This window comes from Sabethes cyaneus, chromosome 3, assembly GCF_943734655.1.
Source record: "Sabethes cyaneus chromosome 3, idSabCyanKW18_F2, whole genome shotgun sequence".
NCBI lineage: Eukaryota > Metazoa > Arthropoda > Insecta > Diptera > Culicidae > Sabethes > Sabethes cyaneus.
Window position 1 is genome coordinate 228,978,794 of NC_071355.1, and position 72,089 is coordinate 229,050,882.

Genomic DNA, 72,089 nt, shown 5'->3' on the forward strand with positions numbered 1-72,089 from the left:
CTTGATATAAGAGGAATGAGAAGAATCTTCCGCAGAAGCATAGCCATGTGAGCTAAGAAAATGTTGTACAACCTTAACTAGCGTACAAGAAATAAACTTTGCAGTGAAAAAAACATGTCAAGCCAAACCATCTCTAAATCATGAGCAAATACGGTACCGTCATCCGGGGCGAAATTGTGCCAAAAAAGCATATGTTTTTGTTCTTTAGCTCAGTATACACACAATTTAGGAACTAAGTTGATTTCAAACCTGTCAATATATACTAAATTATTCAATTAACAACTACCGTAGAGATGGTTTAGTTACCATGAAACCTAATTTTACTGGAAGTGCTTGAATTTTGGCACAATCTCACCCCTTCTAGGGGGTGACATTATGCCAAAAACATAAAGTTAAGCTAAAAACCTTAACAGTGAACATTAGCATGTTTATAAACAATACACATAAATATCAGTATAAAGTAGTTCATATGGGGCCGTTCATGAACTAGGTGGACTATTAGGGGCAGGGGGTAGGCCAAAAACAACGCACCATACAAAAAATTAGTTTAAATTATTTAGCAGACCTATGATGCTGTTTGCTCCAAAATGGATGATGCAATCTAATCTGTCAAAATATTGTGCTCAACAGTAAAGAATGTGAGTGTACTGGTGTATACTGACGTATTTTGGTTGTGTATGTGAAATCCACAAAATGGATCGATCATTATGGCTTGGCACAATCTCACCCCCGTGAAGCTCGAAAAGTACAAAGTTTCGAAAAATATTATTTTCGTAATCAAAACTTATCCAACGCATAATAACTTTTCAATACATTGTAAATGATTAGTTTATATACCTTCAAAATAGCAAGTTGATGCGATTTCTTGTTTGGGTTGCTTTATGCGGGATATTTTTTACATGCGTTATTTCCGAGTATTTTTGATCGCGAACTTTTAAACACTGTTTAGGCTAAATATTTTGCTAATATTATCTGTGTTCCATTCTAAGTTATGAATAAATATGTTATGTTCATCATCATTTTGAATTTAGGTCACCAGTTTCTACAGATATAATAAATTTTCACAAATAAACATTTTTGGTTTTTGGTACAATCTCACCCCCGTGATACAATCTCACCCCGGATGGCGGTACCCGATAACAAATCGAACCGTTCCCGAAACGCAATAAATAAAGTTTAAATTAAGTAAAAAAGAAAGCTATTCAATTAGAAAAATCACTGCAGTAGATCTTGTAAAACGGTAAACAACTATTTAAATGATTCAATAAACTGTGCTACGGTCAAACGAAAGAAAAAAATGAAGGTTGCAAATATTCAAATCCATTATGAAATTGGCTTCAAATACCACCATTTCACTATCGAAGATGAACACTACAACACACTTTCGGGATTCCGTTGATATCTTTTCATTTCATTTTTCGACGTGATTCCAGTTTTGTGCCTATTTTAGATCTCTCCAAAAGAAGTGATCCGATGACCTACAAAATCGTGTTGCACCCATCAGAACAAGCAGTAATTAGAAGGTGCATCATCCGGGGAATACACCGGGTGCGATAGAATATCCCACTAGAGCGTTCCCAAACATTTTTTTAACGATTTGCGATATGAGGTCGAGCATTGTCATGCAGTAGGATAATTCGATCACGTCCTTTCGTGTGTTCGGGCCCTTTTTCTCTTACACATAGTACCGATCAGCTCAAATGAAATCGCCAGCTTTTCAACATCTCTCGGCTGCAGTTCAGGTACCCAATTGTCATGCTTTTAATCAGTCTCAAGAATGTTGATCACACAGAAACTGCTTATTGTGTCACTTCCAATGATTTAGCAAGCTTGTTTGCATTTGATTCGGTACTCCATCGAGTCATGGCTCCCATTCTTCGTCTTCGAACTTTTTTTACTGTCCAAAACTGAAATCACCCGACTTGAAACATCGAAATTATTTCGCAATATTACACTATTCTTTCAAGGAGGGAGGGTGTGGTTTGCAGAATTTAGAGAAAAGCACCGCAATATGTAAGCAACCTAAATCAGGGCTACATAACAAAAAGATATACAATACACAGTTGTGCGCAATGTTATAAGATTCGTTTTCAGTCCGCCGTCTACGTAGCCGAAACCGCCTAAAATCTAATAGGTCCGAATACAGCCCATTATCCGACTCGTTATTATCCATATTGATTTTAGAATTGCAGATGTCTTAATTGGTAGAGTTTGGAATAAAAAAGAAATGTATCACGTTATATTCCCTTTTTTAATCATTTTAGATGTATACCAGCTGAGTCCCGATGTTACTTGGAGCCCCTTTGTTTCTCAGCCAGTTGTGCATCTGCTAGTGTAACGGAAATTCTCATAATGCAAGAAACAAAACCCTTTTGCTTCACTCTCCACTCCCACTTGTCAATGTTCACCTCATCCCTTTCACCTTCATCCCTCATTGAATGGATTACAAGTTGTAACAACTTGTTTATGACTTGTATTAGTTATATATCAATCGCTGTAACAACTTTATAACAACTGTGCTGCTCGAGTTGTCAAGAATCTCCTCCCCTTTTTTCAACCACACTATTTTGATTTCCTTAACAAACAAAACTTTTTCTTCAATATGACATCTCAGTCCCTCTTCTCAGTTACCCCCGTCCCGCTCAGGAGGAACTAACAAAATTATAACATGTTATGTTACCAATGGACTAGTTAGTTACCAACAACGGTTGTTATAAATTAGATAAATAATAACAACCGTTGTTATAAATGAGCGGCTGCTAGTGGTTAAAATTACAGAAATTCTAACTAGATTTATTCTACACACTAATTTTTTTTACCGACCACCGCAATTTTTTGACGAAATTAGAACTGCCGAATGTTCGGTAAAAATTTCGGTGATGCTAAACGTTACTATAGGTCCGAAAATGTTGATATCCATCACCGAAATTTTTACCGACCGTTCAGCAGTTCTAATTTCGTCAAAAAATTGCGGTGTTCGGTAAAAATTTTTAAGTGTGTAGTCAATATCTGATTCTGAACAGGCCTTGATATGCTTTTATCTAAATTGTAACACATGTTGCTAAGAATTATTTTTCAAAATTTCCAGATATATATGATATAAAAATATGACAGTAAATAAAAATATTTTAACAAATACAATAAATGTTATGCATCGAAATTCTTTTACTATTGAAATAATCATATTAATTAGACTAATTGTTTGATCAATTGTTTGATAATCAATAATAACTAAAGTAAAAAAAATCAATTTTTTAAAATTGAAACGGTACTATGCCCCTTTAAGTAGTTTAATACCGAATTTTGTTTTATTCTCCCAATTCTATCCGTCCTGTATAAGGGAGAATAAAACAAAATTCGGTATTAGACTAATAAATATAGCGAGTAGCGGTAGTTTAGTTAGCAAAACACTCGGGTACCCGCTGAGAGAGCGTAAGTGCGAACCACACCTGCCATTGCCCCGATATAAATTTGGTCTATATAGAAATTTTCCAGTTCAACTAATAAATAAACATTCTTCGCATCAGACAGTTCCTTTTTTCCTAAAATAGTTTACATCATGACCGCGTATAGTCATATACAAGTAAATAAAAAAAAGTTTCAACTTTTGATTTTTAACTCATGATTTTATTTTGAACTTTTTGTCTTGACTTTTGACTTTCGACTTCTTGATTTTTGACTGTGAAACTTTGCCTCTGACTGTTGATTTTCCACTTTTAGCTTTTGAAGATAAAAAAAATTTGTAAAAAAATTTCGGAAGATTGATAAAAATATATCCATCGTCCTGCTTGATTACTTCATTTTTCCAAACCAAATTATACTTTTGCAAAATCGGAACCCTACCTTCTGTAGTTGTCTGAGCACATCAAGTGCAGACATTTATGGGTGTAATATGATAACTCAAACTGCGGTCGTCACAAACAGTCATCAAGTTTTAAACGAATTAACACGAATTATTCACGTTTTCAAGAACGAAAATTACTGTCCTCAGAAATCAAAATTGCTGCTACAGAAGGATACAAGCACTATGTTGAATATTATTCAAAGAAAAAAAGATACTTGGTTGCCTGTTACTGCCATAATTCCACATTCACATCACATATTGTTTAGAGAATTTTGACAGCCCTATGACTCAACGGAATGGCGTTTGTTTGTTTATAGTTTTGCTATACTTTCTACATGAGTTAGCACATGCTGTTGATATGAAAGATTCATATGAAACTGGGAGTATGAATCAGTCTGTTTTATTTGTTTTAGTGAGTCACAAGGAACACGAATGAGGAATGTTGGCAACTCTCGAGGTCCACTCGAGGTCGAGGTGACTGATTCTCAACAGAGATACCCAAAATACTGCAGAGAATATGAAATACAAACCACTCTCCAAAAATATATTTGACTTCAAATTTGAGCACTTTCCAAATTTCATAAAGCCCTGGTGAATAGCACGAACATTTAAAACATTTGCAAACACTGAAAGTGATTGAAACACATTCTTGGATTTTTTCCGTAACAATGTAACAGACTTTATTAAGAAACGGAAAATGTTAAAACTACGTAAAAACAATTAATAATCCTTATTATTAATATTAATCAAAAATTAATAAACCTTAGAATTTTTCAAGAACACTTTACTCTTTCTGGAACACTTTAAAAAAGAATTCACTCAATAAAAACAATTATTGGCAGAAAGTGCAAAAAAACCACTGATTTCAACAGTCACTTTGAACAGCAAGCTTCAAATGCATTGCAATACATATCAGTTCGGCAGAACTTTCAGAATTACGCATTCGATGTTGATTGATTGTTTTTGTTTCAGTGAGTTTTGTAATATTCGGACTAGGAGTGTTGTGGAATTATGATTTTACATACAATCGCTTTGTAAAGAAAAACATTCACATCAGTCAAAATGATATATTAAAGTTATTTTAATAGCTCCCGGCAATAAAATGCGTTTTTGTTCCATTATCGATCGCAATCTCTAGTTGCCGTAATTAGTATCGCGCAAGCACTGGTAAAATTTCAAACCATTCAACCGTTTGGTTTTCATCTATCTACAAGCAATCATTACTGAGTGCATATTGTGGTGTATTAAAAAAAAGCACTAATAGCCCTAGCCGTGTTTTTTTAACTTTTCTCATAAAATGAATTCGAATCCCCCATTCTTCTCTACCGTTCATATAATTCCTAAAACCTATACTTCATTTTACTCACAATATTGTAATTGATCGATCTGCATGCTTAGGATGTTTTCGTCTTTTTTTTGTACTCATGTCTACTATTTTTAAAATATAATTTCAGCACCCTCTATAGGACCGCACGATTCCACCACCGTTCTCCACCAGAAAGACAAAGGCAAATAAAATATAGCGCTGGTGGTTTCCCTGTTCCAACATACCATTACGGGTCGTTTGCATTCCGAACTGCACAATAATTCTAAACCTGGCTCATCCAACATGTTTATATTCCCGCTTTACTCGAATCGACCTGGCTCATTCTTCTGCTCCTACTGTTCCCGCTGGCGTGTAGAAACAGAAAATATGAATTCATGCTTTTATGATTCTCTATAAAAGCTGCAAATATGTACTACACTTTGTTATAGCATAGCATCCCCCGCTCGTACCACACCCTCCGCCACCGATATATTCGGGAAGAAGGACCAGAAGGACTGAATGCGCGAAGGTTGATAGTCGGCCTTCTCTAATTGTGTGATACTGTGGATGAAATACTACTTCATTAATTAATACGGAACCCCAGTGTTATCGGTCTGTATCGATACAACTCTAGAAAGGGTATGTTAGTTTGAATTTTTTTCTGCGATGATCATGGTGAATCGTTGAATGGTGCCTATAGACGAGCCTATAGTTGGAGCCGTTGAAAACGCACATTACATCCGACACTGAATTGGTAATGTGTATAACTGATATTAGAAGTCGAAATAGCAAAAACATAGACGAAAGAGAGAAAAAAATATTTTTTAAAGCACAGTCATACACGACGGCAATTTTTTATTATAGTCGCATCCTCATATACGTAACGATGTTTAGGATGAAATCAATATACCCTTAACCAATGTGCTTCTATTAATATTAGTGCAACATAGGCTTTGTATGGGTATGGGCGTGTGTCCATCAGTCAAATCAGGGCATCAGTCAAAAACACGTGTTTTCAATAAATCGGGTGTCATTTTTCTATGGCCGCACGAAGATACTAGCGAACCTGCCGGTGGAGAGAGTGATTTTTTTACACAAAAAAAACGAACGTGAACGTGAACATTGGACCATTTGCTCGAAATTAGATGTTTGCTGCCATTTTGATATCCAAGATGGCGGATGATAATTCATATTATTTTGATTATTTTGCATTAAAACTGTTAGAAGTAGTAGGTGTTCAGACCGAACAACAAACTACCAAAGATCACAAATTGACGCCAAAGTAGGCCTAGTCCGACCACAAACCTGATCTGTCCCATTTGCTTGCGTCACATATTCCTAACCAAAAGCAGAAGAAGTGGGACGTTTAATCAAAGGAGTACATCCTAGTCAGCTTCGATGAGCGTTTGTACGATCTGATGAAGAAGAATGTTGTCAAGAGCCGAGATGTTAACAAGTCATCCCAAGTTGACGCGCAACCTTTAGTTACGAGCAGTCACTCCAAGTTCCGACTAACGTGAGTCTGGATTTCCTCGACCAGCAAGACAGGAAAAACCAGCTGTGCCTTACCATCACGATTCGATGACGATGGCGAAACTTTTTAAAAGGACGTAAGTAACAAGGAAACATTGTCTTCGGGTCTCTTCTCTTTCGCTTATCACGGCGATACAAAGGCACTTTAATACATCGCCTTTGCATGAATCGGTTGCTGGCGTCGCAAGCTAACTATTCGTTAAGAAAAATTTGGTTAAAATGCATTTATTTCGCAGCAATAACCAGAAGAGAGGGACACCAAAGAGAGTCTGTCACTCAGGACCTTAGAAAAATTTCGCGAGATTTCTTTTCGCATACATGACACAGGCACTGGCGAATCATCCGATGATGCTGTTGTTGACATGACATATCCGGTACTCCCTCCGCAACAATCTTCTTATCCACCCAAGTCACAGGTCCGAAACGCACAATTCCACACGAATACTATGACTTTGCACTCACGAACAAAAGCTTTCCGTTCCATAGTTCTCCAGTTCAACTTGACGATGCTGGTCCGAGTGGTGTAGCAAGGATTCACGGCGAGAAATCGACGGGCGACGAAGAAGACCAGCGGTCTTTAAAATTCCAATAGAAGCATCCTTGACAGCGACGAATTTCGAGCCCCGTTTGATAGCCAAATGTGGAAGTTATTGAAATTACCTCCAGCCAAGAAGGCTTTCGATTGCAAATGGCTATTCAAGACCTAGAAGGACGAGAAAGGAAACTTGGCACATGGCGAGAATTGTCGCTTAAGGTTTTATCCAGAAGTACGGCACCGATTACGTTCACGGTGTTTGCACCGGTTGCAAAGCAGACAACCTTCCGAAATCAACTGTCCAAGACCAGCCATAGACGATGAACTCATCGTCAGAAGAAACCATGCCTATATGTACGATGAAGGAACGGTGTATGGTCGTATATTCTCATCTACGTCGACGACATAATCATTTTCGAGTCGATTTCGGGACGAGGTTGACGAAAGAGTCTAGCCCGTTTCAACGTGGCGAACTTGGGAGACGTTCGACATTTCCTTGGAGTAGAGGTAGGAAGAAGTGCATCCGGATTTACCAGCCCTGGCAGCAATTTTATCATACTCTTATGATGGCTTTTAAGACCAAAATTGGCCTTGAAAACCGCCATAAGAGTACAATAAAACTTACATTGCTGCTTGGGAGGCCCCATATAACCGGAAATTGGCACAGCGCGTCAGCTTGGACAGAGCGGCTACCTAGTGCAGAAGGAGGAGATGGATTTAGCTATCCAACAACCACGATTACCTGAGTCTGATCGGGAGTCTACTGACGTAGCAATATACACTCGGCCAGACATTACGGTGAGTGTCTCGATTTTGTCGCAAAAGTCGAGCTGCCCTGACGACCAGGATTGGATTCGGCGCTACCAGAATTCTATCAGTGACCACAGGCTACAGCTGAGCGCATCGACCGGTGGATTGGAGATGTTCGTAGATACGAATTGGACCGGAGATTCTAGCGACAGGACGCTGAAGTCTGGCGAAGGTATCCGTGGTCCCATGGGCAGTTAGCACATACATTCTTCTTAGGTTACCACCTGTAAGAGAGATCAAACAAAATGGAGTATTGCCCAACAGAGTTCATGTTGGCCTTCGTACCCACGAAGCCACTTCAACGAATTCGACTAAAGAAACTACGCTATGAAGCAGGAATTCGTCCGGATTTCAAAGAGGAGTGTTAGAAGCAGGACTTGAAAAGGGATCGCAAGTTGAATGTGACTGCCGTAAATGCGAACTTTCCGCATTCAAACTCCGCTTTTTGAACGATCATTTGACTGTTTTTTTAAACCAGTCAATCTGTCGCTTGCGCTGCTGCCGTCGTACAATTCATGCGGCATCTCAGCAAAAGCAAACAGTCGATCTCCCGTTTTGCTTTGCGCTTTGAGAATATAAACTGCAAACTGACTGGAAGCATACGGTGACGTATTTTTTCGTTTCTCTTTTTGTCTCCAAATCGGCTGCTCACAGTAATAGTTTGTCACCCGGACGTCGGTCGGACGCAAGCAAAATATTCGTTTGTATTGGACGGAGTCCGACCGACTTCTTCCATGCACATGTAGTGGTTGTTTTTTGTAGTATTGAATCATACGATTGTGCGGTTGCTTTTCGTTAGCGTGGTGATTGCCAGTCATTTGACTGTTTTGCAGTCATTCGCTGCTCCAAACGGTAAAGGCAACTTGATCGAAACGAAAATGTCAAAAAGTTTTAGAACGCGATCGTAGTGCTGCGTGCAATCGGCGTTTGACTGAGCAAAATGCCAGTTGTGTTATGCATAGCATTCGTATTCCACCTCTAAACGGACGGTGTGAACTTGAATGCGCGTTGGCGTGACTGCGGTAGAAAAAAAGGATCGGTCGAAGCCCTGGTTAGAAGTAGTAGGACCGAACCGATCATAACACCCAAGGTTGGTCAAAAGAGGTTTTCTGATGTTCAAATTTGTTTTTCACCCCCGCTGGGTTACCCTTGACGATCACCGAAATTTTCAAAGCGGAAACTGTTGAATGTACAATCAACCGCGATAGTTGCTAACCAATCGTTCCGCGCACTTCTGTTCTACAAACTATGAAAACTGGATCACCTATTTTAACTCACCTTGTTAACACCCAAGCACAGTGGTCCAAAAGGGTGAAAAGTTGAACTTTTTTCCTAGCTTTTGCTTTCCCTTTAGCAATATAGTATGTTGGGAACTTTTGTTCGTACGAATATCCCCCATGATCTGAAAGTGTCAAAAGCTAGTCATGGCTTACTGTGATAAAAAAAAATAACTTTTTTCTGTTGTGAAACACGGACATAGATACTTCAGCAAAGTTGTAAAAAATGTAAAAGCAAACAAATTTGCCGAACAAATGACATTTCTATCTTTATTGGATGCAGGGATAAAAAGCATTTACTTTGGAAGTTCTTCAAAAATTAGTTTTTCATCCTTAGCTTTTTTCGATTGCTTTTTACAAAAATCCCAAAAGGCATGATTGAAGCACTCAAAACTGACGTTTTTGCAGAAATCCGCAAATCTCTAGAATATTTACTTGCTAAGTTATCGCCTATTCAAACTTAATTTGTCCTTAGCTTCAAGCGCCAATGGGATAAAATGAAGCAAGTGAATATATGAAATCGATGCTTCAGCTTGAAATCTAGTTCAAGTACGACAAATTTGTATAATTTGTCTAACTTTCTATAACTTCTTTGAACGGGGATGGCTGATAGGAGTCGATAGTTGTTATTAGACGCTAATTTGAATTTCAATATGACGGATAGCTATTCCAGACATTTTGATTATTAACCATGAAAATTCTTAAAATATGGACTTCTTCGAGCGGGCATGACTGTCAGGGGACAAAAATCGTCGACGTTTAACGTCATTTTGGTGGATGGTGTTTATGTTTTGACATGGAAAATTCTTGACAGGAGATTGCAGTTGGAAGTCAAAAACCAACAGAATTGATTTTGGCGTTTGGCGTAGCGGATTTTCATGCAAAGTACTAAAAAATAATAATCGAACCTACATGGATTTTAAAATTGCACCCCAACGCTGATTTTTGACTTCTAACAGTCATTTCTACTCCAAAGAGTTCATATTGTATGACTTTTTACACAAAATTATTAAAATTTCATGTTATATTGGAAAAATTTCTGACTAAAAGTGGTTTACTTTATCGAAGTTTTCTTATATTGAAGGTCGTACAGTGTTCTGGTATTGGTTAGCATTCACACCTCTCACGCCGAGGACCTGGGTTCAAATCCCAACCCCGCAGAAGTCACGAATGACCCAAACTGGTTAAAGTGACTATAATCTAACAAAAAAGTGTTCTGGTGTCTACTACCGTGAAATGGAATTGAAGAAATCCTATTCGCTGGGTAGTAACTCCACTATTTGCCAAACAAAAACCTTTCCTACTAAATGCGGAGTCTTCTTATTCCTGACATATGTTGTTCGAGTTTTAACGATAGTTGTTCTAGTTGGTCACGTGCAAATTGATAAAATTCAAATTTGTAATTGTTAATCAGACAAAAGGCAAGCAGTTAATAATGGTTTAACTCATAATCAGATGCGTAGAACGTCTGGAAACACACGAGCGTTGACACAATGATAACACTGATAAAGATGTTTGTCGATCCAATTACGACCACGACTAACTTGCGTAAAATTTTCGTCCAAGTGCGAGCACACCACTAAACACACGACCTGATTACCCGCTGCTGACTGTTGTAAGGGGATCCCAAGTGTTCCGGGAAATTTTCTTGCTCGGAATGCACTCAATCCCGAACGAAGAGTTAGTAACATATATTCAGGTAATGTTGTTTGTTTTTTGCGCATATCAGCAACAAATGCGATGCGCGTAGAACCCTGCATGACCCAGTTCAAACTCGCGGTGGCAGCACGTGTGTGGGTCGCCTACGGAAATGGATGAATGTGCTGTGTTTTGTACAATTATGCTCACTTTGACACCGATGACAGCAACCGGTGAACTTGGTGGACTAGAAAGGAATGGGATTGAAGTGTCAAGCGTTATACGACCGTCGTATCACACATCCTCACACATACCACGGCTGACTGCCACAGACGGCGCAGCAGCGAGTTAGCTACTTTGTGCAGTGAAAAGAGGATGATAAGCATGACTTTACATTCATTTGCATTTAAATACGCATGGGATCTTTTCGGGCAGCGAACGACATTGGTGGAAGGCGATAGGGTTAGAGACATGAATGTTATACAGAACGGATCGTATTGCGAAAAGGTTATCGTCGCGTTTTGTGAGGCTTCCGAATAAATTTCCAGGATTGTTATGCTTATTTTCGTTCGGTGTCGGCGGTGTTACATATGCGCGAGCAACGATAAAACCATGTTACGTATGCAGTAAGCAGTAGACTCGTCATTTCAATAAGTAAAAACCCGTTTTTGACGATGTGTCGTTTGGAGCAGAATCTCTTCTATTCTTTAGTTAAAGCTGTCGCTGCAGGATGACGTGTTTCAATCCTAACAATATCCACTGACGATGGAACTATTGAGTCAAATACTATATTGAAATGGACCTATGCAAATTGGTTTGAAAGAAGAATGAAACTACCTTAACTAACATCTGAGAAAAGTACCTACAACTTTTTTAAATTGCCATTACGGATGACTTCAGATCTTTCACGATATCGTGTCCCCCGTTCGGTATAGAAAGCACACAATTTTTCTTATCGTAACCATCACCAGCAATTTGTGCAAGAATACTTCAGATCTACAGCTAATCCCTCCAACTGGGCAGCTGATTGGTGAGTTCCTGAGCGTGCTGGAGACAGCCATTCGATCGAATTTATCGACAATTCCGAGGAGTTGAAGACACAGAAAGTCAACTCTATCAGTCCCTGTGGAGCAACAAGGTACGTAAGTAGGAAGGTAGGCGGAAAAAACATTCGACCCCAACCAAGTCAAGGGTAGATTTATTAACAGATAACACTCAAATGCACACATACTTTGCCACTCTGCCGACGACAAGATGGAAAGTTTTCTCGTCGAAGGGTTCGGCAACAGAAGAGAAAGTTCAGCTAATCAACGGACGATACCAAACCAATTTCAATTGTTTGTCAAACCGTATCCTTTTTCTTCGGTTTGTCCGTATGGTGCTGTGCCTAGAAAGAGTAATAGCATGGAACAGGAGGGAGGGTTGATTACCGGATGATAGGTTTCATAATATTGTACACGACAGACACGAACGATAGTGTGTACATCCCGTCCTGTACACCCACGCACAGCAGCAACGATTGGTCTGCCCACTGTGTACCTTGCTATCGCATGCCGCCCTATCCCTACGTCTACATGTATGACCCGCATATCCCGGAGAAGGTCCGATTCGATATGGCGGCACCAAAACTCGTGTCGTGTCGATTGCTGACAAGACCTGCCGTCGAACGAAAAAAAAGGGAAGTAAAAGTTCCGTGCCGTGATGTACTATTATCTCTTTGCAGGTTACACAGTTAGTACGGAACCGATACCGCTTCCACGGTAAAGGCTGTGAGTGACAAAATAAATAACTTAGGTCAAACCGATAGTCGGAGCTGGGGCGAAAGAAAAATTCAATTAAGATATAAAACGTTTAAATCGCTGTCGGGGTTTACTATCGGCGCCGATAGCGGTAAACGGACGAAACCGAAGGGGGTGTGTAGATAGTAGAGCTCCAGTGGATAACATGGTTCCCACCCCGAGAGCGATTATCGGTATGACAGCGAAAAGGCTAGATTAACGAAATTGGATTGGACGGGAACGGGCGCGAACAAAGTACACCCGGGTGCTGTGAAAGTGTGAGTCCTGAGTTGTAAAATTGATTTTTAGTGTGAACGGAAATAGAGAGCAATTAGGGGAAATTTATCCGCCAAGATTTGCGCGACGACCGGCGCGGCCGTTACTCCAGCGCAGTGACTTCATCAAGTTGTCATGTCACAATATAAGAGGGATAAAATTTTTCTACCATGATGACCGAGCGTTTAAATTTTCAATCTAAAATAAACGTCTTTTTTTGGGCAATTTTAACTTGAAAATTGTACATATCACAAAGTTCACAAATATTGTATGGCGAAAATAAGTTGCAAGGATGTGAATTAGCGAATATTTAGAGATCGCACAACGAACAGAGAATTGAATAAGAAAAAAACGAAAGGGTTATTTTCCAGACAGGACCACGTAGTTGGCGTAGAACTGCGTTAGGCGGGTTTTTTGCGCTGAAACTGTGAACGTTTGCCCGTACTGACAATTATCAAAGAGCAAGATTGTCGTTCAGATGCCATTTAATTCAGTTCCATGCTGTCCGAACATGTTCTCCTTAGTTTGCTTCCTTATTCCTGAGCTGCGGCTACAACCGTCAAGGCACGAAAATTGATCCACATTAGCCAGTCCGTGATGACATAATAACAGGCAGAAAACACATTACTGGACGGGATTTTTTTTATCTTCGTATGGAGCACAACACACTTACTTTTGCAATATTTATTTCGATAATTGCATTTTATGAATAATTTCTTGTAGGCAAGTTCTGGAAAACTTTTTTTGCCAGATTTAGTAACTGAATTCAGTACACGTGTTTTTTACAGCTTTCCAATAGTGGTTCTAAAATTAAAATCGGTAGGGAGGATCATTGCGAAAACGGCGATTTTTTGATAAAATCAAATATGGCAACCAATTGAAAAATTTCGCTTGGAGTTTTCTGGAAAAGCAAATTTTTTAGATATTGTTTACCGTCAAACGTTTATTAACTATGCCCGCATGGAAAATTTTATGAAATTCTGAAAGCCATTGTTATATGCTTATAGGCAAATCAAGGGAAACCCCGTTTCATCTCTTCTAAGTGTGCTTTTTATGTCATGACACAAGAAAAATAATAAATGATTGATAAAAGCCGGGAACTGAAAATTGATTTTAAAGGCCCACTTCGAAAATCCGACGTAGTCAGGTTCAAAATTTGCAAAGCCATAAAGATTGACTAAAATCAACGGTGTGCAGCGTTGTTACACTTTCCATACCAGCGATCGGTAGGATCATAACCACCGTCGTAGTGAAACTAAGGATCGAAAACTATATTTTAGGGTGTGGAAAATGATTAGAACAAACTCAGAGCTGACGGATAATACTATCGCCAAGAAATTCAATGCCAGTCAAAGTACCGCCAGAAGGATTCGAGGGATTTTCGGTAAAAATAAGCAACCAAATAGGATACGGAAGCGGAAACTAGTGACCAAAAGATAGGTCCGGAACCTATAAAATGAAGTTCTTGCGATCCTCCAGAAATGTCGGGAATAAAACGGGCCCACGCATCATATTTTCGTGGATTTCAGAGCAGCATACGATACAGTTGAACGCGAACAGCTGTGACAGATGATGCACGAATACGGTTTTCCGGACAAATTGACGCAGTTGATCAAAGTATCCTGGAGCGAGTGATGTGTTACGTGCGCGTTTCGGGGACACTTTCGAGTTCTTTCGAATCACGCAGAGGGTTGCGGCAAGGGGATCCTCTATGTTATTCAATATCGCTACTGAAGGTGTGATCTGGCGAGCGTGCATCGAAACGAAAGGAACGATCTTCAGCAAGAGTAGCCAACGCCTAGCCTTCGCAGACGACCTTGACACCATTCTATAAATCGTGAGACGGCGGAGGCAATCTACGCCAGACTAAAAACGGAGGCTAGGAGGATAGGGTTACAAATCAATGCGTCGAAAAACAAAGATGTGGTAGGAAGAAGCTCCTGAGAAACAATTGACGATGATGAACTGGAAGTGGTTGATGAATTCGTATATTTGTGATCTCTAGTCACCACCGATAATAATACGAGTAAGGAACGACGACGCATTCAAACTGGAAATCGAGCCTACTTTTCCTCCACAAGACACTTCGATCAAAGAGTATTCGCCGCCGCACAAAGCTGACGATATAGAAAACGCTAATCAGAACGGTAATCCTCTACGAACTTGAGACACAAACTTGGCTTACGGGAGACATACGTGCACTTGCCGTATTTCAACGAAAGGTGTTGCGAACTATTTTTAGCGCAGTACAAACAGATAGCGGAGAGTGGCGTAGGCGTATGAGCCACGAGTTGCAGGCACTACTTGGATAAATTCCCATCGTATATCTGACGAAAGTTGGGAGACTACGGTGGGCCGGTCATGTCGCAAGGATGACGATCGGCTGTGCAGCGTTCTTTTCAAGAACCCCACCGACCAGAAATTCCAGGAATAGACGGGCCAACGTGGCGCGACCAGGTTGAAACTAGAGATGGGCAATCCGCTCCTGATCCATTGAAAAGATCCGGATCCGTAAAAAGAATGACTGATCCGTGGATCTTTTCTTTTAAGACACGGATCTTTGCCCGTGCGACTTTTAGTCTGCTGCGAATTTCATTAGGGTTTATTTCGCCACTGACAGTTCTATCTAGAATTTCATTTGATGTCTTATCTAGTACCTAGCTCTTCGTTCTCTTCACTCTATTTCAGGTTGTTATCATGAAGGTAGACTAATGACGAGGCAGGATAAAATGAGATCATAGACAATAGGCCGTATGAATAAAAGAGTTAGAGCAAACTCTCCCATAAGATTTACACAAAAGTAGTAAGTAGTAGTAGTAGTAGTAAGCAAACTGTTTAATTCATACGGCCTAATGGCTCTATATTCCGTACGCCTTAACAATAATTTCAAATTTGGGTCTGAATGGTAATGTCTCCGTAGCCATAACGCATTTTAACAAGTTGACGGAAAACCCGTTTTAAAGTACTAGTTTATACGAGAAACGCGTGCACGTAAAGCACGCGTGACGATATTCTCCGTAGAATCTTCTTCAATTTTTCTTTTTCTCCATGAAGATTGGCTCTTTTCTCAAATTTTGCCCGAAAAATAGAGAAAAAACCCAAATATATATTCAGTATAACCAAAGATCCGATGAACCGTTCCGAAGATCCGGATCCTTGACTAAATGAACCGGCTCTAATCCGATCAGTCTAGTGATCCGTTTTGCCCATCACTAGTTGAAACCGACTTGCGTGTGTCGAGCGCAATGAATTGGCAGCCCAAGACCGAGAACAATGCAAAGGAATTCTTGATATGGCAAGAGCCACCCCGGTTCTCGGCTGAGTAACGCCTAACGCGAAGAATGCATCCTCTATGATGACGAGACGTACGTGACGATGGATTATTGGCAGCTTTCCGAAAGTTCTATAAAGCACCTGAACGAGCTGATATCCCTAGCAAACTCAAATTCTCAAGAAAGCTTATGATATGGCATGGAATTTTCAGCTGCGGACAAAAAAAAACCAGGTTTTCGGGACAAACAAGATTATGGATTCCAAAATCTCTAAGAAGGAGAACTTAAAAACGTATTCTCCGTACATTACAGCTAATAATTGACCTCTAAAGTTTTGACCTAATTTGGCAAGTTGCCACTACGGCGGAGAAGTACTGACAATGCAGTGGATTTTTTTGAAAAAGTCATCAATTCACCCAACTGCCCACAATTCCGCCCAATTGAGAAATATTGGGCAATTGTCAAACAAAAGTGGAAGAAGAGTGGAAAGGTGACTCGGCATACAAAAGAGATGAAAAGATGGAGGATCAAAATGACCGCTTGTTAGTCAATAGTTAGTGCGTCCAAGGTATGATGAGTGGTACTCGAAGAAAAGTTCGAAATTTTATCAAAATTAAACCATCGGGACAATTTTTTCATTAGTTCTTTCTTTAAAGTGCAATAAATTACCTTCATTTTGAGTATTCCACATTTGTATTCCATTAACATGGTTCCGAGATAGATCCGTTTTTTCATCCAGATATGAAGCCTTAGTATACAGGAGAATTGCTGAGGTAGTGCTATTATTCTCTTCAACTTGCATGCTTTTTTTGGAAATAGGTTTTCACAGAGTATTTGTGTACCTCCCTAACATTGAGTTCCGATTAAATGCCAAATACCGAAATTTAAAATTCAATAACCGAAAATATGATCATCAACCAACAACCGTAAACTAGTGCATAACCTAAAAAACACTGATGCCACCAGCTACGATAACCGAATTAATCATCGATAAGCCCACGTTTGGTATTGTCACTTTTTGGTGCTGCGGGTACTCTAATCGAAAGCACTGAACCTGCAGCCAGACCATCTCGCCTTTCGAATCAAGAAAAAATGGTACATTTGCCATCTCTCAACGCCTATCCGGTCGGCAGCGATTGATTGATATCAATCTTCTATCCAGGACCATCGACGTATTATCGACCGGAGTGGCAGCCGATCCGTTTCGGCTTCGGACAAAAAAAGGGAATCAACCGAGACAAAATTTTCTCATCTGACTGTGCTGCACTCGTATCCAGCAGAGCATGCGGGTGACGGCTGGCTTGTGGGCTGAGCGCTGACACCTATGTATATACATACCCACGGCCACCGACCGACCGACCGCCGATACCAGCCAGTAGCTTTCAAGCGGGTTTAATGAAGATTTAATGCTGGAAAATTTTGGCTCGCAGGCACAGGCACCACACCACGAACCGGTGGACCGGTGGACGGTGCAATCGATGCAAACACTTGCACTGCAATATGCTGCTTCTACTGCTGCTGCTGCTCGCTGCTGCACCACCGGCTGCCGGATAGAATGTTGATATTGGCTGCAGTGGAGGAGCACTTGCCAGAGAGGTTATTAAATAATTTTCCGGTTGCAAAGTCAGGCGTGTTCCGTTCTACCCCGCGTGAATCGCGAATGAAGCGAGAACGGTGGGGCAAAATATGCTTATTTGTGGGAAAAATAATGATGGATGGTTTCTTATTTGAAACATCTTTTAAAATCAGAGAAATTTATTTTGGTTTTCAAGATTAGTTAGAAAATTATACTCTTCTATGATGCGTTCAAATGATCGGTTCAGTTGGTATAGTTTTTATGAAAAGTTTCCAAAGTAGAATTAACTTACAGTTGATGATGGCATGAATAGGATGTTCTTTACCGTTAGCACCTCATAAACCTGCGCCTGCAGCAATTGACGTCATGAGCATTGCAGCATCCGTTGTCGGTGAAATGCTGACTTGTGCCAAACTTTGTCATCCATTACTTATAAATGCTTATAAATTTTGTAACCATTTATCTAACCAATTTACATCGACTGGTAATGAATATTTAAATTAGGGAAATTTTTTCTGCTGAATTCTCTCCGTCGAGGTTCACCAACCCCCCGGCTATGTTTGTTGGGTGATAATTTGAGTCATCTACCACGAATGCAACAAAACGCAGGCAGCAGGTGAAGTCGTAGACATGCTGAACTGAATTACTATTCTGTACGTGACACTGGTGCAATGCCCGTTTTTGAGCATGAAAGCAGTCATGCTGGTAATCGATAGCATAGCTCTGCTGGTGGGTTGGAAAATTATAAATAAACCGGCAATTGGCTTCGCTAGATAGTGTCTATTATACGAGTGTGTACATGAAACGAAATGTATTTGTTTTAATAAGTCTGATTCCGTAGATTGCATGATTGAAAGCAAATACCTAGAGCAGTCTTAAATCAAAATCGATTATTATTATTATTATTTTTTATTAATATCACAGCCAATCATAAATAGATTACATTTTCTGCAAAAACCCCTCCGGAAACATGATAAACCGCAACCCATTGATTATCTCTCAACATAAAAGAACCCTACAGACAACCCATTGAACAGTTCTTAATAAGATCGAATGGCGGGATTCTTTATGACTAATTGGGAAATGATTTCCATAAACACTCATCCAGACTGGGGGGCTCTGGCACGTCGCTTTGATTCATAGCTGCCTTCTTCCCATCATCATCATCATCATGACGATCATCATCGTCATCATCATCATTTGATGGTAAAATTAATTGAAGCAACAAACTAATTGGCCATAGAAACAGTCCAGCCAGTGGTGGGGTGGCAGTGCCCGGGACCGTCTGTGTGAAGTCAGTATCTGGTTTTCGGATTATAATCTTGATTCGTAAATGAAAATGCCTCTGGTGTTTGGGTGCCAGCGGATGAACAGCCAAGTGCTTTGCTTGCTCCAGCGGATTCTAGTGGTTGGGAAAAGTATTTCAAGCTGGCCCAGAATGAGTTGTTGAAATAGGTCGCAATTATCGTGCGGTCATTCGAAGCCGGAGCTGGGTTGAAAAAAAAGGGTATTGTATTCTCGTAGCCGAATATTGGCTGGCCCACTGAGAAGATACTTAAATAGCACTAAACTTTTCTATGAGCCAGACTGTTGATTTTCAACATGGTGAGAGGAAAAAATGCACCCAGCAGTAACAAAATTTTTTTTTTTGTTTAATGCATTTGATTCAAATGAAGTTGCAGTAAAAACGGGGTCATCAAAACTTTGAAACTTACACTTCTGATTTACCAAATGCAGAAGTTTAAATTCAATCCCCAAGAATGAGTTCATTAATCAACAACCGTAAACTGTAGCATATCATACCACATTTCCAAAAAAACGTTGCTGCCAGCACACTAACAGAATTAATTTTCGATAACAGTGATGATGATTCTTAAGCCCGTGATGATATATTTAATTGTTCATTAATACTGAAAATTCGAAAAATTATTTCCGACGCATGACTATTTTTTGTTTACTCTAAATTTACTCTAAATTATTGCTAAAGAAAATATTCATTTTAAAAGAAATTTACACTACTACTATTGTGGAGATTCCACCTTTTTAGACTCCCGCGCGAAAATTATTAGCGTGGTTATCTTCCGCGTGTCCCACAACCATCAGTTTTTTATTATCGGCTCCCCCACTGCACCACTCCTTGCTGATAAGCATATTTTCAACGTATTTGGTAAGTACAGGATAATTATTATTAAAATATGAATTTGCGTAGGACTCGTAAAATTGCTGCAAGGCACAATACTGTACTGTCTTTATCAGCAAACTATCCCCTCCCCTTTCCACTGACTGGTCAGCTGCAATCCTTTTTCCCACAGTCACTTTTATATCTGATTTCTCTTCGAAAATCTTTATTCTGAAAGACACAGACTTCTTCCCTTATTTTAAACTCCCCCAAGACGGAAATCCCCCTGATTCTATTATGTCAAAGAACGTGTGTGCCAAGTTTGATGCAGCACCGTCCAGGCGTTCCGGAGTTATGGCGGAACACACATACAAACATACTCACGTTCAGACGGTAGCCACCTGATCAGGAGGCCATAACAAGATTATACAGTTTTATAACACATCATATCATATCATATTTATAACATAATCTGTTACAAATTGGTAAGAAATAGATCAAGAAGCAATAAAAAAAAATTTATAATAGATTTTGGTAGTTGTAACTCATTTAGATATAAATGAGTAATATAGGTTTCGCCACTAAACATGCTAAATATCACCCTTATAGCAAAATATGTTAATATTTGCAAAAAAAATAGTTTAATTAATATGATTATTTCAATAGTAAATGAATTTCGTCGCATAAAATTAATTGTATTTGTTAAAATATTTGTATTAGCTGTCATATTTTTGAAATATCTGGAAATTTTGAAAAATAATTCTTAACAAAATGTGTTACAATTTAGATATAACCATATCAAGGCCAGTTCAGAATCAGATATTGACTAGTATAAATTTAGTTAGAATTTTTGTTTTTTTAACCACTAACCGTCGCTCGTTTATAACAACGGTTGTTATAATTTATCTAATTTATAACAATAATTGCTAGAAAAGTTGGTAACAAACTAGTCTGATGTTTTTGGAGCGTTTTAGTAGAATACGAAACCTGGAAATTAAATAAAAAGAAAACTTCTCCAATTTAATTCTACTATGTATATTTTATTCTTGACAGATACGTATTCCGCCTACGGCTTGCAGGCTTCCTCAGTGTTTGTTTTCGAACTAGTCCATTGGTAACCAGGCTTCATTCTCGGTTTTTTGCTCAGTAGATGCTCATTTGACTGCAGCGCTTCAACGAAACAGAACTCGAAAAAGTAGTGTAAAGGAAAATTGTAGATCTAATAATTATCTACATTATTGTCGAATAAAGTATAGTTTTATCTATTGTATTTACGGCGCTATGCGATTTCTACCCCGTTGGTAGCCAAATGAGCGCTCTTAAATGCGCTCTCAAATGAGCGGGATAGCAATCGCATAGCGTCGTAAATACAAAAGATAGAACTATACTTTCTCCAACAATAATGTAGATAATAATTAGCTCTACAATTGCCCTTTACACTAATTATTCGAATTCTGCTTCGTTGAGGCGCTGCAGTCCAATGAGCATCTACTGAGCAAAAAACCGAGAATGAAGCCTGTTGGTAACATAACTTGTTATAATTTTGTTAGCTCCTCCTGATCGGGCATACAGACATTTGCCATACATACGAGTGCCATAAATACGAACTCCATAATTCATGTTTGCCATAATGGACGGGAGACATAAAGGCGAATGCCATAATGTACGTTTACCATAACTCATAAATTCAACTTTCCTAGATGATTCAGGGCGAGTTGGGCCTAGGTCGCGAGTATTCACCGGTAACCCGCCGTTGGAAGCACCGGCCACTGTGGAAGGGAGCACCACTGATCTACGAGACACTGATACTTGATAAACAGTCGAAACGTTGGAAAGATTACAAAATCTGTTCTACTTTTTATAGACTGACAGCCAATAAAAACAAAAATATCGAATTCTACAGTTGAGATATACAACTTTCTTCAAAACAATTACGAGCAGGAATTTTGCCAAACCTGTGGCTGTGATGTGCACTAATATTGCTGAAAACCAGCACGGATAGAAAATCAATCTCGAAAATATGTTAAATGACTCATGATTTCAGGATTCTAGCTTATGTTTTAAGAAAATACACCATGAATAATAACCATGATATCAAGAACTTCTGGCGGTACAATGCAACACCAAATCATTAATTATTATTCAAACTTTATGATAATTCATAATTTTAACCATGGTATCGGAATCGGATTTCTTTCCGTGTCCTTACCGACAAAACGGCAATAGCTGGCAGGTGGAAGGAGCACTTCCAGTTCCAGACACTGTTGAATGGAGAGGTAATCACGGAGATCAGCAAGAATAGGATAAGAATTGTGAACAACGGTCAAGCTGTGGAGTCACCAATACAGGAGTAGTTTAAGAAGACAGTCACTGAACTGAAAAACGGCAAGGCTGCTTTGAAAGACGGTATCCCGGCTGAACTTTGAAAAACGGGGAGCCAGTGTTAGCACGAAGCAATCCACCGGATCATTAACAGAATCTGGGAGGATGATCAAATGCCGGAGGAGTGTAAAAACTATCGAGGCATTACTTTGCTCAATTCTGCCTATTAAGTCCTGGCTCGTATCCTATTCTGTAGACTGAGACCGGTAGCGGAGTTCTTCGTCGGTGAGTACCAAGCTGGTTTTCGTGATGGTCGCTCCATAATGAATCAGATGTTCTCCCTGCGTCAGTTATTAGACAAGATCCGGCAGACTCGTCATCTGTTTGTGGACTTTAAGGCGGCGTACGATTCAGTCGAACGAAATGAGCTGTGACAGGTAATGCTAAAGCATGGTCGACGACACTGGGTGGGCAAATATCACGCGGCAGAGTAGCGGGTCACATTCATAACGTTGGCTGAACATACGTTGGCTGCTCTCTCTCTCTAACCTGCTATTCAACATTATCATGGAACGTGCAATATGAAGAGCGCAGTTAACGACGAATTGCAGCCACGCTTCGGGGTTTCTACGGATTACGTAGCCAGCTGAAGTCCCGTAATTTGCAAATTTGCACAAATCTGGAACTCTACAGAACACTGCTCCTCCCGGTGGCCCTTTACGGATATGAATCATGGATGGTAAAGAAAGGTGATCGACGAGTGCTTGAAGTTTTTGACCGTAAAATTTTGCGATCAAAATGGAAAATGGAGTGTGGCGCAGATGCATGAACCACGAGCTTTACCAAGCATACAAATATGATGATACAATGAAGGTAGTACAATGTGCAATGAAGCTAGTGGCAGGTTGCGGTGGGCTGGGCACGTGGCCAGAATGCCCTATGAAGGAGTAGCAATGCACGCACCACTGATGTCCGATGAAATTGGAGAAGGGTCGCCAAGGAGCGGCAATTCGTTCGGCTCAGGATCGATAACGGACTGTATTGCCACTAAAGTTAAGTAAATTCGGCTTTCTTCTTTTCTATCTTTTTATTAATTCTATAGCAGTCTTACTTACTTATTCTTGGAAAAGAGTAAATGTTTTATGTGAAAATGAAAAAATAGATAAACTATAAAATATTGATATTATGTTAACAATACTGACTAAGCGAAGGTGAGACTCGAACTCACAGTTCCCAATCTGCAGTTGATCGTGTTCATCCATTTACACCACTAAGCCGTCTTATACTCCTTAGTCTAACATCAAGTTTTGTTGCGCTCTTCCAATTCTATCATTTACCTAGCGACTTATATATACCTTATTGCCGAAAATCATACTCAAATATAATGCAAAGCATCATCTTTCCAATAAAGTTAAATTCATGACAATTTACACCGTTTTATTTCAATTTACAATTCATTATAAATGACCCTTTACTTGCGGACGGGTGATATTAGTGGGGGTGACATCTCGTAGAAAGTGTGATAAGCTTCTAGAACATTTCACGGTTTGTAAATTTCTATTCTAATGTATAAAATCGCATTTGATTGAAATTAAGCTTCTCCTGAAACTTAAGATACACTTTAACCGTAACGGATATTTATTAGTACTTTTAAAAACCGATTTCAACGTATAGAATTGAATAAATTAAATTAAAATGTTCTAGTGAAATAAATTCCTACTTTTCATCTCATTTCGAGGTCAAACAAAATGAAAAGAACGATCGAAACTAGTTTCCCGCATCCCGAAATGACCTGTACAATCTTCATAATTGCTTTACACACTTTTGGGGCGAGCAAATTTGTGAAAGATAAAAATTATAACCTCCCATAAATTTTTCATCCGTCCGATCCGCTGTTCCAGCATGCGGTAGCACGCATTTTTATTTATTCATGTCATCAAACCTGTATGTGCCGTTGCGTTCGTTGTCGGCCTGCAACACATACATCATATGCCCAATCAGCCGATTTAAAGAGAATTTTTCCCCGCGCGCACCCACGTGATCACGATGCGATACGATGCGACGGAGGGAGGGAGGGGGGCGATTGTAGTACAACACTGTGAGAATTTTCACCGGAACGGAAGGATGGAATTTACATACATAGACGGTCGGTCTCCCCGTGCCGGCAGTCCCCTAGTGATTCCACTCGGTTGCAGTGAACGGGAAAGGTCCCTCAAAACCACACGAAGAGGGAAACACCGAGGGGTGTTTACATGAGTTATGGCCTTTAGACTATGTCGGAAAAACTCTGATTTGAAATGACATGTACCACTCAATCTACAACAACTTTGTCGGAGCATCGTTTGTCATCCGTACACTAAGATTATTTCACGTGGTTTTACGCGGTGTTTTAGACAATTTTGACCAATAGCTCTGGAGTTTGCAAACGTCTATATTGGCGAGCTCGGTCGGTCGGAGCAAAACGCGCAACGGAATTCGGACGTCATGTAGGGACGACCCAGGCCGTTCGTACAGCATCAGCAAACCTACCATTGCATTGTCGTGAATTTTATTTATATTGTTTTAATCAACATCAATTCACTCGGTTATGGGTATCATTTTTATTATTTCGTAAAGTGTACACTACGCCAGCAAATCGAGCGAACGCGAACGCGACAGGACAGAACGCGGTCCGGTATGTATACAAACACGTCGTAATGATTGTGTGGTCCATATGTCCGTACGTACCGTTGTGACATGCATTATGAATGATGATGGCTGGCAATCGGCGGGAGGTGTTTGGAAAGTGTACAAAACTTTACCCCAGATTCCCCGTCCCCGCGAATAGTTTTTTTTAGTTCGCATCGACAGGATGGTCGGAAATAAATAGTATTATTGTTGATTAAAGGTTGATTCTGTTCGGAGAATGAGAAGTACATTGTGCTTTGATTCAATCCCAAATTGAAAAAAATGTTTTAACTGTTTCTGTTTAACGGCTTAACAAAATTTAAATCTGAAAATTTTCCAGTTAGTTCATTCAGCATGCATATGTACCCTACGTGACTATCAATAAACTTGTTTAAAGTCGAACAGCTTGCTCACATGCGTGATTCCTAAATGCAGAGCAGTCAAGCGTACTTCACCCCTCTGGAGAAGGGGTTTGAAAAATCAACAAATAATCTCGGTAGAGTGCAACGAATGAACGCTCGCTCCATAATCCCCCAGCTTCCGTGCGATGTCCCTCAGTCCAATTTCACAAAATACAGGAAAATGACCAATTTGCATTCCATCTTCAGCCTAGTCCTCGCACGCTGGCCAGTAGTGCGGTAAAATGAGTTTATTCTCACCACTTTAGCCGATTGCAGGTCCGCTCGGATTACTGTGGGGTTGAAACGTTCGCCAAAAGCCAAAAAATGAGACACATCGCCATAGTTCCAGTTCCCCGGGCCGGCAGGGAAAAGAAAGGATGAAGGCAGGAAGGAAGGAAGGACGGAAGGAAGTTATAGTTGACTGTTCAACTGCATACTGCATAGTGTCTCTGCTGGCCGCTGGTCATCGGTCAGTTAGTAGTTGGTTGGCTACTGTGCACTGTGGCAAGTGTAATCAGTAATTGAAAGTTATTTAAATCTTGTTCCCCTGGTCACTGGTCTACTAGCGGGAAGAGAAAGCGGGGTTTCCAACGACTAGCATCATCGTCATGCCCTACTGGACTGAATGGGTTGCTTGTTTGGTTTGGGCCATCATAAATTTTGGCTTCAACGGCGCGCAGCCTCACCAGCGGCAATGTTGCCGTAGCGAGCGAGAATATGCAGGAATGCTTCCCTGAAACTTACGAACCGGACGGACGGACCTGAAGGGGCCGAAAGTTTTTTGATTTGCCTACAGCAGAAAATTCTCCTTCTAGCAGAACCATCGCAAAGTCCCACCCCGCACCGGGAGCGACAAGTGAAGAGTTATTATAGGCCCTGATCTTGAGCAGGGCTGGTGTTATCTGCCACTATGCAGTCTTTGTTGGATGATGAAGTGGAGATTTTTGGTTATTTGACTCTCGTCGGCGCTGTCGGAATGTACCCACGAAGAAATATCGGCGACTTTGTGTGCTCACTGTGACCTCGATATTTCGGAAAGTTTTACTTTAAGAGTTTGTTCAAACTATTGCGGCAGATAGAGAATGTCCTCGATTCAGGTTCCTTTCTATTCACTGTTTCGAAAAGTTTTTACGTCATAAATTAGAACAACTTTGCCTGATTTATTCTAACTTTGGCGAAATTATGCTATTTTAACTCGCACGCCAGCTTGAACCGAACAGCTTATCATCATCGTTATCATAACAATTTAATGAACACATATGTTTTTCGCCATAACATCCTTCAAAATTTACAAGAAAAATAAATGAAGGAGAATTTCATAGTATTAGATTTATACTGTGACAATGGGCTTCCAAACATTTTGAAACCACCACCACGCAATTGTTGCTAGAGGAACCCTTCCTCGCTGAAGAATGCCAACAATGGAACGAAAGCTCCATTTCGCCCAGTCGTTGGTATAGAAAAACGTGGCGTACGTGTCAGCATGATGAACGAATTACTCCATAATGCGGGTACCGAATCAGTCTGGTTACGTAATGAAGCACTACTCCTACACAGAATGAGATTTGCACTACTAGAGAAACCAGTAAAAGTACGTTATCTAAGAATTTTATTATGATTGGACGCAAAATAAGAAAAAAACACAAGATTTAGTGGCGCCGTCGCCATTGACAAAATGGTGACATTAAAAATGCATGTACAATGTACATGTTTTATGCTACGTACGCGGAATGCTCTCCGGCATGTCTCAATAAAACATAGTAGGTGTTACTAAGGTAACTCTTTGATGGTAAACAAACATTACGCATGTCACGTTTGTGCTTGATGATGGAAGTACTAAGCAACGTTGCCACAACAAAACACAAATTAAATATGCACACGCCTCTTAAAATTGTAGGCGGAGTCGAAGGTTTGTTAAAAAACAAGCATAGAGGTCAAAAGAATCCGCAAGTTTTAACAAAAGATGGCGTTCGTTAACCAATCATGGTCACACATATTCAATAGGAAATATTTTCTATATGTATTCCACTACTTACATGAATACTTACATTACTACTACGAGAAGAAAAGAGCATTGGCATTAATTTAAAAAAAATGAATTTTACCTTCTCTAAAAACCCTCTCTTGGGATATTTATGGTACCGACTTTTAGAGCTTCAAAAGTAATGAATTTTTAAATAAATGCTACCTCTTCAAGGACCAGATAGAAGAACAACACAAAATTTTCAAAAGAACATCAAGTACACAACGATTTAAACTAAATTAAGGGACACAAAACTTGTGTTAATACCTAATCATGAAATTTCTGATTTGAAAACGTTAAAATGGGAAGTTCTGTCCAATCCACCGTATTCACCAGAAATATTCAAAAACCGCGATGGGGTTAAAAATTATCGTACTGAAACTGAAAACAGAGAGAACCTTAAAACTTTCGCTTATATTTTTTTTGTGTAAGAGTCTCTTTCTAGTTTTGTTTTTGCTTTTCCGTATGTAATCTTTTATTTTCCGTTGTTTAGAATTTTTGCAACTTTGTTTTTAATTTTTCATTCTTTTCATTTTGCTATTTGTACTCCGTCATTTTTTGCTATCATCTTCTTGACTTTTTTTTCGTTTTTTTTTTAATTTAATTATAGTCACATTGATAGCTTGGGCATATGTGACTTCCGCGTGGTTGTGATTCGAACTCGAGTAGTCGGTGTGAGAGACGTGAATGCAAACCAGCACACCGGGATAAAGCCCTCGTTTTGTTGTCCTTTTAACGTTTGTTAGTTGTTTTTCGTCATTTTTAACACACGGCTTTTTGGTCTTTTTGTCTCTTTTCAGCGATTTGTTATTATTTTTTATTGTCTTTTGTGGCATTTGTGGTTTAACAGAGTCGTCATTTGTACTCTTTTTTTAGCATTTCTTGCCCCTATTTTGCTGTCTTATTATTTTTGTCGCTTTTGTGACGTTTTATTGCGGTCTTTCTGTGCCTTCTCATCGTATATTTGTCGTCTTTCGTCTTTTCTTCATCGTCTTTTCGTATCTTTACTTCTTTGTCATCTCTCCGTCGTCTTTTCTCTTTCCTTTCACTACCTTTTTGTTATTTATTTGCTATCCTTTCATTGTTCTTTCGTTGTCTTTTATTCATCTTATTCTTGTTTATCCGTCATATTATTCCCAAGTAGCAATTTTAAATATTATAGCGTTCCACTAATGGTTTTCATGACCAATTCCACAAAACCGCTAATAAAACTAGGCAGTCCGCCAGCTTTGTTAACTTGAAAATACGTCTGTAAACAGAAAAGTTGAAGTTTAACTCTTACTTAAAACGTCGCTAATAAAATGAAAAAAAAGTTTAACTGTCAAATCATCCTGATCGATTTGGTTTATAGCGACCATAATAAAACATCCCATAGAATAAGTAATGAATTTGCATGGTAATGGTTTGCAGTATATGCGTATTAAATTTCATCACGCCACACAGTGCGTTGAGCCATAGACAAAAATCGTTTTTCACTTTTTTTTAATCGGGTATACTAAGTATTTAGAATTGTTTGTAGATGCCTTCTGCTATATAAACCAGTATTAGTTTGCTTGAGAAAGCGCCACAACTACTAGTACAAGCGTTCAAACTGTCAAGTTGCAGTGTGAATTTGACTTACAAATTTTGCTTTCATTTTTGAAGGTTATTCATCACGCTCGTAAAAGTTTCATAATTTGTGTAATTAAAATCTTTAAAATGGAAAATAACAATCAAGGTTAGTAGAATAAATTTTGGTTATAGAAGGAATTCATTTTGACCTCACTCCTAAAAAATTGCCCCATAGAAACGACTTTGATCACTGATTTAAAAAATGTTCCACCGACTTCCAAGCTAAAATGTACACAGAATAATTGTTCAAAGTGTCCTCTACAAGAGCGAACAGGTTGCAACTACCTGCAACTCTGCAAGATTTTTCAATATTTGTAGATCAACGTCAAGCATTGATAAACCGTCAGATTTCCGTTGACTCTACTATATTATGTTATCCCTGTTAGAAGAAAGCACTGTTTATGAAGCTTTGTGCTATTACTGTTCAAAATTAAACTCAAAGCGATTTTATTTCATATAGCGAGTAAATATTTCTTTAAAAAAATAATAACCTTAATACCGGCTGCCGTTTTTCTCGTTTCTCGGGTTGATAATAATGACGAATAATCAATGATAACGGTTTTACTGCTGGAAATTCGTTTCGTGGATCTGTTCACAGATATAGATTTGTTAGTATGATAGTATATTTTGCTTAGAAATGCTTGAACGTCTTCCATAAATATAGCTTTCCAAACTTTTATGCACTGAAGAAAAACTTTTCGATTACCGAAATTGCAGCCAAAGTTGATCTTCAAGTGCTGCTTAATCTAACACTAGATGGCATTGCTGAATCCACCAAAGTATTTCTAGTACAAATGCCGCTTTCACAAACAACTTTGGTAGTTATATAGCCGTGGGCAACCGTATATAATGATGAAAAACTTTTGCAATGCTTGCGTAAAAATTTGGCGTTTGCGACATTTTTGTCATTATATAAATATTTTGAGACATTTATGCAGATACTAGCTTCGATTATCACAAACAACTTTTTTCATTACACTAGCTTGATAAAATGTCTAAAACTACCAGTTTTGATTTTTGTCCCGCAGTCCCAACGTTCAACGCACTGTGCGCCATATTGATATTACAGGTGAATAAAATCAACGCGCCATCGACATTTAGCAATTTTCGAAAACTAGTCGTTTTAACAAAATAAATATTTTGGTTACCAAACTCAATTTCAGTAGCTCAATTTTAGTAGCTTCCTGTGACAGAAAACCCGATTGTTAGTAACTTGCTTTCTGCAAAATACTTTGCTTTGATGATTTTTTATTTGCGAGCTAAAACAAAATACTAAAATATGGCAAAATGGCCTCATCATGGGACATAAAAAATGATTTCGGTGTTGAACGCAAATATTCTTCATAATAGCAGCAATAAATCTGGTTGGTCAGGGTGTTGCCGTTTTAAAAGCTCTATAAAACTAACAGATTTATTGCGGTTTGACAAGCAACCGTAATAAGATCAATTTTGATTGGTGCGCCATATTGTATTGCTACGACCCGCGTATGGTAAGTTTATAAAAGATGTGGCGCAGCATTTTTATCGTTTTATCGTCGTAAAACACGCAACCACAATAAATTTGCAATAGTTTTAGTATTACGCAATACCATGATAAAACAAGAAGTAATGATTAATACCGCAATAAAACCTTTACAAAATTAGAATAAAACCAAACAGCTTTGGAATTATTACTTGAGATATCCACTACACCGTCTGGAGTTTAACCTGGAACCTCGTTTAATTGTTGGCTTTTTGACGTTTGCTAGTCCTTTTTCGTCATTTTGTAACATCTGGCCTTATAGTATCTTTACAACGTTTTTTTGTCTTTTTTTAGCAAGTTGTTGTCATCTTTTGTGGCGTTTTCGATTTGACGGCGGTGTCATGTACAGTCTTTTTCGGCATTTCTTGTCGTTGGTTTGATGTCTTTTAATTGTCTTTTCATTACTTTTTCTGCATATACTTATATGTACTAGTCGTTTTATATTGTTTTAGCTTTTTTTGTCACTTTTTGCCGTTTTTTCAGCGTCCTTTCCGCATCGTCTTTTCGCCTACGTATCTTCACTTCTTTGTCATCTCTCCGCCATCTTTTCACAGCCTTTTTGTTGTTTATTTGGAGCCGTTTCGTGGTTCCTTCGTTGCCTTTTCGTTGTTTTATCCGTGTCTATCCGTCATACTATTGTTGCCTTTTCGCCATCTTTTGTCACCTCTTTGTCTCCTTTCTGCGCATTCGTCATTTCTTTATCATGTCTCATATTTTTGTTGTCTTTCCATGATCTTTTTACCATCTTTCCATCACTTTATTCATTTTGCTGCCATTCCTTCGTTTTTTCGTCTTTTCATTATGTTTCGTCCTGTTTGTTGTTAAGACAAAAATGTTGTCTTTTTCTTGTATTTTTGACGTCCTTCCTCGTAAATGTTGTCGAGTAAGCTATGCTGTTTGTTTCTTTGTCGCATACTGGTGGCTTTAGATCCTAAATAAAATCTGTAGTTCACGCATCATGGCCTCTCGCAGGGATCACCTCAATCGTAGTCCCGACCGACCAACTTTAAAATGAAATTATCTTCAAGGAACAAATGATAGATACCAATTAGTTGGTTCAAATAAAAATTTCATGCACTTTTCGCACCTTCAGTGTATTTCATTTTTAAAAAAGCAAAACAAACGTTTTAAAAAATTACCATCAATGCAGAATCTACTTCAAAATGCCTTTTAAGTTTTTTTCCTCCTGTGTTCCTTACATCTTAAATCCAAGTTGGTACTAGCATTAGTCCGTGACTCCGTGAATAAGAATTGCGCAAATGTCCTTTTTTGCAGAACAGAGAAGAGCTGGAGAACATGTTATGTTACTTTCTTTTCTCAATAAAAATAGTATATGTAACCTTTATGACACGCCCCTAAGTCTTTTGTTGGTCTATGTTCGTCCTTGTTACTCGTCTATGTAACAATAGCTGTGTGTATTGGACATGGATTAGATTTGGAATGGAAATAAATTAGATTTGGATTGAATAGGATTTGGATTGGATTTGGATTGAAATTGGATTGAGTTTGGATTTGATTTGGATTGTATTTAGATTGTGTTTGGATTGTATCTGGATTGGATTTGGATTGGATTTGGATTGGATTTGGATTGGATTTGGATTGGATTTGGATTGGATTTGGATTGGATTTGGATTGGATTTGGATTGGATTTGGATTGGATTTGGATTGGATTTGGATTGGATTTGGATTGGATTTGGATTGGATTTGGATTGGATTTGGATTGGATTTGGATTGGATTTGGATTGGATTTGGATTGGATTTGGATTGGATTTGGATTGGATTTGGATTGCATTTGGATTGCATTTGGATTGGATTTGGATTGGATTTGGATTGGATTTGGATTGGATTTGGATTGCATTTGGATTGGATTTGGATTGGATTTGGATTGGATTTGGATTGGATTTGGATTGGATTTGGATTGGATTTGGATTGGATTTGGATTGGATTTGGATTGGATTTGGATTGGATTTGGATTGGATTTGGATTGGATTTGGATTGGATTTGGATTGGATTTGGATTGGATTTGGATTGGATTTGGATTGGATTTGGATTGGATTTGGATTGGATTTGGATTGGATTTGGATTGGATTTGGATTGGATTTGGATTGGATTTGGATTGGATTTGGATTGGATTTGGATTGGATTTGGATTGGATTTGGATTGGATTTGGATTGGATTTGGATTGGATTTAGATTGGATTTGGATTGGATTTGGATTGGATTTGGATTGGATTTGGATTGGATTTGGATTGGATTTGGATTGGATTTGGATTGGATTTGGATTGGATTTGGATTGGATTTGGATTGGATTTGGATTGGATTTGGATTTGTTTTGGATTGGATTTGGATTGGATTTGGATTGGATTTGGATTGGATTTGGATTGGATTTGGATTGGATTTGGATTGGATTTGGATTGGATTTGGATTGCATTTGGATTGGATTTGGATTGGATTTGGATTGGATTTGGATTTGGATTGGATTTGGATTGGATTTGGATTGGATTTGGATTGGATTTGGATTGGATTTGGATTGGATTTGGATTGGATTTGGATTGCATTTGGATTGGATTTGGATTGGATTTGGATTGGATTTGGATTGGATTTGGATTGGATTTGGATTGGATTTGGATTGGATTTGGATTGGATTTGGATTGAATTTGGATTGGATTTGGATTGGATTTGGATTGGATTTGGATTGGATTTGGATTGGATTTGGATTGGATTTGGATTGGATTTGGATTGGATTTGGATTGGATTTGGATTGGATTTGGATTGGATTTGGATTGGATTTGGATTGGATTTGGATTGGATTTGGATTGGATTTGGATTGGATTTGGATTGGATTTGGATTGGATTTGGATTGGATTTGGATTGGATTTGGATTGGATTTGGATTGGATTTGGATTGGATTTGGATTGGATTTGGATTTGATTTGGATTGAATTTGGATTAGATTAGGTTTGAGTTGCATTTGAATTGGATTAGGAAGTAACCGAGAAAAGTTCAACCGTGTAACTGACAAGACGTATCTGACCGCATTTTGTTCTAAATTTGCAATCCCGTAATAAAGAAAGCAAGTTTCTATCTAAAATTTTCAAAACAATGCAGGGGATAGGCTTTACCGATAAATGATGACCAGATCGTCGCTGTATTGATTGGTACTTTCGGCAAACCCAATCGTTCGCTAAAGCAAGAGTTATCTTAAAGATTGAACAAAAGCCGACAAAATTCCATTACTTTCACTAGCGAAAGGCCAACATGAAACAAATGTCGGAACCAATGCAAACCGAAATTCATATCTCTCATGATAACTTACCGTTTCTCACTTCTTTTCCAGTCGACGAATTCCATCGTCATACGATACGAGAGCGTGATAAAACCTCATCCCTAAGCTGTGCACACTACTGGCAAGCTCCGGATACCCGGTACAACATACTGAAAACATATGTCACGCACTTGTACATTGTTTCCTTTCAGTGTGGAGTTTTTAAGCATCATTCGTTCTGCTTCTCTCGCAATGGAACCATTCGTCCGTGTTTCGTACCTTCTGGTTTCGGTCCACAAAGTGACCTTTTCCTACATCATCCAGTATTTCTGTGTGAAATATATAGAATATATGTATATACACACATTTTTGCCGGTCCCGGTCAGTCGGGCTGGTTTCATTTCACACCCACACCCTCGGGCAATTGTTATAACATTTGAAGCCACTCACTCACAGCTTCGCACAGACAGGAACGCACGGGGGTCCGGAACGAAGCGTAGATTAATGACGTCAAGTATTTAGGTTTACACTTCACAGAACGGCACTAGAGTGGCAGTGGCTGTGTGTGAGCATGCACCGTCGCGTCGTCGTACCACAGCAGCTGAAACTGATAAGGATTTACCGGCTGATAACATACGCCTCGGAAACTGGCACCATCTAGCACATATGCAGCATCCAGAACGAGGAGGGTGAGCACATGAATAGCCCGGCAGTGGCAGAGAGTTGAACGTCTATGGTGGCAATGTTTTCACACTTTAGTAGTGGCTTTACGCCTCATTGACACTGTCAGCAGATTTTAAAGATAAATGGTTTTTAAGATCGCGTGGAATGTTGCAATAGAAACCCGATTAAAATCAATGCACTTTCAACTTCTAGAGGTACCATATGGAACGAAAGTCGATTGGTCTTTTCGAAAGACACGGCCGGTTTATACTACGCAGGAACATCGATTGCGGGTGGAAAGATTGCCGGAACGGAGTTTGGCAGTGCTGACAGATTCCATTTATTGCAGCGCACATTTCCCATTATCATGTTTTTCAACTCTTATATGCAGTTCATTTCTTAGAGGCAAACACCTACAATAACATTCAGTTATTTCCGAATCATTTGAAAACACTGCTTCAAAACTTGACAACTTGACCCGACGGACCGAGGGGTCTACGCATCCTTGTACTGCCGCTTCGTCTGATAAAACTTCCTAATGGGAAATTCAAATCGATGCTCCAGTGAAGCCCCTCGGGGCCACTTTATGGAAAGAAGAGTCGCAAAACAGAGACACGTTTTTCGCAACGCGAAATCGGCTGACGGAAAAGTGCATGTGCGCATGTTCACCAGCCATCATCGGTACTGTTGCGACCGTCACCGCCGCCGTTGTCGATAACGAGAAGTGTGGCATACCGTAGCCATGGAATGAACTCGCAGCCATAATCCGATCCGGGGCCAAAGACGCGGGGGTTTTTGGGAAGGCTAAGGAGCTACCGGCGGTATGTTCTCGGCGGATGTGCGGGAAATAAACGGATGCTCTTTGGCCGCTTCACAACCATCCGAGGTGGAGAATGTGCAGGAAGTTTGAGCATCGGTTTTTGAGCTCGTTGTGGTTGCCTGAGGCATTTGGCCGTTTTGTTCACAACCGTGCACAGCGGGACTCTGGGTGTTCGGTGGATCAAATATAAATGGTACTCCGGAGAGGCAAAGTAGGTCACCGTTCCCCGTTCATCCACGGCAGAAGGCTACCTCCTACGATACGAGGAAAGGATCATCTGATACGGTTTTGCTGAAATTTCGGAGATTACTGTTGTCGGGGCTAAGCTGATATTGTGCAGGCCAGTTGCTTAAAGCGACGCGAATGGGATTCCATTCTATAGTGCCGAATAATAATATCATTTTTAGACTTCGGAATAACTGCCTGACAAAAGTACAGCGTACGTTTTTATGATTTAAAGTTTAATTACGTTATACTGAACTTGTCCAAAAGACTGCTCCTTTAGTATAAGCAAACTCACCCAGTTCCCCCCACTCTAGGCAGTCACGAATGCTCTAGCGTAAATTGCCAATCGGAATTGCTCCGTTCGTGCGATAGCGGGAGATGAATTATAATCACTACGGCGTTTGTTGATTGATGACCGAGGAAACGCGGCAGGGGTTGTCGTTGTTCAGTATTTATTTGGCAAACAGGATTACCTTTGAAAGAAGAGGGAGACAACGCTAGGTACCATCACTTTAAATATTTTATTGCTGGCAATGGAATTGAAGAGATTATTGCACTAACTTATCTTAATCATAATATGGTTTCTATTGATGAAATAGAAAACATTATTTGTTAGTAAATGTAAATATCAAGCTATACAAAACATCGAAGCCCTGTTTTTAAAGCGAATATTTGAACAAAATTTCACAGCTCCCATAAAGCGCTCACAGGATTTCACAGCTGAGCTCCTGGCTTTTGCTGGATTTCGAAAAAACCGCACTTAAATGCTCTTTCAACTTCTAAGCCAAATGATTCCGCTAAACACTGCGACGTGAAGCGAAACCCCATACCTACCAATGTATAAGCAACCCCAGCACAAATCCATGCTCTATCGCGTGGATCTACGAGGATCTCACCTTTCGTCTTCGTGTTGGTGTGTATAGAAGCAAAACCGCGGTTAGCAAACTAGCAGCGCGTATATAGAAGACAGCCCCGGGGAAACGACGTCGCCTCATTAATATTGTTTATGATTAACAGCTTCCCCCGTCGTTGGTCCTGTATGTACACATCTGAGACCCAGATTGCCCCCACCGAGCAAGTAGAATTCCTTCGACTCGCTTTCAATATGCAATATGGCGAGGGCGAAGATTCTTTCCACTCCCGGCAGGATTGTTTTGACCGGAAATGGTTACTCTTACCCGTCGTCGGAGCAATCGAATCGAACGGAATAGCTGACTCATTGATCATTGATGCGACGGTTGGGAGTCCTCCCAACCAACCCAACGCAACGCAACGGTGGGCAAACGAGAGCCAAGGAAGCGTAATGTGACAATGTCACGTGGGACCGGTATCATTAATTCACCGAGTGATGTACGTGAATCATGAACGAAGCAATAATGGAGCGGCTTGATTCGCTATAGAATTGCCTGGTCTCTCGCGCTACAAACAATACAAGAGGGATTTTTCTCCGATCGGCCTATCATTAATAATATTGTGACACGACTTTAAGTGCTATCACTCAACTTCGGTCGATGGTGTTGAAGTTAGTTTATTGTTATCTTGTTGATACATATCGGTATCAATGCATACGGCAGGGATGCGTCCGGGGCTCCACCCGCACATTTTCACAATATATTAAAGTAGAAGGATAAAACAGACTCGGCAGCCGTTTCAGGAAAAACGAGACATTCAATCATAAAAATAGAAAAAAAAAATCGCTTTGTACAATTTAATTACCAAAATTTACACAATTTGTCAGCTTCATAAATAATTGCAGTAACTTAATAGATTCGCTAAAAGCTAGTCTAGAACTGTAAATACTAATTTAAATAAACATGACTAAGCTATAAAAAAAATCAGTCAATCAAAATAATTGATTTTTAGAAGAATGAATTAAAAATTTTTAGTACCAAACACATTGCATCTGTTCAATTTTTCCTTATCTCCCTACACCATTGCTAACGTACAAAAGTGGTTCTTAGTCGTGCTTGTACAAAACATTAATGTAACAAAACAAAACAATTACGCAAAATGGAGGTATGTAGATGTTATTTTTTCACGTTCTAATGTTTTTCCAGCGATTTAACAAACTTTTCATATTATGTATTGTGCAGTGCAGTTTTGCTCAGCGATATAAGAGAAGCTGTTTGGCAAAAAAAATGTAGCTAAATATGATAAAAATAAATCTAATTTTTTACCTCATTTTCTTATTTGCTTTTTGGGGTGAAACGGACCGTTTTTTAAAGATTACAATTTTTGAATATCTAATTTTTAATAATGCAATGAAGCTGTATGATGGTGTTTCGTTTTTACCTGCAAGATAACGTGCCTAGGTAACGAAAAATAAGGCGCTTTGATAATTAACCTGAAATAGTTCTTATTGATTTGTGATTATCTTCGTATCATATTTTCTCACTTTCATAAATGCTTCAAACCGATATATTAGTTATTAAATGAGAAAAAACTTGATTACATGTTCGCCAACAGATGCTGTCGACCTGCAAGAGAAAGAAAGTTTCTACAGCCAGCTGAACAGTATGGTTAAGAAAATCCCGAAGGGAACATCCAAATACACTTGGGCGATTTCAACGCGAAGATTAGCTCAAACAACGCGTACCTTGAAAAGCGTCATAGGACGCCATGGCCTAGGAGAGATGAGCGGAAACAGCGAGCTGTTTACAGAATTGTGTGGTAATAACAACATGCTCATTGGTGGATCGCTCTTTCCCCATAGCCCAGCACACTAAAGTTACGTGGGTTTCCCGCAACGGCCGAACAGAAAACCAAATCGACCACATCTGCATCAGACGAAAATAGCGGAGGAGCCTTCTTGATGTTCGTTCTTGATTGCATCCGACCATCACCTTGTTATCGCTGAGATACGTATGCGCGTCGCACGTGTCCAACGACGGCAGCGTGGTGCCAGGCTGAATACAAAGATGTCGCTAAAGGACAGACCTAGTCAATTGCTGACTATCCATACAAAACAGCTTAAGCGATGCACTGAACATTTCGAACAACTCTTCCGAGTTTCAAATGCCAACGACTAATAAAACCAGTAGCATATGACGCCAACAATTCGTCGAATTAATCGCGTCAACTCGGAGGCGCAATTGCTGGATGAAATTGAAGCAGCCATCAAGAGTATGATATCCAATAGAGCGCCAGGGATTAGATTGTATTTCATCCGAGATACTCAAATCTGACCCATATTTGTCAGCCAAAAAAATCCCTAAAAAAGGAAACCTAACTGAATACGGTAACTGGCGTGGCATCAAGTTGCTCTGTATTACTGTCCAAGTACTTTGTAAGGTAATTCCGAACGGAAGACCGACGCTAGTCTCCAGGGGTCTACAAAGGAAGAATACAAGGTATTTTTTCATAGAAACTGTCTGTTTTGGCGTTCGCCTCTGCAATACAAGGTATTTAAACAAGGACATGTAAGTTACTTTATGATGACTCTCCGAGAGCTGCTGTCTTGGTCAACATAAACATTAATTGTATGCGATGCCAATGCTCATCACATTTTGTGGGGAAGCACCAAACAATATCGGCATTGACTGAAGTTAAATTGGATAACTTTTATTTTATTTAATTTCCAAATATCGACATTGCTAATAAAGAGAATGAACCTACATTCATAAATGCTATCAGACAGGAAGTCTAGGACCTGACCCTGTGCAGTCCAGTAATTCCAGAGAAAATACGAAACTGGCACGTGTCGGACGAAGCTTCGCTGTCTGATCACAGACACATTATTTTCGAATGAGTGGGTGGTCTAGTGTCACAGGCTGCATATCGAAATGCAAGGAAAACCAACTGGGATTAGTATGCGCTTGAATTCGAATCAAAAAGCTTCACTACAGGAACTAGGTCAGTTCAACAAATTGAATCGGCAACAACTCTGCTTAATTGTGGTAATTCTCCACTTAAAAGCGTAACTTCAATTAGGAATGTGCCCTGGTGGAACAAAAGGCTCGAACGGTTTCGCAAAATGGCGCGAGAGCTAAGATTACTTCGGACTGGACTCACTATAGGAGAGCTCTAACCGAATATAACAAAGACCTAAGATGATCAAAAAGGAAATCTTGGGTACACAATTTTGAAAGCATTGAAAGTACTCCATTTGTGGTAAGACTTAACAAGACTCTTGCTAAGGACCATTCAAACGAACTCGGTTCTCTCAAGAAAAGAGACGGTTCGTTCACAAAATCACCTGCTGAGAAGTACTGGACTTATTGATGGGGACTCATTTTTCGGGATCTTCCTCAGTTAACCCCTCTAAGGTCTACATCATTTTTAGCACCGCAAAATTCACTAAAATGGCCATAACTTTTTTATCTTTCAATATTTTTTCACCAAATTTGGTAATTTTGCCGAAAATATTTTCTATTTTCATAATATCTATAGATAATGGTCATATGTCATATGGTCCCGGAGTTATTCTGGAGTTTCTTGGGGGACCGTGACATGGCTTTTTTAGATAAAGTTGCCAAATATTTAAAATTTGTTTAAAATCTGTTGATTTTTGTAAACATATCATCGACTGTGGACATATCAGTTACTCTGCTGCAGTTATGAGCCATGGTGCGTGCCATCCGGATCCAGGGGGACACTATAAATCCGGAACCGGTTTCCATAAAGGGACATTTCAGCATCAGTAAGGTATGTCGTGTCGCATATCAAAAAACATCAGCACTCGACAAAATAGCGATTGGCGTTCATCTCATGTCTCTCAGAGGCCATATGGCCGATTCCAGGTCCCGGACAAGTTCCTCCGAAATCCGTTCCGTGTTTGAATCAGAAAAGAAACCTTCCCCAGGCCCGGAACCGGTCATACGGCCTCTGAGAGACATGAGATGATCACCAATCGCTATTTTATCGAATGCTGATGTTTTTTGATATGCGACACGACATACTTTACTGATGCTGAAATGTCCCTTTATAGGAACCGGTTCCGGATTTATAGTGTACCCCCAGATCCGGATGGTGCGCACCATGGCTCATAACTGCAGCAAAGTAACTGATATGCCCACAGTCGATTATATATTTACAATTATATATTTACATGGACTCCGGGTCCATGTGACATATGGCCATTATCTATAGATATTATGAAAATAGAAAATATTTTCGGCAAAATTCCAAAGTTGGTTAAAAAATATTGAAAGATAAAAAAGTTATGGCCATTTTAGTGAATTTTGCGGTGCTAAAAATAATGTAGACCTTAGAGGGGTTAATGCAGTTTTCAGCGCAGACTCCGATTGTGATATAAGATGTTCTCAAAGAAACTCCTCAGGATCTGAGAGGACAAAAGAGATCGCAACCAGAGTCACTGGGATGGTCTTCACTAGGGCTAGGGTGGAGAACGCAGTGAGATTCTTTCAACCTTATAAATCGATAGGTGCAGATGGGATTTTTCCAGCTCAGATTCAAAATGGAGAATTGGCGCTAATTCTATCTCTTATCGAGATTATTAAGACTAAAGATTTAAAGACTGATACTAAATCACATTCCGTCTACGTGGAGATTGGTAAAAGTTGTATTCATACCAGCAGAAAAATGTGATAAATTACTTCAAAAAGCTTTCAGATCAAATAGTTTATCATCAGTATTGTTGAAAACTATGTAAAAAGTATTATATGAATATATTCGGTCTGAACACATGATTACAATGTATTCGCCGTATCAGTTTTCTTTTCGGCCAGTTCAGAACTGGTAGGTTATTAATGCTATTTAGGAAGTCAAGTCAAACGCAGTAAGTTTGGATTGCTTACCGATCAAGTTTATACTTTATAAATATAATTTTACCATTGGTAATTGAACATGTAACTCACTTGTTCAATGTCTTCATTGTGTCATCTGCTTTCCTAGAATGCTGGAAGCATGCGAAGATTCTGCCACTGAAAAAGAAGGCTCATCTGAACGACATTGCAAATCTACGCCCGATCAGCATACTAAGCGCACTGTCGAAATCCTTCGAGAAGCTTCTTAAGCAACAAATGGCGCACTACATAGAAAACAACAACCTACTGACTGAATTCCAGGCTGGTTTTCGTAAAGGTCAAAGCATTAAAATTGCTGTGCTACGAGTACATGACGTTTTAGGAGCGGTAGTCGATAAAAAGGAGTTGGTATTCTTTTGCTGCTAGATTTCTCAAAGGCTTTTGACATTATCCCTCACCGGACATTGCTGTCAAAACTGGAGGTTCAATTTAACTTTTCCTCTGCGGCTGTGAACATGTTGTATGCATATCTACAAGGCAGAAAACAGACAGTATACTGTGGTGGTAGCCGTTCCAGCTGCGCAGTATCTACATCTGGTGTACCGCAAGGCTCTGTCCTCGGACCGTTGCTGTTCTGCTGAAACTATCGCTAATCCTGTCACACTTTTTATTCGGGGATGTTTTCCATGTCCGCCTCAGTGCAAGTTTGTTTGATCGTCTACGTGTGGCATTAAATTGCTGCGTACGTTTTGTATATGGTTTAACATGATATGACCATGTAAGCCATCTACAGAAGAATTTGCTGGGTTGTTCTCTACAAGTTTTCTACGCATATCATCATCAACATCATCATCTACGCATACCGATCCTGCATGTTCCCAAGAAAATTAACGTCTATGCAAACCCCGGCCATACTACATCAAAAACTGATAGAATCACACCGCCGTCGTTTGCAAAACTTAGTGATTCCTGTATACATTACAACGAGTTACGCCAATTCACTGTTCGTTCGAGTTCGAGGTGTTACTAATTGGAATAGTTTGCCTCCTATAGTAAATTTACTACTTACTTACTTACTTACTTACTTACTTGGATTCACAGTATGCTCACACATAGGCAAATCACCTCGAAGCTAGGAGGGCTGTCAACAACGGCGACTACAAGCTACAACCGAACGTTGTCCTCAAGGAGAGGAATACAAACCAACAATTTGTGATAACATACAATTCTAGTCTTCTGTCAGTCGACTCAATCACTTGTTGGGGCGCAGTTTTGACATGAGCCAACTATCGAATTCTGGCTGTAGGGGAAGGGCGGTAAAGACGGACACCTTAAGGCCAAGAGTCAATATCTACTCAAATATAACTGTATTGATTGCAATTTTCATACAAACTGAAACTTTAAGTCTCTGTCTAATAAAGTTACAGCGTGTACTAGAAAATTTCTTCCAAAATTTATACTTTTTTTTAATATTATAAACATTATGTATAAATCAGAGTTTCTGCGCATGGGCGGGAAAGACGGACACTTGATATGGGAAAGACGGACACTCGCGAAAAGGTGTCACGCGCCGACGAATTATCAGTATTACGAAAGATTAACATATTTCATCATGTATTTAGGAAAGAATTGGCTTGGGAAAACCCCTTACCCAATTCCCCCTTTGAGCGAGGAAATAAAATGGTTCCCTTTTATAATCTTCAATATTTTAATTGGTGATGAATTAATCGTTTCTAAAAGTTGGCCTATTCCAACTGTTAAATGACTTCTGGATACTTTTACATGTATAATATGTAAGTATTTGCAATTTAAATCGTTGTTAGGCAAAATGAATACGGAATCTTTGTGTTCGTCTTTCCCTACCTTCGGGTGTCCGTCTTTCCCGACTTGGATACCATTTTTTCAAACTTTAATAACTTTTTACTGAATATTCAAAAATTCACTAGATTTCCAATGGACATTCAGTGAAGGGTCAAACTAACGTAATGTCGTCGATATAGCACGAAAGTATTGCTTTTTAACGATTTACCAGCTATTTTCTTCACACACAAAATTACATCGGTTAGCGTATTTAGGCATTTTTTCTTTGTTTTGCTTATAAATTTGACAGCTGCGCTGCTAGAAATCGGCAATTTAATTCAAAAGTGTTTATTCAGTCTATAGAAACATTTCCCATCATTGGTTTGCTTCAAAAAATTATTGTTTATGAAATATGATAAGTGTCCGTCTTTCCCGCAGTGTCCGTCTTTACTGCCCTTCCCCTATATAACTTTTGTTCTAAACTTGATCTGAAAACACTAAACCGTCTAAAAAGCAACCAGTCCAGTGTAGCTGATATCTGAGTCATATTAAATATCATTAAATTGATTGTTTTATTATGTTAAAATAAAACTTTTACAAGAACTGAATGTGGAGATGGTCCGGTTTCGCATTATCCAAGCCCGACCCGAAACCGGATTTATTTTTTCCGCTATGGCCGAACCCGAGTATTTTTTTCGGCCAAACGCGAACCCGACATCCGGTAATACTGTCAAGCCCGAACCCGACGGGCCCCGACCATCTCTACTGCGAATATGACTCCAGTCAGTTCCTTCCAATTTTAGCCTGTTTTGACGTAGGACTACGTCTTAATTTAGACCAGGTCACAAAATGAAAGGTTTTGAAGCTTAATAACTTTAAGTTCTGAACGGTTTTGTGTACCAATCTATGATCGATCAATCTATTCAAAATGTGTATGTCCTATCGCCAAAAATGCTGTAGAATACAATACACTTTCAAATATATGCTGATTAATATGGCAGGTGCACTACCTATCGGAACTGATTTCAGTACGAAATTCAGTAAAATCGTACTCACTGCCGGTGGCTCTGCGAAAGTTTTTGTGTTCACCATAGTGAACGGTTATCACGCCTAACGTTAAATCAAAATAGCGCACAGCATCAGCAAAAGGCCCTCTTGCAGTGGACCCACTCACCATCAATTTCAAAGAAATACATATTTTAACGCACAGCAAAAGCGAACTTATCGGAAATTCCAGCTCGAAATAAGCCATTTGGTGGTGACAATTTTCGGCGATCCACATATCCAACCATTCACACATTGGTGCCGCTTGTCAATCGATTAAATTAAGAATTTATTAGCGAACGTGATGGGAATCTAATATTGGCCACAAAGCGATGCGGTGTCGGGACAGCTTCCGAGGTGAAGCTGCAAACATACCAACGAACATGGCGAACAATGCTGCCAATAATCCTGGCAGGCCCGTTCGGCCGGAGAACGTATGTCACATGTCTGTCGTTCGCTATTAATGAAAAGTTCCGATTGAATAACGTTCCCGGCCACCATAAACAATCGCCAATGCCTATTTCGGGATCTCCGTACTCTTTCCAACATCAGCCGTTAAAACACATGATTATATAAACAACAAAGGCCGCAAATCAGCTTCTCGCTTCAAAATCGATTGAAAAAAAAAATTCCAACCGACCAGCAGGAAAAATCCTGCGGTTTTATAACTAAACCTGCTGATAGACATGTAGTCAAATAGTTTTCCATTTTAAATTTTTAATTTATAATTTAAATAATATTGTGCTGCAGTTTGAGAATAATATAGTAAAAAATTTGTTCAATACCCTTGGCAAAATTTTTGGCATACGCTTTTCAATAGATTCATAAGGTCACAGCATCAACCCTTGGTCAAACGACTGATCTCGTGCTTTCCATTTGACTCCCTTGCCAAAAAAAGCACAAAACAGCACCACACAGCATTAGATCGCTCAATCTCACGTTTCTTCGTAGACGACTTACAGCACACGCAACCGAATGCCTTTTATGAAGCTCACTCCATGCTTCAGTGTGTCTCTTGACTTATTGTTCAACACGTCTTGCATATTTAAAGGCGTTTGAGAGGGTGCGTTCAGTTTCACACTTTAAACCGTGCTCGAGAAGTGGCGCTTTTTCCGCCCGGCACAGAAAAAATACCTATTTGTTTTCACATTTTCCAACATACCATCATCATCTTCAATTCCATAGGCTTCCTTGAATCTGAAAAAGAAAGAGAGCAAGCAAATATTCATTTTTTTCTTTTTTTTTTTTTTTCCATGTGTGGACTCATTACTGCGACCAGTATAGTTGATCTATTGTAATATCGCCCGGGTGTTTGCTGTATGACCTGCACTGCATTTCTTTTTGCTATAATCGCTATTGAGTGAGCGATATGCTTATTAAATTTTATGCGTGCTTGCGTGTCTTGGGGTTTACCCTTCCTTCAAAGCTTAATCTACTTTACCCACTTATTCCTCGCTGCCAGCACTTTCCCATATTATAGCCGTCCCTGGCGAGGACTCATTCGTACCTCTGACCAGTACACTTAACTATAGGAGGGACATTTGCACTGTTAAGAGGCTTCAGAGGGTAAATATAGAATTCAGCACGAAGGAAGGGTAAATGGAGGGGCCTGAGAATAAACCCATGCTAAAGTCACTTGACATCGAGAATGGCTTGATTCTACTAAGATTCGAATATTCATTAACGCAAGCCAACTTTTTTTTCGTAGACCTGTGGAAGAGCAATAACTTGGCAGAATTTATTTTAATTTCTAATTACACAACGACCGCAACATGTCGCACATCATTTCGCAGCGACGAAACGCGAAGACATTTGCTCCACAGGGTGCGCAAATATTTCCCTTCGGTTTTACCACTTTTCAGCAAAAATGAGGTTAAACTCGAAACGTACACCAGATAAGTAGAGCGTCCGGGTGTTACCCCGGTCCAAACCTGCATGCTGCCAGCAAGTGTCACTGATTTCTAGCGTACGTCCCCCGCAGAAATTGCTTGCCAGAAGAGCCGGCGAATGAACGAACGAATGGACGAACAGACAGACGGCGAGTAAATTAAAAGAGAAGGGAAAATTTCCCTCATTAAATATCCTCATGAAGCGAAATGTTATTAAACAGAAACTGTTTTTTTTTCTCTACTCCTGCGGCCCCCTTCTCTCAATCTTTCCATCATATTTCCATATAAAAATCTTCCAAGCTTTTTATCAGCACGCAGACTACACGGCCTTTGCGCGCTTGATATTTGCATTCCGAGCTTTGTTCTTGCAGAGTCCGGAGAAAATGCCAGTGCACACGGGACGCCGCATCCGGTTCTGGTGGTGGTGATGATGTACTACCATACTATATACGGTAGGGTACCATCAGGCATGAACGATATACTTTACCCAGGCATAGATGGAAGGAATCGAACGGGAGGCGGGCGAATTCGTGCTTTAGTGGCAAGAAAGGCAAGGAGACCACCACTGCACCAAACGGCAATAGAGACAGTACGGTGCCGGGTTTGAAAACCATGGTAAAAAATATTTAAATTTAAAAAAAATGGTTTCATTTTTGAATAAAAAATTATTTGATTTGAATCAATTAATTAATTGTGTATATTTTTGAGATTTTTACCCCAAGGCAAGTTCATCTAAAATTACTCGATTCGAGCAATGGTGTAAGTTTGAAGTAAGTGAGTGTACTCCGTACAAACCCTTATAGGCAATGCTCAAATAGAAAACTACCTTTCAATTTGATTAGAGACGTTTGTTCTGACGAACTAATATGCTCTAAAGAAACAAAACGAATTGATGACAAAGACAAAAATTTTATTTAAAAAATCCAGAACACTTGACATTTTGATACAAAATTTTGAAAGGATGACGCATAGTATTTTGTTTTCACCTACAACGAAATGGAAATTCCTAACATCATGCGTCTCCATTGCATTATAGCAACCTTATTTTTTTGAGATATTGTATTCTACAAACCAAATACGATTAAATCAAAGACTTGTTAATAAGTTTCAATCAAATTGAAAAATAGTGACAGATTGATTTCAAGACATAACTGCCTGTTTAACGTTGGACTACGTAAAGTCGATGTAATAAGAAACTGGTGCAGATCATAAAAACTGTGGTGTGGTGTGTTCAACCGTTGCGATTCTTCAATACGCAGGAGACTTTTTTACACGGGGATAAGTGACGCGTAAAAATAAACCATGTAAAGGAATCCGCGTTGGAAAAAACGGGAAAGAAAATCCGCATGGGGAAAGAAATGTCGGTAGTACAAATTTGCCGACACTCACGTCTTTCTTGATTTCAAAGCAGCATACGATACAATCGATCTAGACCAACCCTCATGGCACAAAATGCACGAACACGCTTTTCCGGATAAACTGACGTGACTGATCAGAGGCTCATCTGAGACAAGGTGAGGGCTTATCCTTCATGCGGTTCAACATCGCTCTTGAGGGGGTGATCTGACGAGCAGGTATCGAAACAAGAGACACGATTTTCACCAACGGCAGCCAACTGGCTTTGCAGACGACTTTGATATCATAGCTAGGAACTTTGCAACGACGGAGGCAATCTACGCCTGATTGAAAGAGAAGTTTATGAGGATTGGGCTAAAAATAAATGCGTCGATGCCCAAATACATGAAAAGAAGAGGGGCTAAACGGAAACAAACGCGTGCCTCATAAGGTCGGTAACCGTTGACGGCGACTATACAAAACACTTATTAGACCAGTATTTCTTTAGATACTTGAAGCCGTGACGCTGCCTGCAAAGGACATACGCGCCCTTGCTGTGTTCGAGTTCGATTTGGCGGAGCACAAACTGAAAGCGAAGAGTGGCGGAGACGTATGAATCACGAGCTGCAGTCACTACTTGTAAAGATTCCCATCATACATTTGGCGAGAGTGAGCTACGGTGGTGGGTCGGACGCGTCGTAAGGATGCCGGAAGATAGTGCGACAAACCCGATTGGTGAAGGGAACTACCAACCCCACTGGCACTACGAAGAGAGGGGTTCAACGTGCAAGATGGCTAACATGATCGAAAGTAATTTGCGACTTCTGCGACAACTGGAAAATTGATGACGAATTGAGATCAAGTCGAATGGAAACGACTGCTTAAAACAGATCGAGCCACCCCGGCCACGCTATGCTACTGATGACGATGACGATGACGATACTGCATACAAAATATGTTCTGGTGTTGAACTCTAACATTCTTCAAGATAGCAGTAATAAATCTTTGAAATTACAGAAAACATTTCACGATTGAATTCCTCCATTAATTTTATTAAATTTATTCAGATACGTATTTCGCCTTCGACTTGCAGGCCATCATTATCTGTTTTCGAACTCACTGACACTGATAAAGCCTGCAGATCGTAGGCAAATTTCGTATCTGTAGTGAATAAAATCAGTGGTGGAATTCAATCCTGAAAAAGTTTGCTTTAATTTAAATCTTCGTATTCTACTGAGATGCTCAAAAAACATTAGCAATAAATCTGTTTGGTCAGAGTATTACCAGATTAATAGCACTATTAAACTGACAGATTTATTGCGGGTTGACATGCGGAGTGCATATTGTATTGCTACACCACACATGTGGTAAGTTTATAAGAAATGTGGTGCACCCAACTAGTTTTATCGTGGTAATATGAGCAACCACTATAAATTTGCTTTATTATCAGTTTCATTATGGATTTAGAGCTAGTTAAAAGTATGTTTTGACTCGTACCATCTTGGTATTACTTAGTACCATAATAAAAGCAGATTACCACAATAAAACCTTTATAAAATTCACATAAAACCATGTGACTTTAGAAATATTATAATTGAGAAGTAAATAATAAATTTAGGAGAAAATTCAAATCTTTAAAACAAAACAATAATGGAAATTAAAAAAGCCGGCTCTTGGTTAGGCTTGACCAAAGAAGACAAGCTTGTTGTTTTGGTACTATCCAATCCTGTTTCGTCATGTTCGAACGTATTCTTACCTGTGCACATTGATCACAGCAGACAGTCCTTCTATAATCTATACATATGATGTCTGTGTTGAAAAATCATAGAGAAAACAAGTCTAAAGGTACCAGTACACTGTTTGCTGAATCATCCAATATTTGATCTATTTCATCAAATAAATTTGAAAACCCGTGTACTGACCCAACCAAATATTCGAACAAATTTTATTTTTCAAAATGTCGCCGAGCTTTTCCAATAAAATTTGGCGGTTTGTAAAACAGTGTAATATGCCAATCAAATTAAATTTGTTTTCGTAACATTTTGCGCTGTTCGCCGGTTTGTTTGCTTGAAACTTATCAAAAAAGCTCACAATGTTTATTATTTGAACTGCTGTCAAAATCGAATTTGGTACAGGAAAAATCGTGCAGAAAGGAAGTTTTGCAAAGGATCTGGACACTGGAATAAATCAGGACATTATTAAATCAATAGTAAAAAGCTAAAAAGATTATGAATAATGAGGAAATCACTTAATAGACCTGTTTTTCGAACATGATTTGTTTAACGGGAAATTAGCAGTCAATAACTTTTCGTCGGAGAGCCCAATTTCGGAAGCAGTTTTTGGACCCAATAGCTGGGGTCTGGTTGTAAAAATATAAATACTGCCTTCTTCTTGCCAATCTGAACACAGCGAATATATTTTCATGAACAGAATTTTTGTTTCAAACAAAAAAACTGCTTTTGAAATTGGCAGAATCGATGACTAATTTCACCTTAAATACTCTCTAAAATTAGGCACTGCCACGTATATAATACTACATATGTGAAACATTATTCTAGTATATCTAGTAAATAGTCAGCATGTAAACGTTCATTTCAGGATCGAAAGGCTACATTCTGTTTCTGTTAACATTGATAATTTACTAGAAAATATGAACAATAATTGCACAGAGAACAGACATCCATTCAGGAACAAATTTTTCGGTAATTCTTGGATAAAATTTCAAATTAAAATCACCTAATAAGCTAGCGTCACCACCACTATAGTTTCCCAACTAAATGATTCTTTTGATTTGCACACTGACAACCTTTGGCTCCTCTGGCGCTAGTATATATGGAAAACTTCAAATAACTTCATCTTAGAAAATTTTGATTAAACCTTCAGAAAATTTCAAGTAAATCTTCACGAAAATTTAAATAACGCTTCATTAAGACAACGGTCTTGAAGCTGTCCAATCTGGTTTCATCTTGCTCAAGCTTATTCTGTCCAGTCAGCTTCCATATTTGAAATTAGTTCGAAAACAGACATTGATGAAGCCTGCAAGTCGTAGGCGAAATACGTAGCTGTCGCGAATAAATAGGTACACATAGTAGAATTAAATTGGAAAGTTTTCTTTTTTATTTAATTTCAGGTTTTGTATTTTACTAAGACGCTCCAAAAACTTCAGTGCTTCCATGTTCCCGAGTACTGTAACCGCGTATCGGGGAATCGCGGGGCCTGGGAGAACCGCATAGTTATCTTCGAGATTCGAGACCGATTTAACAAACCAGTTGTCGTATGTTCGAATCTCGGTTGAGCGGTGCTGCTAGAGTATGTAGTAGGATCGTTGCACTAGTCTCGTAACGGTCCTGTACTCTAATTAACCGGCTGCGAAGTCTGTCGATAAAGAAGGATAAGAAGGGTAATGTCTAAAGACGGTTATACCCAAGTCTTTGCTTTGAAAGAAAAAAAGCAAAACCTTGGGCTTAAACGTCTTTCTTAAGATTTGACCCTCCTTTATCGACAGACTTCACAGCCGGCTATTAGAGTACAGGACAGTTACTGGGCTAATGCAAAAATCTTGTGACTCTATCCGATCTTTGGAAGAAAAATTATGCCCAAATTCCGGTTGTTCATTTCCAAATAACAATTGTAAGTTTTATTACGTTCCTCTAGTGATATTCAAGACCGATTACATAAAACCGCTAATAAAGCGATGAGCTCTACTAAAACTTCCTGATGGTCGCTATAAAACTGCCTTCCAACCAAGTGGCTCAGAAGGTTTTTATAACCTCTTTAAGAATCAGGGTATAAGCTAAAGTAGTCTTATCACACTCGGCAGAAAACAGCAATAAAACCGTTCGTGCTTTTCGCTGTTTGGCAGCTGCCGCCTAATTTAATGAAGCTTTTCGCAACAAGGCTATAAAACAGCTATAATTTTCAGCAGTTTCCGTTGATTTGCAGCATATGCGCAATAAATTTTGCAATTTTCGAAAACTGTTTTTTTTCTGTGAGAACTGCTTCCTGTGACAAGAAAACCGATTGATAATATTTTTCTGCAAAACACTTTGCTTTGATATAATTATTGGTCGCGAGCTCAAATAAAATACTAGAATATGGCAATATGGCCTCGCATGACAAAATGATTTAAGTGTTGAACTCTAATATTCTTCAAAATCGCAGCAATAAATCTGATTGGTCAGGGTGTTACCATTTTAGTAGCTCTATAAAACTAACAGATTTATTGCGGTTTGACAAGCAACTGACATAATATCAATTTTCATTAGTACGTCATATTGTATTACTAGTCCTCACGTATTGTAAGTTTATAAAAGACGTGACTCAACCAACTAGTTTTATCGAGGTAATATAGGCAACAACAATAAATTTACCTAATAACAGTTCTAATATGGTTTTAATGTTAGCTATAAGTGTGTTTTGACTCGTGACCTCTTGGTATTACGTAATACCATAATAAAAGCAGAGGAAATGATTGATACCGCAATAAAACCTTTATAAAATTCAAGTTAAAGCAAGTGGCTGTAGAATTATTACTTGGAATTGGCTCGCATTGTAACTTGGGTCAACCAGCGGATCTCCCAGTCTCTTGGAATGACTACAGTTACAAAAAATAATTAAATAAATCTATTTTTTCGTTTTTTTTAGATCAGCGCAGGGTACAATCAGTTGATCGCCAAGTTTTGGTGAACTTTCGAAAGCAAAAAATTACATTAAAGATGTAAAACATATTAAAGAAAACTTTCATAAAGTGTAATAAAAATTTAAAAGGAATAATGGTTGCCAAAACCTATCCACCACTCTATCGACAGCAGCAACGGTTGCAGCAAGGATTAATCCTGCTGGCCCACCGGTTGGCTACTGGAAGGATGCTGCGCGCGCGTGCATAGTTTCGCCCATCATCGCTGAAAGCCTGTAGATAGAAGCAACGACGAACGGTGGCAGGCATCATCTAGACAGGGCGTTCGTTCGTTCGTATACCTACCTACCTACCTACCTACCTACAGCTTGTAGATTTGCATTCATCCGAACGACCGACCGGCCCAGAAGTGGGCCAGCAGGCACACAGCAAGACGAGTGACGAAGATCCGCCGCCTTTGGAAAGATAATTTTAATTAAGCGACAATTTTTATTTGCGAATGGCGTCGTTTTATGGTGTGGTCCTCGGAGACAGTGTGAATTGTCGGTGAAAAAAGGATAGACAAATATACAGATTGCCGTAGCCGTCTGAGGATGGAAATTTAATGAGTGATTCGTTGGCGGTAAATGAGGTAATGAGATAGTGAGGTCATGGAATTTGTAATTTAATTAGTACTTATGGTAATTCTCTTCGAACAGATGGAACAGTTAGAAAGAAAATTTAACTTTTCAAAGCACTGTGGTTTGAAATATTTTGCTACCACTGTCAACAAGCTAGATTCTTGAAAGATATAAAAATTCTATTTATAAAGTTTCTCCGAACAAACAAATCCACGTATCCGGTTGTTCATATTTTCCATTTTTCCTACTTTGTACAGCCAGCGAATTTCCACAGAATCAACTGCGTGCCTACATCGCTACTGATCCGCGTATATTCAATTATTTCCGCTTTCATAACACTCGAAGGTTTCGTGAGAATCCTTTACAAAAGCGCTTTACCCCCCAAGCCTCATCACATCAATCCGCTTCGTTCCCTCCCCACCCGAAGCTGCTGCAGAATAGAATGCTCGTTGCAAAACATTGGATAAACGTTTCCACGAGCCGTCAAAGGCATCTTTTTCTTCATGTCGTGTTCGGTGCTCTACTCTCTCTGTGTGTAAAGTGTCTGTACTAATTTTCCGCTTTTCGTCCCTTAACCCCTTGGGGCGCTAGCGGAGCGGGCCCCAGCGAGCGAAGCGCGCAGGCAGAAAACGGGCAACGGCGGGGCGCTTTTCACAGACTGTTACTCGCAACCGGTGGCAGCATCGTTATTTCTTTGCGTCACTTTTTTTAAGCTCAACTGTGTCTACTAGCGAAAAGCTCTGGAAGACACGCAAAAGAAAAGATCTTAGGAAAGTTATCCACTTCGACCGTGTAAGAATCTTTTCTGGGTACCTGGTATATATATCTTGCAGCGCCGCTTTACCACGCTTTATTACCGTTTGAAAGAGTTTGAATGGATTACTAAAAATCCATGGTAGGATGATTTGATCAGGGTCGAATAATGGTGTCCTGCTGTTGGATATTTCTACTGCTGACCCCTGTCATTGGTTTTATAAAAATGTACTGATTGTGAAACCATCAACATGGGTCGCATTAAATTTAGAGTCATATTTAAAAAATAAGTGAAAATCAGGTCACCATCTCCGACTACAGCCCAGGAATGGAATAGAAATTATTTTGATCTAATCTGCGAGATATCTTCAGCAATACAGATCATGATCTATTCAGTTCATGACGAATATTTATATTTAAATATTCATGTTTAACATTTTGTAACAGTTTTCAGTATACACAATCTACATTTAGTTTAGTAAACTAAAAAGTTAGCCAATAGAATTGAAAATCAAACTTTATCTTTAGCAATTGAAAGCTCTAATTTAACACCAACTCAATTAATGATGAACCAGTGAATATAGAAATAGATTTCTTGAAAATAATTTAGTGGCAGATGAAAAAGCGACAGACAGCGGAGAATAAGTCAATCTTCAAGTGAGCACACGGTACAGCTAAAATCTAATGCAAATGAACTGAATACGTATTTCCAGCGAGCAAAATTATTCATCATAAACTGACGAGAAAAGCAGAAAGTAGTTGCTCGCGTCACCAGTTTATTTCCCGAGCATTTTCAAACTGCAATGTTGACAACATCAACTGGAGCAAAATTTTCCACGTTATTTACTACTCATTTTTTCAGCTCATAAAAACTACCAACAAGTATCCAACAAAAAAAAACCACGAACTGCCGAAATCAAAATCGCACAAGAATTTTCCAGCTGTGGGAAACTCGACAACAATATCAGCCTACCAACGAACACTGTGGCACGCACCCAACCTCCCCTCAGCTCCTACGTTTCCTCAGTACCCCCCGAACCGAGTGCTCTATCCACTTGAAATACCATTACATTAAAAGTTTACGAGAGAACCAGCAACAGCAATAGCAACAACCAGCCATCATCCAGGCCACTCTTATTTCTGCTGTGCAATTTTTTCCACTCCTGAATCCCGTTCTTGAGACGCTAATGCCATCGTTTTCCAGTTTGTCTCACTTGTTCGCTTCCGTGCTTGTGCCACAATTTTTTCCCCATTTCCTCGGTGCTAGATGCTAGAAGCTAGCTGCTAGCTAACCAAGATCAGCTTTCCTCCACAGCACAAGCGACGACGACGACGACGGCAGTGTTCATGTAGGTCTGGGTGGTATTTTCACTTTTGTCCTGCTTTTTACACTTCACCGCCGACAAGGCGATCGGTGCTCAGATTTTGTTGTACATAGTGACTACGCTCTGCTGCTCTATCCCCCGAGCCCGGCTCGTGTCTAAACCGCTGCTCTACTAGAAATTTTATGGTTGAAATGAAAATGTCATGATATTTTCATTATTTATGATTTGGAAAATGCTTCTTTTATTTTATTACCCGGCGAGGGTCTCTTTTTTCGACGCTCGCTCCGAGTGTTCCGCTATTACAGGGACATTATTAAAACATCCCAGCGAAGCAAGAGGATTTCCATGCTTCGGCAACTCCGTCGTGAGTGAAACGAGTCGACTTAAATGTTGTTGGTATTAATTTGAATAACCATTCAAGGCGAAGCCATGCAGAAGAAAACTCACTCGAGAATGACAGAGAAACAATTTTACTCGACACTCAATCGCAGTAATCAATTTTTCGATTAACATCCTTAGCTTGAACAGTTTTAATCAAAGACAACCAATTGCGAACATATCGATCTAGTTCAAATTGCTCCAATATCGGTAAGCCCGCTTAATCTCTCTTGGGACTTCCTCATGATGGGACACCCGAAAATTGAACGAATTTTGTTTATTCATCAGTCATCTATCTAACCGTACCACACACACATGGCATCATGGTCGATAATGCCCCACATAGAGCCGAGCACACACTGACCATACGCTACTACAACAGCCCATTTATCCATTATTTAATAACTGCCGCAGAGTAAACGCCAGCATAGTAGCATATATACATAGGTAGTAGGTATACCTTTTTGACTGAACCAGCATTCAGTTAGAAATGCTGGAACCAATCCGTGCTGTGGAACAAGCAAGAGGAACTTGGTCAAACAAATTTGCATTTCATAGTAATATTCATTTGCTCGGCGAGAACAGCGGGCATGGGAAAACGTAAACTCTTCCACCGGAGAGCACACACATGTTTTGCTCTAATAGCATACAGACATTTATCTTTCAAGCACAATCGGATGCAAATGTTTCGGGGAAACTTTGCGGATTTAGAATTCTCACCCGGAATGGGGGGCTTGAAATGGTAAATAATTAAATCTGCTACCTTCCTACGGAAGATTAAGTTAGATTAGCTTTTGATAAGAGCTTTGCAGCAAAAACGGCGGAAAAACTCGTTCAACATATTTGTTCATATTTTTGACTGCAAACATTCGAACACTGTTAAATTAAGAGCTTTAAAAAAATCAGAAAATAGGCTGATACCTTAAAAACATTATTTTTCATAGATTTAAGCGACGACTGAATAATACGCTGCCTTGAAATCTACAAAGAAGTTATGAATCTGTAAGTTGTACTCCCGGAGCTTATGTGGGATTTGACGTTGGGTAAAAATTTTGCCCAACATGGAACGACGCCTTTTCGAGAACCAGTTTGGTATTCGCCGACAATGATATCCATCCCTTCTTGATATTTAGAACAAATGTGGCCATCCATTCAGTCATCCGACATTTTTCGACTCGCCAAATATACAGAATGATCCAGTGGATTGTTAGTGGAGGCCCGCGCGACGGGGAACCAAAATTTTCACTCCTCGACAAATCCTGTAGAAATGTCGGGAGTACAACGTGACCACTCATCAAATTTTCACGGATTTTGGGGCAGCATACGATACAATCGAGCGCAGACAGCTATTGAAGATATTGCACGAGAAAAGGGGCAAATTGACACGCCTTATCAAAGCTACTCAGGATCGAGTAAAGTGCTACGTGCGTTTTTCGGGGCACTCTCGATTCGAGTCCTTTCGAATCGCGCAGAGGATAACGGCAAAGGAATGGTCTGTCCTGTATGTTATCTAACGTCCCTATTCAAGGTATGGCCCAGCAAGCCAGCATCGAAATGAGAGGAACGAGCTTCGGCAAAAGAAGGATCTAATCACAAACAAGCGCAAGGTGGTCGACAGGTGGAAGCAGTTTTTCTAGGAGCACCTCAACGGCGATATAGCAGAAGCAGACTCAACGGATGTTAACCTAGTAGTGCCTGAAAGCGACAACAGCGTGCCGGATCTCGAAGAGGTCTGGCGAGAAATCGGTCTGCTGAAGAATAATAGAGCCGCCGGAAGGAAGCGACTTTCGGTAGAACTCTACAAAAAGGCCAAGAATCACTAGCTGGTTAATTTCAAGGATTTGGGAGGAGAAGAAACTACCGGCAAAGTGGATGGAAGGTGTAGTCTGTCCCATCCACGTCAACGCCGCCTACAAAGTGCTCAGATTTTCAGATCTCAGATCTCAGATTTTGTTGCGTCGTCTATCCCCAATAGCAAGAGAATTGGTAGGGCAGTATCAGGCGGATTTTATGGGAGCCCGTACTACTACGGATCGAACTTTTACTCTCCGACAAATCCTCCAGAAATGTCCAGAGTACAACGTGCCCACGCATCATATTTTTGTGGATTTCAGAGCAGCATACGATATAGTTGAACGCGAACAGCTGTGGCAGATAATGCACGAATACGATTTTACGGCCGGTCGCGACTGCAGCAGACTAAAAACCGAAGCTAGGAGGTTATGGTTACAAATTAATGTGTCGAAAACCAAATATACGCTAGGAAGAGGCTCCAGTGAAAGCATCGTTCGCTTCCCACGTACAGTGACTATTGACGGCGTTGAACTGGAAGTGTTTGATGAGTTCGTATATTTAGGATCTATGGTGATCGCCGACAATAATACGAGTAAGGAGATCCAACGACGCATTCAAGCTGAAAGTCGAGCCTACCTTTCCCTCCGCAAGACGCTTCGATCAAGGCGCATACGCCGCTGCTTAAAACTGACGATGTACAAAACGCTAATCAAACCGGTAGTCCTCTACGGACTTTGAGACGGTAACTTTGCTTACGGAAGACATACGTGCTCTTGCCGGATTTGAACGAAAGGTGTTGCGAACTATTTTTGGCGGAGTACAAACGGAAAGCAGAGAGTGGCCGCGGCGTATGAATCACGAGCTACAGGCACTGCTTGGAGAGATTCAAAGCGTACACCTGGCGAAAGTTGGGATACTTCGGTAGGCCGGCCACGTTGTAAGGGTGCCGGGTGACTGTGCAGTGAAATTCGTTCTTTTCAAGAACCCCACCGGCACCAGGAATAAAGGGGTCCAACGTGCCAGATGGTTCGACCAGGTTGAAACCGACTTGCGTGTGTCGCGACGTGCGACGAATTGGTGACGAGTAGCCCTGGACCAAGTACAATTGAGAATGGATTCTTGATACGGCAAGAGCCACACCGGCTCTCGGCTGGTAAACAACAACAACAACTTAACTTTCCTTTCTTGAGAAAGTGAAAATCTTTTCAACCAATATTGCACACTTAAGTAGTGCTCGAAAAAATTGACAGCCTATTGCATCATGCTTGGGATAAGCATGACATTGTCATTGTGCAACTTCTATTGATTCAATACTTAGAAAATTTACCAATAACGACGCTGGCCACGACCAAGAGGCTGTACTCTATGGGAAAAGGAAAGAATATTAGTCCGATCCTTGTTGTTGCTAGAGACCGCGGGTACCACTGTCTTTTCACAAATATCACGCGATAGGATATTCGGCCCTTCACATGGGTCAATTATTATTATAAACTAGCTGACCCGACAAACTTTGTATTGCCACAAATTGAACTGTGTTGTACATAAATCGTGAATCTCGGATGACCTTAGTCACAATCTCGAGTTTTGCAATTTTCTGGGGAGTTCATGGGTGTTTAATATACTAATTTACCTGAGAGTAAAGTAGAAAGCAACTTCCCCCCCCCCTTGCTTAGCCTGATAAAATAAAGCGGATAGCATTTAAATATTCGCCATCATTACAAACCATTTCGCCGAATACCATTTTGCGGAACACCAATTCTCGGTTGACCATAACGCGAAATATAGAGTTTCGCAGAATACCATTTCGCGAAAAACCTTACGCGGGATGTACCATTTCACGGAAAATCTTTTCGTAGAAAGTACCATTTCGCAGGGTTGACCCAACTGAAGGAAAGTAATAGACCACCACAGGGGTGAGGGGTCTGAAACTATCATAAAAAATTCCTGCCTCCAAAACCCCCCACATGCTAAATTTGGTTCCATTTGCTTGATTAGTTCTCGAGTTATGCAGAAATTTGTGTTTTATTTGTATGGGAGACCCACCTCTTAGTGGGGGAGAGGGGTCTCTAACCATCATAAGAACCTTCCCTGGCCCCAAAACCCCCTACTTGCAAATTTTCACGCCGATCGGTTCACTAGTTTTCGATTCTACTTATAAGGAACATACGGACAGACAGACAGAAATCCATTTTTATAGGTATAGATTATAATACAAACTGCTTTTCTAAACAGCCAGCTCGAACTTAAAACCACGTAGGGTACGGGAGGGTATTTCCAGCCCATTAAGCGATGGCATCAATTTTTCGGCCTATGGCCTAGTTCTAGTGGAAGAACAGGTGGTTTTGACGTTCTTTGAATAAAAAATAGCAGATTAATTACAGTCTTGAGAAAATAGTTATAACATATTAAAATTGTTTGTCAGAAAGTATATTTATTGGCGAAAGAAAAGGTAAATAGGTTGAATTTAGAAACCTGCTGAAAATACCCTCCCGTGCCCTAATTGTGATGGCTTCAGAAAAATGGGGCTGTCAAAGTTTTTGCAACAAACGAGGCACGAAAGCCTGTGATGCTAAACCCTTACAATAAAATACTAAGAACATGAACACCTCAGTACAAACTAAAGTCACAAAGATGTCCTGACGAGTAATGCTAATTTGATCGAATTTCAAACAATTTTATTTGTACATGAAGGTTAGATTTCGAGGTGTGTTCTAAACCTGTAAATCGAAATCTGAAATTAAAGAAAATAGTGGTTTTTTTCAAAAATTTCAGTCATGCGAGTCCCCTTACACACCTTAGAATCGTCGGTTCTATGATTTAATTAACTGAACTGAGTAGACCATTCCGACGAGCTGGTGACATAACTGCATCAGTGAATGAAATTGTGTTTCGCCCAAACTTTATCAAACCGCGAGCAGCAAATGGGATCTAACTTCAAGCTGGCAATCTGCACTGCCGTCCGCCGCCGCCATAAGCTTGCCTGTAGAAATTAATAACCGAGTCGTGATGTTTTATATCTGCAACTGGCCATATCCTTGTGCCCTTTCGTCCGGACGCGTGAAGGTGTGTGTTTGTGTGCGTGCGAAAAACTCGCAGACTCACTTTCAGTTCACCGAGTGTGTAATAATCGCTCGCAACAGCAGTGTGGAGGCTGCCAGCAAATGTTGCCACGGAAGAGGATATCATTGGACACCAGCAACCAAGTTCTCTGCTGTCGGTGAACCATGCATGGTCAAACCGTGTAGGTAGACTTTGCTTGCACACGAATTCACTCACCGGACATTCGGTTGGTCCATTTCGTATACTCCTCTCTGTGCCGTTGAGTTTTACATAGACCCAAAGGAGCAATAGCCGGAGCCTGACCGACATAACGACCACCGGCTGGACGGCTGTGGAAAGTTCTGAAAAGGAGTATTAAAATTTTCAAAGGGTATTAAACTATCGCAAATGCCTTGGCCTCATAAACATGATCCCGGGCTCTTAGCGCCTCGGCGCTACTGAATGGCTTAGCTAGAGCTGATTGCTGGCCGCACGTGCAGGAACTATCCCGAGGATCCACCAGCAAATGTTCGTCCAACGGAAAGGAACGATATTGAAAGTGAGTTATGAATGTAATAAAACTTTAATTCTGTTTGTAGCGTTTATTACATGACCTATAAGCACACTTTTCGCATCCAGCTTCTGAAGACATGGCCGGTTATCTTATGGCGGAGGTGTTTGAACTAGCTTCACGCCTACACACGGCAACTGAATCATAAATAAAATATATACATTTTTGATTATCGGATGAAGAAAATTCCCTTAGCGTAACATATGCATAAAATCGAAAGGAACATCCCGAGGCAACGGGTCCTTGGGAAGTATTAAATATTCAGCTGTATCAGACAAAATCCACATGAAGCAGCTAGCAGAAGCACAACCGAAAGAACCGTACCAACCTATAAAGAGTGAAGGGGGTATGATGGTGGAGATGAAAAACCAACGATGTTTATTGTTTCGGTGTTTCCTTTAATCTTCTTTGTGTGGTCTTTGGGCAAAAGGACTCGACTCGAGACGGTTCACCTTCAACGATGGATCCTGATGCTGCTTCAGGCAGCTGCCTTTTACAGTGTTGCAAGAACCGGTGGTGACAATTTTTATCCGAAGCAAATTTTACGCTGGTAGAAGATGCCACTTGAAGGCTGAATTGAGTGACCAAACTAAGAAAAAACAATACGCCACCCTCGTGGTGCACGGAACATGGCATCATTGAATCAAAGAAAACTTATAATTTGAAACTAAAAGCGCGACACAATCATCCGAACCCGAACATATTTTGCATAATTTCATTCGATTGGCGTTTATAGAATAAATCGAAAGGCGACTAACCTACCCCTCCCCTTCCCGCCCTCGACCCCCTACTCGAGACGGAAACTAAACTTTTCATCCATCGATGCCAAAACGGAAGAAGACAGTCCAGGATACTCGGCCATAGTATCGCCATCCCGCTCCCGGTGACGACCTTTCCAATCGGTATGCTATACGGCACACCGAGACACCGAAGAACTAGCGAAAAATCAATTCTACAAATATTTCAACCCTTGCTGTGTCAGCCCGAATTTTGCCTCTGGGCCGAAAAATCGGCTTGCGAAACTTTACTCCGAACAAATATTGAAAAATATTTGTTTGTCCTGAGCGATGCTGTGCACAGACCAGTCGCAGTGGCAAACCCGCCGGTCGGTCAGCGGAACCGGGAACATAGTAGAGGCGAGAAAGCAGAGACGGATTGTACGGCTAGCATATTTTAATCGGGACCACGATGATGTACAACTGGTACGGGACACACTTTTTGCCCTAATCTCGTTTAGACAGCCACCAAAACGGTGGGTGATTTTAGGGTGGCAAACCGCTCTAGATCCGATTGGGAGCAAACAAAATTTCTGAGAGTTTAAATCCGACGACTGAGGCCCAAGCCGTCCTATAAAATTTTAATAAATTTTCACCTTCTCGTTTCCATTCTGGTGCTCTCTTTTGACTTTTTTGACCTCCTGACCGCACGTAATGGATGCCTTTTTATAAGTAAGAAGCAAAAAGGTATGTAGCCATCTACCGTGTCCGAATGGAAAAATGAAATCTACTTCAGATGGTTGCGGTATAAAAGGACCGGCTTCATGATTCGTTTTCCGCACGTGATGCAGAAATTCATGATGCTGGAACGTAGAATATAACATGCAACCGTTTTGGGACCATTTTGTAATAAAAAAGAAGAATGTTACCTTTCGACGATATTAAATACTTTGTCTTGCTACTTTGTCTGAAAGCGACAAAAAAATGCATAGATGATGCCTGCTTTGACGGTCTTGTATTCGTAAAACCGGAGGTTTTGTGGACGAAATTAAATAACCGAAAAATCTTCCAGCAAAATAGAAACTTGATTCAATCACTGTTTTCCCTATCATTGCAAGACAGTTCAGGAAAAACAAGTCGTAAACCATCCCGTCAACATGCAAATAATTTAACCCTTGCTCTCTGTGGGGTGACGGCGAGGCTCCCTCAGAAAGTTTTCCACTTAGCCTGTCGTGAATGGATCTCTTCCGTACCGTAGTACCCCCAGCCTTTCGTTCGTTCAACCTTTCCCATCTTTCTTCAGGACCTTCGTAACCCATTAGCAAGCTAGCATGTCTATTTAAGAGCCGAAAATGTTGAACAAAAAAAACTCACTCTCTGTGTGTCGTCGTTACTCCACTTTTTATCTTGTCACCGCGTGCAAGTGTCACACTCATTTTATCTTCCGACGACACCGAGACGTAGTCGTCGCTGTGGCCACCATACAACCATACAGCCAACCGGTCTCCGTTTCTTTGCCCCACAGGAGAAGCTTACTACAAAATAAGGTCTGGGAACTAAACTATGCAAAAAAGTATATGTACAAACTGGAAAAGACTTCTTTCGTGTCCTACACAATACACGGTTGTAGCTGACAGAGGAAAATGGCATCAAACGCACTTTCAGGTTTGAATGGATTTAGATAGTTCACATATCCATTAATCCACAAGAGTTGCAACAATTGTGTGCTACTAGTCATAAATTTGCTTACCAATTGCTAGGAATTGAAAATTGTCAAAAAGTGTCAAAGTCAAATTTTGCAGGAATCAGCCACTTCCAGTCGAGATTCGAATTCGAGCGACGACTGGCTTGTTAGACCAGTTTTGTACCTCGAGACCAACTGTCGAGATCATCTGTTGTAATTTCGTCAATTTCCATTTCAGAAAAAATGACGACCAACTCCCAGTCCCAACAGGTCACGAATACGTTCCATTCATCCCAGAACAAGTTGATGTCCTGAAAGTAAAGAATGTTGGAAAAGAATGTTGGATCGATTGCATAGAAATAGTGTATATTTAAAACTGATGTTTTACACGAAAATACGGTAAATGGTGTAGAAGCGTTGGTTTTTATTCCTTTTTTTTTTGAGAATGCAGTCTACATTTTTCCAAATGGTTACAAATGAATTATTCTAGCATGTATCAATTTTTTTCGTTACGCCAAAATCACACTAAAACTCGGGTATAAAATGGGGAAGGCAACTAGGAGAAACCGACCAACATAGCTCTAACTATCCCAAACTCCTATCTAGCGCCTCCACGTGGCCATACCTGAAAATATTTCAGTTTGAATAGCTTAGTAGATTACCTACAACTATAGTTTTAGGCAACCAATGAACCACTCTCTCCAGGACTCTCTTCTGTTGGCGTTCGTTGACTTTGAAAAGGCGTTCGATCGACTCAATCACGAATACAACGGGGCCTGCCACAAAAGATGATCCTTAAAACTGTCGCAATGGCCTTTTAACCCAATGCCCTTCAGGCATACAAAAAAATCACGACAACATCCGGGGCGCACTGAGGCATAGAGGAGTTCCAGATAAGCTAGTCCATCTCATCGAGGCTTAGTACGAAGCGTTCTCTTCCAACGGTATGTTGTCCGACCCTATAAGAGTTACTACTGGTATGAGACAGGGCTGTATTTTATATCCACTCCTGTTTCTCATAATTATGGATGAGATTTTGTTTGGAGCAATTGACAGTAGAACAAAGCGAAGATTGGCTTGGAATCCTATAACGATGGAGCAGCTAAATGACCTCGGCCAAGCCAACGACACTGTTTTGCTCACACACAGGTAGATGACCTCTCCAAGAGCTCCCAGGCAGCAGATCTCACAATCAATGTAGGAATGACTAAATCTATTAGTCTATATCAGTGTTCACTGACAATCCTACTAATTTCACAGTTGCGGGAAAACAGGTTGAGCAGGTGAAAGCCTTTCAATATCCTGGTAACCAGGCAACGCCCGATGATGGTACTAAAACTGATATGGTCACACGAATCAGGAAGGCCAGGGATGCCTTTACAAGTCTGCGGTGCGACGAACGGAGGTAACGCAAATAACTGCAGGTTGTCTGCGATATATCACTAGTGCCTGGTAGTCTGACAGCCGGATATCTAACGAGGAACTCCATCGTCGATCCGCAGGGAGAAAGAAGAAGAGGCAGATCCCGAGGCTGATAGCGACGCAGCTTAGCCAACGACATCCGGGCAGTTGACGAGGACCAGTCCTGTTTTCAGATTCTGTACATCCATTCGTCCACACTGATCGCCGCAGAATGCCAGTTTGCTTAAAACTGCTTCTCGCTACCAACATGTTATTTAGGTAAAATCATAGTGTCAGATATTAATTTTAAGGTATGATATCTGGTTTTGGAAAAATGGTTTTTAGCGCATGAAAAAATCCACTCAATATGAAATCCATCCCTCAAATCCACGAATATGAAGTACGGGATTCGAATTGACAGTTTTGATTTCGCACATGTGGCCTAATTTCAACGATTAGCATTTATTATGGTATCCCTTGGTCATTGCAACTGCCTTTAGTCGTTTTGGAATGCAGTCTATGAGTTTTTTTTAGTATTCGGTGGGAATTTGGTCCCATTCGTCCATCAAGTGTTTTCTAAGATCGTTTTTGTTAGAAATCTGATGGTTTCTAACTTTTGTGTCGAAATATTCCAAAAGGTTTTCAATGGGGTTGATGTCTGGAGATATTGTGGTGGAGTATCAATAAGTTTTGAGCAGTTGTAAAGTAACCATGTGCGTTTCTTAAGTGCTTTGTGCTTTGGGTCATTGTCTCGGTAAAACTTGAACCACTGACTAAATCCCATTTTGTGGGCACTTGGCTTCAAATTTTGCTTTAAAATGTCCAAATAAACATTTTGATCCATTATGCCATCGATGAAGACTAAATTGCCAACACCTTTAGCCGTAATCCACCCCTTACCGCCACTCCACCTCCGCCGTGTAGTCTGTATTTAGCAGCAAAACATCGTTTTAGCTGTTAAATACAGGCTACATAGTCGAAAAGCAGAACCTGAAATTCCATATTACAGTCGGAAAGCATACATTCAAGTAACAGTAATTTATGCTATAAAGACCTAATTTTATTCAATTATTGAGTATACTAAGTTTCTATCAATGCTACGAAACCCATAGAACATGTTTATTTGTATCTAACGTTCGGAAACTTATTTAATCAATCAACTTTTTTAATAATTTACAAGAAAAACCTAACATTCGATAAATAATGAAATTGGATAGTCAATGTTGTTGTCAAATTATATTTAACATAATAAATCGTCCAGAAAAGGTAAAAACTCTAAGAAATGTGCAATAATTGGCAAATTACCCTGTATCATTGTTAGATTGTCTGGCATTTCGTTTAAACGTTAAGAGCAAAAATGGGAAAACCACGTGACACAATTTTCTCCGGAAGCACACAACCGATTTCAACAATTTTAGTATCGAATAAAAGCTCTTGCAATCGCGAAATTTTTCGCAAATTTTTTTGAAACGAACGAGTTGTTTGAAAGTTTTGTGTCAGAAAGTACCCTAACTGGGCAATAATTGTCGTTTTTTCTCAGAAATGACTCAACCGGCTTAGGCGCTTTTAGTCTCATTTGGTATAATAGCCTTATATATCATTATTTGTTTTTCGGTGACCGATTCATCCGCTATTATTTTTAATTGAATGATATTAATGCCTTATATATTACATGATTTCCTCCAGAACCACACAAACGTATCTAACTTACTTTTAAACTTATGAGCAATTAGTCTTATTTAAAAGGTAATTTTGCCGCATTGTTGAATTGTTTCTTGATTGGATGTTAAGCATGAATGCTTAGATTACCAAAGGAACTAGATATACCCAGTCTTTGATTTCCTCATACATGCCATATATATGTTAAAGATAAATATTTCTTCTTACAACTTACGTTTACTTGTACTTTTCCAAATCAATAACAACTTACTTATACTTGCTCAACAATTTGTTGAAAAATGGATGTATCAAAATCTAAAAGTGCTCCATTTTTTTCAAATCTCGTGAACTTATTCGTTTTCAGACAATTTTGGACCCGTTTTTCATTTGACGTTTCGGGTGCCGACCCAAAAATCGTCGAGTTGGTAAACTTTTTTTATATCATGACTTTTGAACGACTGAACCGATTTTCGTGATTTTGATACCACATGAAAGGCATTGTTATTCTCTATATTTAATACTTGTTAGTAGAAGTGATAAGAACAAACTGCAAAGCTTCGGCCTAAATATAGAATTATGTTCCGAAGACGTTTCGATTTATATCCCAAATTACAAGTAAAATGGTATAACAAAGGTTCCTTTCACCACCAAGTGGATAAAATCGGTTTTTTCGTTTGGTCATGGAGTTCCGATTAATGATAATCAAAAGAAGTAGGTTCATAGTTACACTGACTTTTGCTACTTTCGAATTGTACTTCCGGCTCCAACCCACTCACAACGTAAACTTCGTGCAGCAAGCATTTCTTGAACGTCACAAAAGCAATTTGCTCAATTGCGTGTTTCAAGAAACCGTAACACGATGAAAATTTAAAAACTTTCATACCTAGAGATGGGGGAGATGGTAGAACTGCAATGCATTTTTTTTTTGTATTTTTTCTTTGCTGTATGCAATACTACTACAGCATTGCATTTCTCTGATACCGTTGCGAAAGGGGAGTATATGAGAACAGATTTTACTCTCAAATATAGTTTCTACTTGAGTGTGGTGTAATTAGTGAAGTGTTTTTAAAGTAATTGTACTGATGAACAAGTTTCAAAGTTATGTTCTGCTCGGTCAAATGGAAGTTCTGAAACAGTTAGTTCATTTCTGATTGTATGTTTTCTTTGCATCGAATGTCGAAAATTCAACGGATTCAAACATTTGATGCAAGACACAACAGTCATTTATCAATTTCAGAAAACAATATTATTGAAAACATGTGTGGAGGTCTGAACTGCAATAAACGAAATAAAAATATCTGTCAATAACCGGACCGAGAACCAGTGAAAAGTCTCTCAGAAAACATGCCTGCCAATCCTCACAATAAAAGGCGTTTTACGATTGCAGATAGCATATTGTCAAAAGCCACACGACAGACGAAAGATTTTTTTTCTGCTCGAACACCAGCGAACGCAGCGCTATGACCCAGTAGAATTTTTATTCGAAACACCTCGCTACTGACCGGCCGGTAATGGTTCCCGGCCATCCCGAGGCCAGACGCAAACAAAGTTTTGAACCAATATTTGAAACAATGGGAAACAAAGGCACGCGAATGATAATCAAATTTAAATATTTTCCCGCTTGCTCCGGATGCTTCAACGCCAGGTCGGTCGGTCGGTCGGTCGGCCAGCAATCTAACGTACGAGTAGGTGTACCGAGCGAATGAAATCCTGCCTGACAAGGCAGTAGGGCTCCGGATGGCAAACGAGACGCGCGGGACACCCAGTCGGGATGCGGTGTGCTGATGCTGTACGCTGAATCTCGTGTTGGCAAACTGTGATTTCATGTGAACAAATATTCATCCAATTGGTGCCGAGATTTCGGCATGAGTAAATAAAATTGGTTTGATTTTTTTTTCGATTGCGGAGTATCTCCACAATGTCTCAAAGGATTAATAAATACTGAAGGCGTGGAAACGGATATCGACACGGGTTGTTGCTGGCAGTTGGTGAGTTATACGATTTCATTTATTATTTTACAAAGCTGGTTGTAATCTACCATGTAGTATGACTGACGGGATTTTTCATTTATGAATCTATCGAACATCAAATATTCATGACCCTCAGTTCATCATTTGGTTAGTTAATTTTCTTTTATTTTTCAAATTAAGTCTAGGAAGAGTATTATATTTTTAGGAAATCTGGTGAGAAAAATACATTACAAAATAATCATTATTGTTCCATGTATTCCTAGCCTAGTTTCTACGACCACTCGAAGAAATAAAACCCAACAAATCCTTGTCACAACCACTTTAAGCTACACCATCACCGCTTTTTCTCCACTCTCACCGAGCAGTCAGTACAGTATGCCAAGCAAATACACTTCAGTGGGTCCACGAAATATGTCTTTCCGAAACGAAACCATTGCCCGCAAGGACGATTGGCAAACACATCTCGAAAGAACCACAGAAGAACTTCAACATTAATTCAGTGTACAGGTAAGAACTCAATGAAAAGGCTTTGATAAAATTAAAAAGCACTTACCGACTTAGTATGGGTTTGGGTTCCGATGTGTGCGCTGGTGTCTGTAACCATTTTTTGCTACGTTTCCTGCAATATCCGATTCACTCCGTGGCTTTCTGGCGTTCATTCCACACACGTCTACCACGGAGCCCGACATAGAATAGCGTTGTTCCAATTTCAACCAACCTTTGTGGTTCAGTTTCGCTCAATCTAATCTGTTATTTTTTTGTTCGACTGCTTCTCGCTACTAAATCGGAAGCCATCTCACACACGTATACGATCCTTACAACATCCCAGCCGACAAACTGCAAGGTAAAAAGTACATCGTCTTACACTTTAGCGCCCTAAAGTTTTCCAACCTCTTTTGTGTGTAGAAGAAACGTTTCCCCGGTTACAGTACGCTCTTCACATACCGATGGAAAAGCCCTTCACGGAACACCTTGCTTTATCTTTCAAGCAGCGGCACATTGAACGAAACGGAATGTTGAGCAAATCTTTCCCCAGCTGCTTTCTATTCTGGCTACTGGCTGCGGTCTGCAGTGAAAAAGCGAAAATCCTTCGGAGGAAAGTGAAAAACTTGTCTTTTATTTCCGGATTTACCGCAAAACCCCAAACTTATCCCTTGCCTTGCCGTGCACCGAACTCCTCGGCCAACCAGAAAACAAGAAGTAAAGCAAAAAAAGCGGTCCTCTCTATCCGAGATGCTACCTGCAGGAACGAGAAGCTGCACTAGACAAGTCTACATCTGATTGTCAAGTTTCATTAGAGTGGTATCTACAGTTTTAAAAGTGCTCGGTGAAGACTTGTCTTCAACAGAATCCACTAGGTAGAGGGAAAATAGACTCGTATTGTTAGTGTTAAATTTATCGATTGTGCCACATAAAACTTTGACTCAATGGTGCAGTACCAGTGCTTAAACGAAAGACGAATGCTATAAAAAATTAAGGACATTGTACTGATGCTGGCATTTATACATTGATGTAAAATGAGCTTCGAATTATTACAGCACCGTTGTTGTAACAGCCGAGCTTTAAAATCCACCGCTTTAAATGTGAACATACATAAATTTTTCAACCAAGGGTGATATCACACTTTCCCTAAGGGATCCTGTTGCTCTAATACGGAACCATTTATAATTTTATTGTCCTTTACTGCGAGATGTCATTTATTTAGGTGCCTGCGAATATTGTGCCATTCCGTCTCAGCCGGTCGGTCGGTCGGTAATCTGTACAACAACACGTTTTCCCAAATCCGAACTGGGGGCTGCCATTCGGCAGTAAACATTGCCGGACGATAGGTTCCCCCGAAGGCTGATCCGGGGATATATTCCTAATTAGGAATAAAAGTTTTATTGGCACCGACCATCGCCGCCCAACCGACCGAATCTGGGCACCATTTGTGTAGGTAAGTATATGTATATGCAGAAAGAAATTAATTAGAAAATTTCCCTCCGTAAATCGATGATCGTAAAACCAGCGTTCATTTGCTTGCCGCACCCCTAGACTGCCTAGAATATCTAGTGTGTTCAAGTGTGCAACTTTGAACTTTTCGAGCCTTACAAGCTGACGACAGCGGGAAAAATGGCCTGATTCGTGCGCCTATTTTACGATAGCCACTTGCTCCCGGACGCGTTGCTCTGAAAATCTTAGAGTTCTAATGTCACCGATGTGTCGTACAATATCCAGAGAGGCGAACAAAACGAAAAGCGGATAACAACGGAATCGATGCCACCTCTGGCAATGACAAATCAATTAAGGTTGAATATACTGACTGCTCCTCCAGTCTATTGGATAGAAGAAGAAAAATTCTGAAGAAATCTAAAGGAACAATGGGTTGGAGAAAAGAAAAACTTGTCAATCCGTCACCGAAACTGTTGTCAATTTGAAGGGTGGAAAATGTACAGATACGGCAGCAAGCAACAAGCTTTGTTCAATTTATCTTTGGCCGGTTGTGAAGATTGATAAAAATGTTCTGCCAAATTGGTGGACATAATGAGGGAAAAACTCCGACGGAAACAATTATTACTATAATATGTCGATATATTGAAAATAACCGTAAAAGTTGCTGATCTCAACTTAAAACATGATTTAATTACTAATTAGTGTTAAAAAAATGAGTCAAGGAACCATCCAAAAAAAATTGAAACCTCTCGAAAAAATTTTATGAACCTTTCGTTCCAAGATCTTTCGTTATGAAATCGACATTATTTGCCATATACCAGTACGTCCTTTTTTATTAATATTCTATCTGACTGGTATGAGTTTAATACGTCTAGCAGAACTTTTAAAAATAGAATATAAGTTTGTATCAAAAACTGTCTGTACGATACTATATCCAGAAAAAAACATTTATGGCATGAAACCTAATTCTGTCAGAAGATCGTAGGACAGTTGTGAGACTTCAGAAGAGGAAGAAGTCACTTTTGAGGACACTTTCAAAAACAGCTATCCACTTATGTGGTTTCAAAAAATGTACTCCGTTTTCCGTATGGAAAAAAATTGCTTATCAAATCAAAAATTTCTTGGTAAACCTCGGCATCTTGTGTTTCACTGGAACATTAAACTTCATCTCTACTATGCAAATCAGTTAATATTTCATCAAATCCTTGGAATTCAAGTGAAAAATAAAGTCCTCGTGAATCAATTATTTTATAAGGTACTAGCTGACCCGACAAACTTCGTATTGCCACAAATTAACCTGTGTTGTACATAAATCATGAATCTCGGATGATCTTTGTCACAATCTCGAGTTTTGCAAGCCCCCCAGTGGGCGGCGCTTCCGACGGCGGGTCACCAGCAACACTCGCGACCGGCTCGTCCTGAATGATCTAGTGTTACTATAGATAGTTTTTGTGGTCTTGTTATTGATCAATGTTTTATGGAAGAGTCTCGAATTTCTCGAGTTCGATTAGTTTTTGAGTTTCGCAAAAATTTCTGTTTTATTTGTATGAGAGTCCACATCCCCCTACCACAGGGGTGGGAGGTCTCTAACTATCGTAAAATAAATTCAAGACTCCAAAATCTCCCACATGCCAAATTTGGTTCCATTTTCTTAATTAGTTCTCAAGTTATAAGAAAATTTGAATTTCATTTGTATGGAAGCCCACCCTCTTAAAGGAGAGATGGGCCATAACTCGCTTTCTAAAGAAGAGAGGGGTCTCAATTCACCATAGAAAAAAATCTTGCGTCCAAAACCACTTACATGTCAAATTTGGTTCCATTTGCTTGATCAGTTCTCGAGTTATGAGGAAATTTGTTTTTCATTTGTATAGGAGCCCCCCCCCCCCTCTTAAAGTGGGGAAATCCATAGAAAATATACCATAGAAAATATTCTTGCCTACAAAAACACCCACATGATAAATTTGGTTCCATTTGCTTGATTAGTTCTAGAGTTATGAGGAAATTTGTATTTCGTTTGTATGAGAGCCCCCCTCTTAAGAAGGTAAGGGGTCCTAATTCATCATAGAAAAAATGGTTGCCTCCAAAAACACCCACATGCCAAATATGGTTCCATTTGCTTCATTAGTTCTCGAATTATGAGGAAATTTGTATTTTATTTGTGTAGAAGCACCCCCTCTTAAAGTTGGGAGGGGTCCTAATTCACCATAGAAAATATTTTTGCCTCCAGAAACCTCCACATGCCAAATTTGGTTCTATTTGTTTGATTAGTTCTCGAGTTATGAGGAAATTTGAATTTCATTTGTATAGGAGCCCCCCCTTCTAAAGTGGGTAGGGGTCCCAATTCATCATAGAAAAAA